Here is a 72,089-nt window from a genome sequence, read left to right on the forward strand (position 1 = left end):
TTTATCTCCATAAGCAGAATAAGTGTCTTTACCCAAGGATGTGTCTGAGAAATCCAATATTTGGAGGTTTTTTTGGGTCTATCTATTGCTTCTGCTGATTCTGGCTCATGCAAACTTATTATATGTATTGACATTTCAAATTATTTGATGGTCAATTTTATTGGAAAAAAACCATCTTTTAGACAAAGTTTGCCACTTTGTGTAATATCATCTTCTTCAGAAAGGATTTTATCTCCTTCTTCAATTACCTATGGACACTTGAAATACAGGATCAATGTTTGAGGAATCTCTATGCTGTCTCTGGGGTCTCTAGAGCAATCTTTACATCCTGCTTCCAGAATTCAGCTCTCTGAGGTGTTTGCTCATAACAGGAATAGGTTATTGCCAACTTTGGCAGTTGCTGAGCTCAGGCTCCATTTCCCATCTTTGAAAATCTGCCCCAAATCACAGCTTGCCTCCCAGATGTGTTATTGGGTGTTCCCACCCAGTCACCCTAGTCCTCTTCACTGAAGGCTGAGTTGCCTCCTCTCCGTGAGCAAATGCCCCCAGTGTCAACAACTCTAGTTCACCTTTCTGTGGCGTTCACCCTCACTAGTCCAAGATTGGTCATTTTTCACTAACTTCTTGCATGTTCAATGCTATTAGGAGGATATTTTCTGTATTTTGTCTAGCTCTTTTGCTTATTCTCAGCAAGTGTTAGTCAAGTCACCTAAGTAACCATCACCAAAACCATCTTTTTTTCACTTATATTATAAATGAATGACGGTAGATATCAAATCACAATGGCATTTAGATTCCACTGGACACATGTTCTAACAGATTTATCTAATAGTATCAATATTTACAATATGCCAAAGTTTTATCATTTGTACTAATTTAAACATACCTTAAATTTTAAGATACTAATATAAAATGGACAACGAAAAGCTTTTTTTCATATTATTTTAAGAAGCATGTGAGAAAAAATCGTGTAGACTAGTGTCTGTTTTCTAAGCATTTGATTTCACATAACTTCCCTTAGTATAGTGTAAACTTGTTTAGAACAAAACTGTGCTCATTTATCTCTATGCCTTCAGTACCTGGTACAGTACCATATATAGAATAGCCCTTCAATAAGTATTTCTTGAATTGTTACATTTAAATTTTTTCCCAAATTTTAAAATTGAGTTGTGTATGATGTCAATGAACAGCTGATCAGCAATAGAAAACAACATTGTTTTCATTAAATCTAGTAATTTTCCTTTCTAATCAATACAACAGTTGGTTTCAGTATTCAAATGGCATTAAGACCAAGGTTCCATCTGCTTTTTCTGAAATATTGGTTAATTTACTTTAATTTGCATGCCATTTTAAATAACCTTGAAAGAACTCAGCACAGATTGAACAAATTAAAGATATTTGTATAATGTGGCTTTTGCCATTTTATGACATTTGAAGGTTTAAAATTTCCTCTGAATAGTATTTACAAAGGCAAATGGATGTCTAAAATTTAAATATTACATTAAAATTCTCTCTACTGTATTTTATGGCATATTAAGGAATATTTTTAATTTCTGTCAAATCTTTCGTGAAAAATAAACTATACATCGTTCTGTCTGCATTATTCCTGTGTATATGAAGTCATGTCACAAATTCACTGTGCTCTGTGAATTCACATCCACAGATATGACATTAAAGAGTCAAGACTAGATATTTCAGTGGGATAGTGGGTTGTTTAAGAACTCTGCCATGACAGCGATTGGTGAGAAATGGTATATGCCGGAAAATGTCACTGTTTATTCTGGAGACAGTAAGATCAACCACGTGGGTTCAGAGTAAAGTCAAACTAAAATTTAGAATTAGTGAGAATTAGGATAGATGGGGTGAAGGGAAATTCTGAAAGCTGTTGAATATCAGGGGTCAGCACTGCATTCCATTAAGAACCCAAGAGAATATTTTATATTTTGTGAGCTACATAATCTTGTGTCACAGCTACTCGACTCTGCCACTGCAATATCAAAACAGGCATAGACAACACAGAAAGGCTGTGTGTGGTTGTGTTTCAGTAACACTATTTATATTATTTTTTAAAGTTTATTTATTTATTTATTTATTTAGAGACAGCATGAGTTGGGGAGGGGCAGAGAGACAAGGAGAGAGAATCCCAAGCAGGCTCCACACTGTCAGCACAGAGCCTGATACGGACCTCCAACCCACGAATCAAGTAACACTATTTATAAAACCAGGCTGGATTTGGCCTGTGAGATGGTGGCTCACCAACTCCTGCTGAAGAGGGTTCCAGGACCCCAGGAGCTAACTTGTTGTTTGAAGGAACAATGCTGGAAGACAGAGAACCAAAAGCCTTACCTTTCTCTGTGGCATCCTGGCTCCGTTTGCTGCCAGATCTTGGTCCTCCACAATCCCATGCAAGTTAGCCCCAGGCCTATGAGATTCTCATGGTGACTTGGAATCCTGCACAGTCTGCAGCATTGCCCACTTGGAGACTAAGCAAGAGTTTTCTCATTTCACAATCCTACACACATCCACTGTTCTCAAAGCACAGCACCATGCCAGGGCCAAGTCCAGAGGGACTTCCAAACTTAGTTACATATCCCTCCAGAACTAGCTCTTCCTTAACAATTCTTGGGTCCTATCATTCTAGATTCGGGTCATGAAACCAGAAATACTTTTCCTTCTGGCGAGTTCCTCTTGAGAGTCTTTATGTCTCCTCCTGCCAGAAGATCTCTTATTTAGGGACACCATAGGTCACCTTGAGAGTTGCCCTTTTGATTTTTTTTCACCCTTAATTGTTAAATTGGGGTCAGAGTCTGGGTCTTTTCTTCCACAAAGACCCTAGCTTTTTATAAAACTGATTCATCTGTCAACATATCAAAGAAAACAGAAAAGTAGTCCCCTGGCAACAAAAGTATGATACCCTTCTCTAAGGATAGTGAGTCCTATTCAATTTACATTTCCCTATGCCAACCCTTTTCAAAGCAGAGATCTGCTCCAAGGTGACTTCTTTCTTCTCCTATAGAATAAATATGCAGTTTCGCTTTACGAAAGGAAAATTTAGCCCTGTTTAAAAGAAGCTCTTATTCAGGTGTGAGATCATTTTCTTGGGATGCAAGAAGCTTTTCCTGGAAGAGCTAGACTTTCTAAATTGAATGGAAGCTAAGTTATCTAAAATGCAAATTAGACCAATACTGCATATCTCGATTCTTTTAAATTGTCAGTACCCCGTACTTTATTCTATCATCATCTCACATGTGCTGGTCCATCACATGATCTGAAGTTCACAAATCAATATTTGTCAATCCTAGTTAACCCCAGTGAGTCGTGTACATAGACAAGATGTGCATAGTTGCAAATAGAGAAGCTCCACAATCACTGTATATGAGGGGTTCATGGACACCTTTGTCATCACTTCTTCCTGAAAATTGTGGGTGGCAGCAAATTATGCAGTGGTAAACAACTTGTGTTGAGGTTTAATTTGTAGTATACTAGGATACATTTCAGGATGATGGCATGGTAGGATTATGGCTGGAAATCAATTAGACACTGACTAGTAACACCTCATACTTTATTTCCAGAGAAATGCTCTTACAATATCATTAGTATCAATCTTACAGAGTGTGTATTACACAGAAACTTTGGGTTATAAGTGACAGGAACTCAAAGAAAAGCAACAGGCACAAGTGGCTTGGAAAGGAGGTGATTATCAACTCACATAGCTGAATCTCAGAGAAGCTTGTGTTGCAGCTGTCTTTGTGGCCATTGAGTTCAAGAACTCAAAACTCTCAGGAATCTGTATCTTTTGTATCTTCTTCTCCCTTCATGTCAACTTTATTCTCTTCTACTACTAGGAGACTTTCTTCATTTGGCAGAAGGAACAGGACCATGGGAAGCTTGGGACTTACACTGTCACAGCCTTGCTACCAAAAAGGGGTGAAAGGGAACATTTCCCTCTGACTCTAGTTAGAAAGCCCCTGGGAGGGTACTCTGATAGGCTCCTGTTGGTTTTATGACCATCTCTGGGCAAATATCCACTGGCAGACCATAGGGTATCATACATGGTAGGACTCACTTCAGTCATGTGCTCACTCCATAACCAATATGTGGTGAATTCTGTGACAGTAAATGCCTCCATGCCTCAGGACAACATATTGGCTTGTATTTGGAGAAGAGGTCCTACCACAGAGGAAGGGATGGATGTAAACCAAAGAACCAGATGTTTCCAATGCCTGAGATCTACAAAAGACAAACAATTGATGAAATAATAGTTTACTCAATTACAAATCAATAACTTATATAATTCAATCTAAAGGGTGAACCAATGAATCTAAGGATTCTAGAGTTTATGAGAACCATCTCCACATTTGCAAAGATCTGTCACTTGTGACTCCATACCTGTGTGAAATCAACTTTGCATTAATTTTGTACACCAGAACAAAGTCCAGAATTAATATACCTATTTTCCAATTACTAATGAACAAATTTTTATCAAAGATGTAATTAACTAAAGGGGTAAAAATTATTTTAAGTATATAATTTTCATGTAGTTTATATATTACTTTGAAATTAAACTGTAATTCTATTTGTTTTAGTTTAAAGTTATGCAACATCTTAATTTTAAGAACTCCATTGCTTTCGCTCTTTTCATAAGTGTTCGAGAGCACACTGTAAGGGTAAAAGGGGTGTGAGTGGCAGCAAAAGTTAAGAACCACTGCTTTACATCATCTTACATTGGTTCCCATGTCTTTTAATAATTTTTTCTAAAATCTTTTGAACTGCTGTCCTAATTTTTCTTATAATTGTTTATAAAACATAAGTGTGGTGACTGTAGTTAATAATACTGGATGGAATATTTGAAATATTGCATATTTGAAAGTTGCTAAGGAGTAGATTTTAAGATTCTTCATCAAGAAAAAAATTAATTATGTATAGGGATGGATGTTAATTAGAATTATTGCAGTGATTGCTTTGGAACGCATATGAATATCGAATCATTACATTGTATACCTGAAACTAATCTAATGTTATATGTCAATTACACCTCAATAAAAAAAACCATAATGATTATATCATAACATTCAAATTAAGAGGGAACAGAGAAAACTTTTAGTTTCTTATGACAAATAAAATGAAATTCCCAGTCCACAGAGGAGTTGAACAGCCAAGGAAACCAAGATAGATGGAAAGATACATTCAAGAGGCACTTAAGTGCACCAGTGCTCAGAGAAAAAAAAAGACCACTAACATTTGGATTCTAGAAAATTTTTGGAGCTGCTAAAGCCTAGAGACAAGGCTAGAAAACTTCACAGGGAAAGTGAGTCTTCAGTAGAATTTAGGAGAATTTCAGATGCAGTATTTACAAGAGTGCATGGTTGGCTACACACTGGGAAGAAATCAGAGGATGCAGATCTGCTTGATTGGAGCACATTTCTCCGTAGCTCCAGAGGGAGGCTCAAAATTCTCATGTTGGACTAATTATTATAAAAAATGTATGCAATCAAAGGGTTATTACAGAAGGATTGAGAAAACAGGAGTCATTCTGGACTAATTAAAATAGATTCTTATTTGTGTGTCAGACACTTTTCACACTTCTTGTGAAAATTGCCAATGTGCTGAAAGTGTTGAGAGAGAAGAGAAAGGAGAGAGAGTGTGTGCTTATCCCAGCAGGATCATAAATCATAAAAGCCTAAATTGATGAAAGCACTTACTCAGAATCTTTATTGTTCCAGGGTTATACCAATCACTGTAGGGGAGAATAAAAATTATGGAATTCACTTATTCAAAAAGTATTCACTAAAGTCTTGAAATGTACAAAACACTATACCAAGGATTGTATGTTGGGTCTACACAGGGGACAGTGGTGGCTTAGACAGAAAGATTGGTGGAGGCCAGACCAAAGAAGCCCTTAAATGCCAGCCAAGAGACTGGAGAACATTGGAGCGTTTTTAAGCAAATAAGTGACATGATCAAAATTGCACTTTGGGAGAAATAAAATTAAAATCAAAATTAAAGAGTTGATCATAGGGGCTCCTGGGTGGCTTAGCCAGTTAAGCATCCAACTCTTGGTTTCGGTTCAGATCATGATCTCACGGATTGTGGGTTCAAGTCTGGTATTGGGCTCAATGCTGACAGTGCAAAGCCTGCTTGGGATTCACCCTCTCCCTCTCCCTTGGCACCCTCTCTGCTTGCTCTCTATCTCTATCTCTATCTCTCTCTCAAAATAAATAAATAAACATTTTATTAATTTAAAAAAATGAATAGTTGATGATAAAATGAAGATACAAAGCCAGGGAAATTGACCCAGAAGCTATTATAACATCATAGAAATAATTCTTCATTAAGAATTGAACAAAATAGTGAGATCAGAAATGTAATGGAGAGGATGGATAGAAGAAATATGACATATGTCATTCCCCCAATTCACCCCTACAGGTGGGAATACAATATTAGATTAAAATATATCAAATAAAATAATCAAGGTCATAATCCAGTGCTACATTGTGCAGTACAAAATAAGGTCCACTGTTGTTCAGACAGAGGTCTAGAAGAGCATGTGAGATGTATGTGTATTCCAGGAGATGGGAACAGCATGTGAGAGGGTTCAGAGGCAGAGTGAACATGGTCCAAGTATGGCTCAAACAAGTTCATCAGAAGAGAGGACACAGTCTGCAGAGGGGGAAATGAGGCTGTTCAACAAAGGTAGATCATTTATTTAGAGGGGTGTTGTATGGCAAAAAGAGCTTGGGGGACACAGCAAACTTTTGCAGGAAACCAGGCATTAATTGATGCCAATAGAAATAGGGAAGACACAAATATGAAAGAACAAATTTTCACTGGAAATTCAAAAGGATTTGGAGACTAAATGTAAGGGATGAAAGGCATGAATAAATCCAAGATGATGGCAAGATTTTTATATTGAGTTGTTGGCTCTATCTTATACTTTAATTAGTTGTTGCTTGTTACTTACCAGTAAGATAGTAGAAAACCTTTTACCCAGTGTGACACTGAAAGAAAAGGAATAGTCAATTTATGTTCATGTATTTCTCAACCTTTTCATACATAAAATAATGTATTAATACAGCACAGTATGATAAAGTAAAAGAAAATTAAGTGCAGCTATAGAAAACTTAGTGGGAAAAATTAATTATATTTTTACAGTGTGTAATCATGAAGACAAATCAAATTTTAGGGGAATACATTAAATATAAAAATTCCAAATAAAATCTATTCAATTTTTTTAATGAGAAACTTGAGCTTACTTCCAAAAATATGATTTTTGTAACAGGGAATGGATACATACATTTTCTGATCAAAATTTTTAATTTTGATCTCTCTAACTTTGTGATAGTTACCACTGAAGAAAATCTTTGCACAAGTAGCTGTTACAAATCTAAAATCATTTCTTTACAAGCATTGAAAATATAACAACCTTTGAAATTAGATTGGACAAATCCAACAACTCTGCTTTCATTGACCAAAGTAACGTCTAAACTACTTGTGGTCACTTTTTTAAAGCTTATTTATTTATTTTTGAGAGAGAGCGTGAACACAAGTGGGGAAGGGGCAGAGAAAGGGGGAGAGATAGAATCCTAAGCAGGCTCTGTGCTGTCAGCACTGAGTCTGAAGAGGGGCTTGATCTCACGAACCATGAGCTGAAATCAAGGGTAGGATGCTTAACTAACTGAGCCACCCAGGCACCCTTCTTGTGATCGCTTGGATATTTTAAATCCAATTAAAATGTTTATATCAAATATGTCAAAACAAAAATGGTGCTCTTATTTCCAAAATGTGTATGTGTGTGTTTACGGCATTTTCACCCCATGAAAGTTACGTTGGGGTGAGAAAGTCTGTGGCTCACATGCTCTGCCACTGACTGTCTGGATGGCATGTCCAGTTGGTTTCCAGTTCTTGGCCATGTTTAGTGCATTGGGGTGGAACATCGATTTCTGATGGCTTGCAGCTCTCTGGGCATGCTGTTATATGATGCTCCACCCTAACCAGAATGCTTACAAACAGAAGCAACGTGCACTGAAGGACTTGCACAGACCCTGCCATACCCCTAAAATATAAGTATTTTGGGGGGTAGTTGTAACCCATTCTCAACACATCAGTATGTCAATGCACACCCATAGCAAAGCTCCACAATGCAACTTTTTGTTTGGTTCCTGCTGTCACCACTATGGGATATCTTGGGATTACCACTACTCTCAGAGCAAATGTATATTCCTGTGGAATGGGACTCACTAGAACTGGGTAAGTCACCTTTAATCATGCCCTGGTAGGGAACCACAAGGGACCATGGTGGGCAAAAGTCATTGATAGTAGAAAATGTAAAACCCAATTACAAATTATCTCCTGCCAGAGAATACTGTTAGGTGTTATTTTTTAAGTTCTTAAGTTAATCCTTAAGTTAATAAGTGTCTTGTGATCCCTTTGTATTATTTAGGGGTTTTTGGTTGCAGCCACAGACGTGGACTCTGGCTAAATTTATGAAAGAAAGAGAGAGGGGATGAGGGAGAGAGACAGAGGCAAGAATTTATTTTAAAGGATATGGGAAATTTTCAAAGAAACAGAAGAAAGAAGAAAGTCATACTTCTCAAAGGAAAAGAACATGTCACTTCTGAGAATTGAAAGACCAAAAGAAATTGCTGTTCTCTCTGCAGCTGCCATGAATGAACATCAAGAGTTTTCCATCTTGCAATCACTCCCTTCAAAATTCCAATTCTTGGGGAATTTATTCCATTTGTTTTCACTTGGCGCCCCATCCCCACTCCCCTAGTTGACCTGGAGAGGACTGAACACCTAAATTACAGCTTTGACTGCAGGAGTTGACAGTTCTTCATGAAAATTCAAGATACTATCACAAGAAGGAACAATGGGTCTTGGACAAATAAGATGTTTGTTAGATGTTCATTTTACCATTCTGACTCTCTCTTTAGGTGAGGAAACCAAGTCCCTGAGGTAAGATGTTCTCTTCAATCAATGATGAGGCCAGAATTAGAACATCACTTTACCATCTGTCAGAACTTTCCTCATTTTGCTTCTTTTTCTTCTTCATACATTCAGTTCTTTTAACCTTGTCTCCTTTAGAAAAATGAAATAATATCTTACATTGTCTCCTGAAAATGCTATGAAGTGGGCTGGTGTCTGAGAAATACATTACTAAATAAAATATACTTTTTTTCAACCTTAAAGATAAATGTCAGACAAATATCCCAAGGATGAATACTTGCCAAAGAGCTGAAAAAGAGTTTGTATTTGGCTGTGAGCACCCAAAACCAACACATAGGAAAACTACTTCTTTCTTATCTCAGGAGTCTGACAGTTTTAATAATCATGTCAAATGCATTTTCAGGCATACTTTTTTCCAGGTTATTTGTGCCGTGAAGTACTCTGTCTTGTGAAATGTCAGAGTGCTGCATGTTCAATGGGTGCCGTTTTTCATCTGAATGCACTGAAATAGGATTTCCAATGAAAAATATTCAAGTTCTGTGAGGCATGTTAAATTGTTTTTAATGCCGCCATTATCATGAAGACTTACAACTAGCAACATTCAACACACAAGTTCTGCACTTGGCCCAAATATGGACGTACATGGTGAATGTGGAATAGAGCATTCTTTAGTTCAGGATTGTCCTCTAGTAGCTGGAGGTCCGATCACCTCTAGTAGCCTCAATGCTGGAAGTGGCTCCAAGGTCCACTCTTCCCAAAGCCTTCCTTGGCCACACACTTAAGAAGTTTCTCCATAGTAATTACAACCGCACCCTAATTGTTTCTTCAGTAGTGTACATCACAAGAGGTAATTATATGCTTCTTACCAGAGGCAGAGTGTGTGGCCCTTAAGATCACAGAGCTTGGGGCAATCTACTGGGTTCAAAAACTCAGCTAATTTCAGTCATTGCCCTTAAATATAACAGCTAACCTCTCTGAGTCTCAGGTCTTATAACCGAAAAATATGACACAATGGTATCCAGTTCTTAAAGATGTTGTAAGCTTTAAATGAGGTAAAAGGTGCAAAGCATTTTTAACAGTGACTTGTCTGTAGTGAGCATCATGTTAGTGCTTTCTATTGTTATGGCGAATTTATTATCCTGTGTCTTCTCCCTTTTCACGTGCATTAGACTCTGGTTTCTTTGAGGGCAGGAACCGTATTCTATTATTTTATCCAGTGGGTATCCAGGAAGAAAAGTGCCTCTTGCATAGTGGTGGGGAGGGGTCAATCAATATTTGTAGGTTGAATGGATGGACAGATGAATGGATGGACCAGTTTGATAACATCCCAAGTGCTCTCACATATATTGTCACATTTGAGCTCCCAAGTGCTGCTGTCAGGTGGCACCAACACATCTCTCATTTTATGTATTAGGAAACTGAAACTTGGAGTGACTTGCTTGAGAGCAGACTTCAACTATAAATCCTGGACTTGAGCTCAGGTCTCTGACTCCAAATCTCATTTTCTTCTGGTTCGACCTTTTACTACTTAATGTTTTCCATCTCTGAATCCTCTCTACAAGATTATTCTATAAAAGAATTTGTCTTGTTCACTGCATTGTTTTCAACATCAAAAGTTAAAGTACGTAAAAGACATTTAAAAAAAATACATCACACTCTTACTTCAATGTAAAATTATTATTGTGTTTAGTATTTGAGGGATTGTATGAGGTAGCTGGATTGTTTTGCGAAATGATTTTAGAGGGGAAAGAAAATATTTTAAAAGAAGTGGGATAGAAGAAAAGAGCATCTGGTCAAGGGAGGGATAAAGGATTTACAATAGGAATTGGCTTTGAATTCTGAAGCATTTCCTGATCCTATACCATGTGGTCAGATCAAGCTGGTCCGACCACCTAGAGGAGAAGGAAAGCACCTTCCTAATGTTTCAATAATTTATTGAATTATTGAGGTGTGGTCAGCATGCATCTCTGATATTTTCTCACACACTTTCAGTTCTTGGCTAATAAAAATAGGGGGCTATCGTTTTAGCCTTCTGTTTTACCTCCTCTTTATATAGAAGAGCTGAGTTTCCAGGATGATAAATTAAAAAATCTTCCAACTTATTTTTTACCGCCACCACAAATTGCAAATTCTGTTGAGGTACTAAGAAAGTTGAAAACAGAAAACACATGCAGGAGAATTTTGCTAGTAATGAGAAGTATAGTCACTGATTAATAGCAAGATGACTGGTAAACAGGATCAACTAACAATTATTGAACATTTAGTATGTGGATGAAACCATGTTAGATGGTTTCATATGCATTGTTTATTTCTTTTCACCATACCCCCACTCACCTCCATCATTTAATTTAATTGGTTCATGCATTCCTTCAACAAATATTTACTGAACAGTTATTTGCCAGGCACAATTCCAGTTACCAGACAGGACATATTAATCTTTTAGAGCTTACACTCTAGTGGGAGATAAAGTCAATAAAAATTGATGAATAAATACTTGCTAAACTATCAGATAGTAGTAAGTCCTATGAAGAAAAACAACATAATGAGTAAGGATAAAGAGTAATGGAGGCCTGAGGTGATTAGTGCTATATAGGTGGAGTGAGTAGTCCTAAGGAGTTTAAATTTGGGCAAAGGTATGAATTAAGTAAGAGGTTAAACCACACAGCGTTGACAGAAGAGCATTCCTGGATGAAGAAACAGGAAGTGCAAAGTCCCTGAGGGAGTACAAAGCTAGACTGGGACTATCAGACCATTAAGGCATAAAGCAACATCAGTAAGGTCCATGAATCAGGCAGGGCCCCTGGATAGGGCTTTAAGAAAAATGTGAGGAATGTAGATTTTTCTCCTGGGTGTGATGGAGAGTTCTTAGAGGGTTTGGGCAGAAGAATGACACAATTGGATTTACTTTTCAAAAGATCATTCCAGCTCCTGTAAAGGAAATGATTTGTAGGACATAGGGCTAGCAAGAGTAGAAGCTGGTAGAACAGTTAAGAGGCTGTTGTGCCAGTCCAGGAAAAAGATGGTTGTAGTTGTGGAGGGTGAGGGATGGGGAAATTCATCAGCTTCGGAAGATAACACAGCTCTCTTCTGATTACTTCTGCCTTCTGAGTGAAACGAGTTAAGTCGTGAGCTGAGAATGACAAGATTTGAATAAAGAGGAGAAGGTGTGAGTTGTTCCTCGGAGAGTAGAAAGTGAACAGACTATGGACAAATACTAGGATTGTGGGATATTAGGGCCTGTTTGAAGTTTGTGGTCATCAGTCTAATGTGAGACAAGACCACATGGCTGTGTGTTCTTCCCTACCCACCTTCAGTTGTTCCGGTGAGGGCAGGTAATTGGGTTTAGTTTGGGCTGGGATTCTGCAAGTGAAGTGTGGTGCATAGGGAGGTGGAAATGGAGTTTTGTACAGTGGGGCTCTGGAACCCAAGCCCGACAGAAGAAAATGAAAAAAAGAAAAAGAAAATCAGACTGTCTCCACACTGTCAAAGATCTACTGGAGTGTGCTATAGACTGAATATCTGTGTCCCCTCGAAATTCCTATGCTGAAACCCTACCCCCCCCAATGTGATGGTATTTGGAGGGGACATTTGAGAAGTAACTGTTCAGATGAGGTCATGAGAGAATAGGAATTGGACTGAGAATGTTGGCATTGGTGGTCAGATGCTTCAAATAGAGACTTATAAGATATTGGAAATGACCAGAGGCACATCATCATGGAAGTGAGCTATCTTTCTTATTACATAATACAGTGTTTTTTATTTGCTGTGTGTTTCCCCCCTCTGTATTACTTGACCCTTCTAAGTTGTCAGAATCATCACAAAATTGAGACCAGCCAGGCACACTGCCAACAAGGTGAAGGACTTATTTTAGATTGTTGATGTCTGAAGAGGTGCCTCTGTGATGCTGGCTTTGTTGGGGAGGTGTGACGCTGAGGTCAGAACATGTCCTGGCCTCTGGGCTCAGTGGGAATGCCCACACATCTGCCCCATCGTTGCAGGGAACCCTCACCATCCCCAGACAGGTGATGGTGTTCATCAGCAGGAAGAGTCGCTGTTGCAGGGAGCCAGGGAATCTCCTAAGCAGAGAATCCTCAAAAGGGGCCATGCCGTCCTTCCTTGATAGCAGCCAGCCTTCAATAAGTTTCCACCACGGCCTACTTTTCAGTATGGGATCCAAGTTTTAATTTCACGCAGGTGGAGGTCTGTGTTGATGCCGTGGGCCAGTGCGCAAGAGCTGGGCTTCTGCTCTCCAGCAATCCTTAAGTAAGCGTTCCTCGAGTGGCCCAGGGGGCTTTCCAGGCGGGTGTGGGTGTCTGAGCTCCTCATCCTCTCTACTGCAATATCCAGGGGTGCGTCCCCCCTTTTCCGATTCTTGACGTCAAGCTCTGACAGCGCGAAGCCTCGCAAGGGCGGTGGAGAGCAGAGGGAGGGTGGCAGGGAGGGGAAGCCATTGCAGCAACAGCTTGTGGGAGGGAGCTGGACGTCTCTAGGTGGAGAAAAACCAGGAGCGAGGGCCAGAGTAGGGGAGGAAGGAGACCTGCCGGTTTAGGGAGCCTCTTGCTGCAAAGAGGGGCGGGGAGAGGCGGGGGCGCTGCATGCAACGCGCTGGCTCCAGCGGTGCCCGCGGGGAATGTGACATCAGCGGCGCCGGGCGCTTGCGGCTGGAGAAGGCAGCTCGCCTCGGCTGCGCGGTGCACACCTCGCCCGGGGGAGGACGCGGACTCCGGCAGGCGGCCGGGATGTCGGCGAAGGAGAGGCCAAAGGGCAAAGTGATCAAGGACAGCGTGACCCTCTTGCCCTGCTTCTATTTCGTGGAGGTGAGTTGGTGCAGCGCCTTGGCGTAATGCAGATCTCGCTGGCAGCTCCGGAGCGAATTCGGGTCCTGGACGGTGCTGGAGGCGCGGACACTGTGCCGGGGTGCGCGCCGCTGCCCTAAAATGCCCGACCCTCCCCCTTCCCCTAGGTTTCTCCGGAGCTCCCCCGAGTGTCCCTGTGAGTGTCTGCCAGCCAGGGGTGATTATCACTAGCGGTGTCGCTGCTAGGTGGCCTGCAGGGAAGAGATACCTGTGTGAGTGAATGTGGGGCTAGTTCCCTGGCCCTCCTGTAGCGCCTGTGTGCATAGCGTCCGCGGCCCACAGGGGCCATGATGCCGATATTTTGGGATGTGTGTTTTGCGTCTGCAAGTACGTATCTAGAACTCTGTGAGCTTTTGCTAAGAATGCAAATGCACACAGCCATGCTCAGAATGTATGAGGTCTGGGGATGTTTCTAGAGCATTAGAATCACTGATTGCTTTATTAAAAAACAAACAAACAAACGTTCCCCTGTTATGATTTCTATGGTGCTCACATCTGCTTCTAAAATTGGGTCTGCATCCCTAGGCATCAACCTATCGGCCCTTTTCCATGGTTAACAAAAATTACACATATACGTGTATATATGTATTATGTATATACATATGTGTGTATATATATCTGTAGTATTTTTAAAATCATCTGATTTTGCATGATTTGTACATGTGCACTTTTTCTGTGCTGAGCAGTATTACAGATAAGCGATTGACATGGAGCTGTAGTGATAATGAACCTCTAACTTACCCAAATGCAGTATTTAAGAAAGGAACAATTTATGGGAGGGTTATAAAGATTGACAGGTACAGCGATTCCATGCACGATGGTCCATTGCATTAGGAAGACATTTTTTAAACAAGAGGTTTATTAAGTCATAGGTAAAAAAAGAGATGCATTGGGTAGGTTTAGGGAAATTAGATGGTTTTAGGCACAAATGTATGTTCTGTAATTGAAGCCTGATTGCATAGAGAATTATAAGACTGTTGCTGAATTTAAAAAAAATCCTTCATTGGCTGTCTTTTCAGCCAAATATGGAGGTTTAGCACTTCCAAGTACAGACAGTAGACTCTGTATTGATAAGACAGTAGGCTTATCTATATTGAGGGACAGCCACAGCCTTGAAACTTGGGGGAAGGGTCACTGTCAGATTGTTTCTTGTACAGAACAGTATATTTGCAAATTTGTCTTGGGTGTCCTAAATTTTAAAAATGGTTTCAGTTATCAGAAAGATGTATGTGACTTGCATAAGTCTCAGAAAAATGATGGGTGACTCCTTCATCCATGATCCATAGGGGGAAAAAAAAAAGATATCTTGTTTATTTAAAGTAATTAGTTGAGTCATTTATTTTTGCCCTTTCTCTTTCACAAGGGATTTTGAGGCCATGGTTTAGACAATTTTGTTGAAATATAACAGAGAGTTTTCTCAAGAAAAATGTGGGCAGCAGAGGATTCCACGATGAAAAGGGAAAATAAATAGAAAATGGGATAACTGACTTTAAGCTAAATCATGTCAGGCCACTTGTCGCATTGCTAATCCACTGTGGTTTAAAGCACTTTCATTCACGTCTGGACCCCTTATGTGTTCTAGGAGAAATCAGTTCATTTCTGGGTTCTACCTCCAGGATGGAGCACACCTGAGGTCAGCTACAAGCTGACTACATACGGATTGCGGCTGTATGGCTTCAAGGAAAATACTTCTTTGAAAGAGGATGCAAACCAGAGAATTAAGAATATGCCTTTAAAGAGTCTGTGTGTGCACTAATGCATTTGAAATGTGTCTATTGGGACAGCTGGCTGGCTCAGTTGGTAGAGATCACTCTTGATCTCAGGGTCCTGAGTTCAGGCCCCACATTAGGTGCGAAGCCTACTAAAAAACAAACAAAAAACCAAAACCTGAAAATGAAGTTTGTCTCTAGGAACAAACATCTCACAATTGTTACTTTTTTTCTGTGAATGGAAATAGCCCCCAAATCATTACATTCCCTTTGACCTATTCAGATACCCTCTACAAATTCCTTAGCAAGGCAAGCTATAAAACAATTACTTGAAGACTACGCATGGAGTTTGACTGAGCATTAATGACATTACATCTTGGGGGTAACAGATTTCAAAGGGAGAGCCACAAAATTGGATTGCAAATTATCTCCCTGAAACTTCAATGCATGATGAACCACTAAAGAGCCTCTAGAAAATGGGAGAAGACATTAGTACACCAATTATTTAAGGGGTTGACAGGATGCCCTACCAGGCTTCTTTGGAATGACTCATTTTGAAACCAGTGAGAATGAGCTTTATATCTCCTTTGGAGGATGAATAAATAGCACAAATTAATATGTCAGTAAAATGCTCTAGAATAATGACACTTTGTTTTACAACATAGTTTCCCAGGACCTTAGTAATTAAAATAGAAAAGGGAAACATGAGTGAATCTTCCATCACAGATCAGCCCAAAGCACTTATTTCAAGCCTTTCTCTGTTACTTCAGACAAAAATTTAAGCCACCTCTTTGCCAATTTCCAGAGCTGGTTTGGATTCCAGAGCATTCCTGAAATTGACCTGTCTGAATGGAGAGAGTAACTAACTGAGTGCTATTTACAGTTTGTACAAGGATGATGGCAACCATTTACGAAGCACTTAATAGATACTAAAAATAAAGAAAGCTAAATGCTTTACGTGCACCATCTCATTCAATTTTTAAAGGTTCTCATTAAGAAAGATGCCATTATTATGTCTGTTTCAGAGAAGAAGAAACTCAGGACATTCAACAACTTGCCAGGGTTTAAAAGCAAGGTCAAAGGTAGAGCTGAGTGTTGATTCAAAACACGTGCTCCTAACCACTGCACCACCTGTCTCTCTCAACATGTTGAAAGAATATTCACATAGGTAAAGTTACGGCCTATGGTCTCCCACTAGTAAACATCGGAACATGTAGTTTAAAGTAACGACATGTTGATAAAGATGACAGTTTTTCCTGATAACAGACCAGCTTTCCCAGCTCAGGCTGCCTCTAGGTGCAAAGGGTTGATGGACAGTGTATACTCCCCACACTGACTCACTAATTAGTGGCTAGTGTCCCCACAACAGGGGAAAGAGTGGAGACCCTGGCAGACTATGTGCAGAGTGTCAGAGCATGGAGATTATATCCCGTGGGTGCTGGCTTGAGGTGTTCAACCTCTAACATCACCACCAAACTCAATGTTAAGCAAACATTAAATTACTGGAGAGCATTAATTTTTTGTACACCTTTGGTTTATACTGCCAATTGTCTTCTGATAAAGGAGTTTATGGTTGACGGTAACTAAATACATGAATATTACATGATGACTTTAAAAACACATGATGATTTCCAGCAGGATACCTCACTTTATGAACAAGTTTGTTTATTCGGTTTGGCATTGTTCAACTTGAAAGGAACTCTCAAACAAGCACATCCAAAGCCTTATCAGGTTCAACAGAAAAGCAGGTTAAAAGAGAATGTTCCACTGAAGAAAAGGTTTCCTTTACCTTTGAAGTTCCAAAGCACTCTCCAACTGGTGGTTGTATCACTTACGATGACAATTGCAGCCACAGCATACCTAGAATTAGTAAAACGTCTTTCAGGCTTCATCACCCAGTAGTACATGTGATAAAGCTGAGTGTGTGCCTAATGCATTTTCTTTATGCAAGCCATCATAATGGCTGTACCTATGCTCAGACTCACCATTTTGTTCTCATTAGTCATCCTATTTAAAGAAATGGGTTCACATCCATTCAGCATGTAATGGCAACAAATGACAAATACTTCTAAGCCCACAAGGTATATTTCTTAATAAGTAAATGGGAAAGAGATCCTTTTCATTTAAATGTTCTGTTTTATGACATACATTTTTATTATTAATCTAATGTTTATTTTATGGAGATAGAAGAGCTATGTTTAACCAACATGCAAAGATATTTTTATAGGGCTACAGATACACATAGTTTCAAATTCTTGTTCTTTGTACACACACACACACACACACACACCTACACACATAGTCATGCACAAACATAGGTGGAGTGAAAATATCATCTCTCTCCATTAAGCATAAAGTAATAGTATCTGAAGCCTTACATATTCGAATATTTTAAACATTGCAAACTTGAAATTGTATGGATAGTTTTCACTAGTTTGAATGTTGTACTTAACAATGGGTATGTTTTAGGATTTTGTTAATGCAGGCTAATTACTATAGGGCTGGTAACCAGACAATGTGTTCAGGAGTAAAAGCCATTGTTTCTCAGTGGCTGTCCTACCTGGAGAAGTTCCAAAAGCCTTTGTTTGAGCACAGATACCCTGTATCAGTCAGAACACCATGGTCAGTCTGAACACCATGTGCAGATATTCTCGTGCCCTGACAAAACATTAATCTGATTTTTTTTCCTGCCCACTGGAGAGTGTCCACAGATTCTTAGTTGTAGCAAACCTTAATTCACAAGATTTCTGTTCTAGCTCATGATCTATCTGAAAATTATATAACTCATTTGATCCCCTTGCTGAGAAATATAGCTAGCTTATTTTCTTCTACGTAAACTTTGGCATCCGTAAGAAGTACAAAATCACATTTGTGCATTGCACATACCAAAATAGTAGCTGTAGGTTTCTCCCTTTTCTAGATGGCATGGAGAGAGAGTCTGCTCAAAAAAGTACTGCAAACATTGCCAACAGAGATGAGCTGACAAATCGTTCCTCCTCTTTTAGAGTCACAACGTGCAAAGTCTTTTGATGAGAAACAAGAAGGAAATGGAGAACATAATAGATTCCTAAGTTTTAGAGAGATTAAATGAGGACATTCCCACAAATACCAAGTATTTGGAAATAGGCAGAATCTGCTATTAGGAAAATCTGTGCTATTCCTAAGCACCAATGCCATCCTACTGTGTCTCCGTGGCCAAGTCACTCATAATGTTCTTTGCCCTACTTTTCTCTAACAAGAAAAAAAAAATATTTGGCTTCTACAAACCTCAAAGGAGATTGAAAATAATGATAATAATAATAGTAATAAAACAAAATAATCAACTTCAAACCTCCTTTATGTGACAGACCCTGTCCATATGATACCTTTAATACTGAGAACTACCCTAGGGGTTCCTGGGTGGCTCAGTCGGTTAAGTGTTCGACTTTGGCTCAGGTCATGATCTGATGGTTCCTGGGTTCAGGTCCTGCGTCAGACTGTGTGCTGACAGCTCAGAGCCTAGAGCCTGTTTTTGATTCTGTGTCTCGCTCTCTCTCTGTCCCTCCCCCACTTGTGCTCTCTCTCTCTCTCTCTCAAAAATAAATGAACATTTAAAAAAATACTGAGAAGTACCCTAGAGGGTAGTATTAATATTGTATTAAGGTAGTACCAAGAAAGTATTATTATCCCTATTTTTAATTTTTTCAAAGTTTATTTATTTTGATAGAGAAAGAGCGAGTTGGGGAGGGGCAGAGAGAGAGAGAGAGAGAGGAAGAGAGACAGTCCCAAAAAGGCTGTGTTGTCAGCATAGAGCACAGCATGGGTCTCGAACTCATGAACAGTGAGATCATGACCTGAGCCAAAATCAAGAGTCAGACACCTAACCGACTGAGCCACCCAGGCACCCCTGTTATCCCTATTTTTCAAATCAGCAAACTATAGCTCAGAGAGCTAAATATTTCTGGAGACACACAGCAGTGAAGTGAAGCAGCCAGGATTTGAGTGCTGGTCCATCTCACTCTCACATTGCCATCACACCGCCCTCTCTCACACCTGCTCTCATGATAAGGCTAAATGTGAAAATGCAATGGGATGGGGATACTGGGCTCTGTGATGCCTGGGCTAGCTTCATGGTGTCTGAAGGCAGGTACTTGGAAGATGTCTGGTTGGGGTTCCCTTTGAGTTGTAGAAGAAAGTTGTTCTCTTTATTCATCTGCTACACTTGGCTCCGTTAGTGCTATCTCCTTCTCATAGTAAGTTATTTCATCCAGACATGGAGGTGTAGATGACACAGTATCTGTCCACCTATAAAGGTGCTTCCTTTGGGAAGGCACAGAGGACATCCATGAGTCTCCTGTGGAGACCGTACAAGCAGCTGTGGATGGAGTGACAGGGAGGAGTTGGAACTGAAATAAAGCTTAGAAAAGGAGAGTATGCAGTTCTTTGGAAGAAGGGATCCCCAAAAGAGAACAGAAACAGAGAGAGGCCAGGCCAAGGGGGATTGGGAGAAAATATAGACGGTAGGAGTGAAGTGCACGTGAGGGTAATGAGATCCAATCTGTGAGCAAATCATGGAGACTCCTTTAGGCATTTGGGTTGTCTAAACTGGCTTGTTAATAAAAAGCATTTAAGGCACAGTTGTTACTATTTATGTTGGGAATGTATTACAAATATTATGCACAGCACAGGCTTTTTTTCAGGCAACCTCTCTTTAAAAAACAAAATTAAAGCAATGTTGTATTACAGAATTAAGTCTAATAATCATGCACTCCAAGAACATCTGGTTTGATTCCTCTATCACAGAGGAGAAAATTGCGGCTTGAAAAGGTTAACTGAGTTACCTAAAGACACGCTTTGGTTAATGTAAGGTCAGGAATAGAACGTGAGTCTCCTGACTCCTGTTCTAGTGCTCAGTCCTAATTATTACTATTTCTAGAATTCCTCATATTAGAAAATTTCCCCCTGGATTATAACACTTAAAATACAGGTCATTCTAATTCTGCATGTGAGCAAATTGTGCTAGCTGTTTGAAAGTTGTACCTAAATACTTAGGGCACACATTTCATGATACTGCATTGCAATAATCAATATGTTAAAGCCATTATGGATGATGGATCTTCTGCTTTTTCAAATTGTTAGCCTCTTTGAGAAGCACGTTTATAGCTAGAGGCATCTGGGTGGCTCAGTTGGTTAAACATCCAACTCTTGGTTTTAGCTCAGGTGAGGATCTCACAGTCCACGGGATCAAGCCCAGAATTGGGTTCAGTGCTGATGGTGTGGAGCCTGCTTGGGAGTCTCTCTCTTCCTCTTTCTCTCTTTCTGCCCCTCCTCCACTCATGCTGTCTGTCTCTCTCAAAACAAATAAATAAAACTTAAAAGAAAAGAATACGGACATTTAAGAAAAATAAAAGCATGGAAGTGATATTTTTCCTTCTTATTGCCTAACTCCCCACTGATAATTTCACAATTACTTGCTTTACATGAGGTCTCTGACAGACAGAAAAGGAAAGAGGATACATTGAAGAGTAAGAATATAATCTATATCATCAATAACAAAGTAACTTTGAATTTTCTATTATAGTGTAATGTAATTTTTCACATATATTGTCTCATTTGATCCTTTAAATCCAACTGAGGAGTAGATATTAACTCTGTTCTACAAATTAAGTAACTGAGACTCAAGAAGGTCCAAGAATGTGCCTGAAACCCAAGTAGTCCTATTCTCCTACGGTGGCCACAAGAAAAGAAAAGATAGTTTGTATTTAAAGTGTGAAATGTCTGGGGTGCCTGGGTGGCTCAGTCGGTTAAGTGTCTGACTTCAGATCAGGTCACAATATCACGGTTCATGAGTTTGAGTCCTGCCTCAGACTGTGTGCTGACAACTCAGAGCCTGGAGCCTGCTTGAGATTCTGTGTCTCCCTCTCTCTGTCCCTTACCTGCTCATGCTGTCTCTCTCTCGCTCTCTCTCTCTCGCTCTCTCTCTCAAAAATAAACAGTAAACATTGGAAAAAAATAAAGTATGAAATGTCTGATTATGAGCATCTTAGCTTTCTATGGTTTCTTCTAGAATTAACTAGCCGAGAAATGTACTTCCAGGTAACTATGCAATGGAATAATCTCCTCATGGTCATGGGTTTTGGAATGTGGAAGCCAAGGATAAAGATGCTAATTTTGACACAGTTAAGGTGGAGGTGTTTTTCCTGATCAGTAATTAGATACTGAATCAATTGCCCTATAGGTCCATTACTCTTTCGTTGTTTTTAAATCGCAAAGCATTTATGTTAATTAACATAAAGGGGAATAATTGCTTTCTTATTTGCTGTAACAAGATGGCTTCTGTACATTTTTCTAGAACTGACATTAGACCCCTTAGGTATAGAATAAAGCGAAGAAGAAATCTAGGTAATTAAAATCAGTGTATTTTAAGGAAAAGGTAAATGAGGTATCAGTTCATTTAATAGAGTATTGTTTGGGAGTGGGAATAACAGAACTATGTGTGAATATGTTGTCTATGATATAATGTCCTCACCAAAAGCCTGGGCTGTTCAATTGCCTTAGCAGTAAAACTGCCATTTTATAAAGTCTTAATCATGCTTCAGAAACCAGGTCCACATACACAGAATCCAAAGAGACCGATCTTAGAACAACTACTCTCCAAAAAGGGGAGCTACAATGAAATACCAGGGTGTAATCTGTTTGTGCCTTCATGGCATTTATTCATTTAATAAATATTTATTGATTGCTTGTTATGTGCCTTTTAGTTAAATTAGGGGAAATAATATGGAACCATTATTGGCATACTTCCTAGGCCATAGTAGAATTTCAATAATTTTCACTGAATAGATGGAATAAAACAGCATTAATATGAACATAAATTCATCTTTAACTTTCTCTTTCCTGCTAGGGGAGACATTTTTATTTGTAAGTGCTTTTATTTATAAGTAAGTGCTGATGATTGTCGCATCAAATATGTTGCCCTGTCTCATGGATTATTGAACAGGGAAGGATTAAATCAGTCTCCAAGGTCTATGAGTCCTCATCTCTTAATTATACTCATTTTGTGATCTAAGGCATACCTATGGATTTTTTAAGATTTGAGACTTCAAGGAGAGGTGATATTTAAACAAAGAATTCATTGTTTTAATTTTCAGAGAAAACACTTCTAGTTACATAAGGTACCCATGCTAGCAAAGATTGGGCCAGTAATTCACTTCCTCCAAGCCTCAGTTTCCACCTTTGTAAAATGGTGAAAATACTGTGGACATGTTAGTTTTTGTGACTGTTTGGTTATGTACAAATTATATAATATGGCTAACAATTTTTAATGGAAATGCAATGCCTAGTAAATGAGCTTTCTCTTTCCCATTTGCCAACACCTATCAACTCATCATCTTATCTAAAGTAAACTTTCTATGTAGCTTCAGACATTACTAGATTCCTTGGAAGGAGTTTATTTTTCTGATTTTTCATACCACATATTTTGGTATATTTTATAATGTGCATACAGTAATAATTTGTTTCAATGCATAAATACATAAAACATCTGCTTATTGGATTGCATACTCATTTTTATTGATAGAGGCACACACACATGCACGTAACACATACACACACAAAATGGAAAGCATTTGCTTTGATTACCCTTACTTAACCTTGTCAGTGGAAGAAAATTCACATTTACTGAACAACTTCTATATACTAGTTTAACACTCTATTGCAAGTCCTTTCTCTAAGGATGTTGGTCAGTCCACACTCTCTGAGACCCTGCCATTCTTGACTTTTCGGAATTCTATGGTACCATATATGAACTCAGCAGCAGCAGCTATCGGGTGCAAATTATACATCTTCCCATGTTTCAATTAGGCCATCTATGAAATTTAAAAAAATCATGTCCTACAAGAAAAGATGAATCAAAGGATAATCCAATCTTTGGAAATAAGTGACCTCATTTAGACTATTAGGGTGAAATTCATTGGAATTTTTATTGAGACAGTTGGGTATGCCTTAAAGTATTAATAAGTGTTTTTGCCTCCTGTACAATGATCCAGAGACACTTGCATTGTAGCAACTGAGATTTGCATGCTTCAAATATAAAGAGCTTCCAACTGTAAAGATTTGGGGTTCTCAGGAAAACATAGAAAGATAAGTAGTTACCTATTGGGTAATGTATACTAGAGAGACAAACACTTGAAGCTTTTCCACCCTAGGTTCTCATTAGGTATCAAGCCTCCAGTTGAAGTTCATACATGTAGGAAAAAAATTTATTCACTGATGCTAGATTCAATGATGTTTAAGTCTCATGGACAATATTGGTTCTAGTGACACTTTAGATAGTTAAACCAGGAGATAATTAAGATAATTTTTTTTCATTTTTTTTTAACTCCACCATCTAGAGCAATAGAAACAGCAAGGAGCAGATAATAGGCTCTTAATAAATTTGTGCTGTATTAATGTTACATTGGTCAAGAAGTCTGTCAACTTAATTAATGGAGATAGAGAAATAGAGACTGTACGGAGCCTCAGCTTTGATCTTAGCCCTGGCCTCAGGCTTCTCTGGCTGATTTGGAAGGCTAATGGTCCTTTAGGTCTAGTTCGAAACAGGGAAGAAATTGCTAAGACTTCATTGCTCAAATATGTGTTCCAACATGTCTAAGAAGGACCCAGGGCAGCACCTCCCAGAAAATGCCCGCTCCGTGGGGCTATAAGACTACAGAATGCTCATTCCAAAACCCCCAGCCCACCTGACTCAACAGGCTGTGTCCCTTCCCCCACCACCACCCTTTCACTTTAAGATTGCAGAGGTCAACACAGCAGAGGAGAGGAAAGATGGGTAATAGGAGATGACCCCAAGAAGCACAAATACCTTAGTGAGCTGTGCTGCAGTCTCACATTCTTTTCTGTGTTGTTTCTTCATTTTCCGGGCCACATGAAAAATCATAGTAAGGACAGCAATTTCTAATCTAAGCAGAGGCTGTTAAGCATAACAGAGGGGCAGAGACTGAGTTTGGGCAGTGAGGCAACAGCACGATAGGGCTGCTTAAAATTTGTTTTTTTTTTTCAATGTTTATTTATTTTTGGGACAGAGAGAGACAGAGCATGAACGGGGGAGGGGCAGAGTGAGAGGGAGACACAGAATCGGAAACAGGCTCCAGGCTCCGAGCCATCAGCCCGGAGCCTGACGCGGGGCTCGAACTCACGGACCACGAGATCGTGACCTGGCTGAAGTCAGACGCTTAACCGACTGCGCCACCCAGGCGCCCCTAGGGCTGCTTAGCTACACATCCCAGATGGCTGGGTTGCCATAATCAGAGGCTGCTCAAATCTTGGCATATGAGTAGGGTTAAACAAATCTCTAATGGATGGCTACTTCTCAAAATGGGTGGGGAGGTTGCTTAAAAATGTCATTAGCCACAACACTGCTTCAAGATCCCTCCAGCTCAGAGACATTTCCATCCTCCTGGGCCACCTTCAAAAGATCTGTGCATGGTTATCAGGTGAAACTCTATAAGTCTGCAAAAGGGCACACAAACATGTACACACACACACACACACACAAATGATCTCATTTGCTTTTTGACTTTTGGTGCAAACCACTTACCTTCCTAGGTTTTCGTGTTGGTCAAGCAATTCAGCAGTAATTAGATTAATTCATTTCCAAGTTTAGTAATAAAATGTGCCTCTTTGTCAGATGTACTTGTATCCCATGTTACAGTGTATTTGACTTTCGATGCATCTAAAAAGAAGCACATGATACAATTACATTTAATTTAATCACAGCCTTAGAATGTTGGAAGATAAAACTTATCAGTGTTCTGTCTCACATTAACAAAACACCTTCAGTATTTCTTTTATATTCATTGGTGTCTTTCACAGGTACATTAAAGTAAATAAAATCTTTAGCAGCTTTGGAAAATCTTTAATCTTGAAGGTTGACTCATAATGTGCAACTAAGTATGCATCTAAGTATGTAAGAGACAAGCTTGAAGGAGAGAGAGTCTCATGAGACATTGTTAAGTTCGAATCTAAAAAAATAGATTGGAAATCCCTTTGCTGGATAATTGATACATCAAATAAAACATATCAAGCACATAGTATACACTCAATAAATGTTTGTTAAATAGATCAAATAATTATTACATAATAGAAAATATAAACTTTTATAGTGCTTAAAAAATGGTTTAATGATAAATTGATACCTCAATTTAGTAAGCAACTAAAATTTTTTTTCAAAATACTGATATCTCTAATTCAATAATGTCTATGTATATAACATAAAATTGTATGTCAGTAAAATTATATGTCAATTTAGATCTCAAAATCAAAATTTTGGTTTTATTATTCCATATCTCAAATGTGTCATTTTTAGTTACATTTCATTTCCCTGACATTATTGCATGACAATATTTATATATTTTTCTTTTACCCTGTGTTGTTTCATATTAGGAAGTATTTATTGGACCCTAAATGTACTATGTACTTCCTTTGTAAGACTGTTCAGGTGAAAATAGGTATGCTTTTCTACATGAATAAAATAAGTAATAGTAAAAATGTCATTTAATGTAAGTATATTAAGATTTTAATTTTTCAAGGAGACATCAAAAAATACATGCACAATTCCCAGCAGAAATTGTAAGGTGGCATCCATAGTATATAAAGATAAGATGTACTTTATATTAATGTATTTTTTTTGATTTCTAAACATCTTTGTGAAGGCAAAGGTCAGAGGTGGTAGTTTTAGCAAAAGGCAGTGGGTATAATTAGGTTGCAAACATGAACTAAGGTGCTATGTTTCTTGAGTTTATAATCTAGCTAAACAGCTGTATAATCTTGCACAAGTCTTGTAATCTGTGCCTCAGTTCTCTCATCTGTATGGTGGGGTCAGTAATAGTGCCTAACAGGTTTTGTGAAGATTGCATGAGTTCAGAAATTTAAACTACTTTAAATGGTACCTGGAAAATATTAGTAGCATTAAATTGCTACTTGTATCCATATTTCTAAAAGTCAGGTATATGTTCTAAGGGAAAAGAAATTACAACTGTAGAAAGATTTAAAAGCAATTACTTTTAACAATTGAAATACAGGTCTCCAGCCTCAGGTCTTAGTCTAATTTGGTTTAAAAGACAAAATGCTTTCCAAGACAATGCACATACTTCACTGTCTAATTATGTAAGGGGAACAAATCTTCAAAACCTAAGGTTAAAATCGGTGATTACAAAGCTTACTGCCCCAAGCCTAATGCTGAATCAATATTCAGGTAATGAAACAGACATGTATTATTATTTTAAACTTTACTAATTGATCACTGAATGATTGTAATTAGTGCTTTTAGAGCTATAAAGATGTAATTTATATTTGGATATAAAGACATAAGACAGAGTTTTCCCATTAAACCTAACATATATATTGGGTCTGGTTGCTCTTCCCTATTAACTGCGGTTGCTAGTTGAAGGACTTAGTTTAATTTTCTTGTGCTCTTTAATGTTTAAAAAAATCATTAGAATGCTAGAAATTTGCAGTAGGAGCATGTTCTGTGGTAGAGGTAGGCAAGGATCTTTTAACATGGGGATTTTCTTTTATTGTATTAGCCACATGACAAGATCTATGTAAACACTAACATCTCTTTCAAACCACCCATACATGTATGTATTTATTCTACATTGAAGCTACTGAATATGTCCTTTGTTATGCTAGGCCCTGGGGATAAAGAAGTGAATAAGAACATTTCTCTGTGCTCAAGGGTCTTATCATTGAATAAAAGAGAAAAGTGAAGGAACAACTGCTATCCCATAAGATAATCACTGTGACAGAAGCAGTTAGCAAAAGAGATCCAACGGAAACATTAAAGACAGGAAAGCATCTGGAGCTTTAAAGGTGCCCAATTCCTAGAATTTTATACTAGAAGTTACTTACAAGGGAAAACAAAAGTGAAGATAAAAGCAGGCAACATCCAAGATACAATTAAAGGTTCTTAAGATACTGCCAAAAAAAAAAATAAATAAAATTATATCAGAGAAACTTCACAGGGAAGAACATTTAAGACCCTGGAATATCATATGATTAAGAGCGTGATTTGAAAAGTGCTTCCCACCTTTCACTCTTGGTGCCATTTAAACCCCTTGCACACATGGCCATCTCTGGCCTCTGTCCTTAAGTGGCATTTCCACTGAAGCCTGGGGCTATTCTTTCCTGAAAAGCACTAGACTAATGCCAGATGGTGACATGTGCCAGGATAGCAGCAGGGTGTAGTGGGGCGTGTGCATCTAGGAATTTAACAGATTAGGTTCCCCACTCTGGCTTTGTACTTAGAAGCCAGGCGTGCTGTTTAACTTATCCAGGGCGGGGTCTTTTCCTAAAACTTATCTTAAAATTCTCAAAGAGGTTATGAGTATTAAATTAGATAATTTATGGGGAATTGCCTAAATAAAAACCCAAGAAATGTTCTTGTCTTCTTAGATATGTGTTGCTACTCCATAAATTCTATTTTTACTAACTGAAAGCGAACTGAGTTCTAGAAAGGATGAGTAGTAGATTTGAGCATAAGAGGCAATTTTCGTGTTTGAGTGGTAAAGAAACTGGTAGAGAAACTGTTTAAGAGGTAAGGGTTAAGAACTGGGTGACTTTTTTTTCAAAAGGCACCTATTTCCTGCAACACCCTCCTCCCGTTTGCCAATGGCAGCCATGGTAGCAATGTTGAGCGGGAAAGCAATTTGTGATGCATTAGCAAAGAAGTTGTATATATAGCATGTTTCCTGGACTTAGGCACCTGGGAAGGAATGTGGGTACTCCCATTACCAGCTTTGTGACCCCTGGACAGTTTATGTAACCTACTCTGTCTCAGTTTTCTCATCTGTAAATTAGGAATACCAATAGATACTTTACAAGGTGTGGACTGAATGGAAACTATCTATAAAAGAACTATAAGAGAACTTAGCACAATATCTGGCACCTACATCCTCAACATATATGCTATGTGATTGTTAATAAATTGGCCATGCTTCGTGTTTATTTAATACTAATGTCCTGATTTCTTTTGATTAAATTCAGCGAACATTTACTGGACACCTAAAACACTGAAAGCACCGTGTGAATACAGAGATCTCACTTTTAAGTACCTAATCTTAAAATTAGGGCTGGTAATATACAAGCATTGTAATTCAAGGCAGACACACAGGTCCTAAAATGGACTAGATATGGAGTACATAAGTCAGAGTCTTCAGTTCTGAATGAAGAGCATGGAGACATTATGAGGAAGGTCATCTCGACCTTTATGAGGAAAATTTTTACGGGACACAAACGTGAAATGTAAGATAAAGCAGAGACCGGAACATGTCCTTTGAGATAAAAGTGTAATGGAAACAAAGGTTTTTCGTGGGCTGGGAGAGTGAAGAGTAGGTATGGAGCAAAATTAAACAAGAAAGCAGATTAGGCTATAAGATAAAAGGTCATAAGTGCCATTCTAAAAAAAAATTTGCACTTTATTCTATTATTAGTGGGACACTCTTAAAGGCATGATCAGACATGAACTCTAGAAAATCAGCCTAGAAGCATTGTGCAGGATGAAATGAATCGTGCAGGATGAAATGAATCATGCAGAGAACAGAGGCAGAAGACATAATACTTTATAGAGGGTAGTGACCATGTAAAAGAAATGGTTGGAATGTTTCTGAAATCATGCCAGGATGTAGAGAGTTCTAGAACTAGATGGCAATGTAAACAGACCCTCACTTCACTGAGAACAGAAGAGATCCAGAGAGGTTAAGTGACTTGCCCCAAACCCCAGAAGCTAGTGGAATAAATGCGGAGAGGCTGGCTTCTCCTGTGGTGAGACTGGCCTTGGTTTCCCTCTGTCACGCTGCCCTGTTTGAATTTGTACCTATGCATGCCATTTAAGCCACAGCCATTTTATCTGTGAAAACTAGCTTAGATACCTAGACCTTGAATGACACTGTAGACTCATTCTTGACCTATTCCTTCCTTTAACAACACTATGTGTTAGTGTGTTTTTTCATAATTCGTGTTTTGGAGATTCATTGTAGTTCATCTGAATATGCTACAATTAAGATAGTTTTATAAACTATGAAGTCCTATACTATATTATAGTATATATTATTAGTTATTATTATTGTCAGTATTTGAAGGAGACATTTATCTGTATTACCTACAAGGCAAAAATTACTAAGGAATATCATTATACATATATATATATACATATATATACATATATATATGTATACATATACTGTAGGAAGTGAAAAATTCCACTATCACCATGTTGACCTATGACAACCTCCTTTGTGGCACAAGCTTTAGTAAACTTCCTTTGATCTGCTAGTATTTCTTCAGTTTTAACTTGATTTCAATATATTTATTAATGTTTTAATTTTCACATTTTATATGATTTTGAGATACTTTACCAGAATTGGTTCCCAGCCTCCCACTTAAAATTTGTTATTCACACAAGAAAATGTTTCTTTTCTTGTGGATTATGTCCTGCATATGAGTGGTAGGAATATACACAATACATTCTTTCATATTAAAACCAAAGTAATTTAGCGCTGAAATTTCTTGTGCAAGTGTTCAAAAGTGAGTGTGATGTTTAAAGCATCCTGTATCAATGACATGCACCTTTCTACCTGCAGCCTTGGTCTAGATTGGCATCTTATTCTTTTCTGACAGCTACATTTTGATAACTAAGAGGGATCTCAACTGTCATATTCCCCAAACAGAACTTTATCTTTCTCCTACTTAAGCTTCTTCCACTTTCCCTCTTCTAGTAAATGATGCTACTGACCCAATTGCTCAAACCTTGAATCCTTGAAATCGGCCTTTATTGTTTTTTCTTCAGTGACCAGACCATCAACAAGTCTTGTGTGTCTCCAGAATCATATCCAGATCTGGCAACTTCTGTGTATCTCCACCACTACACCTGAGTAAATGTGCCATCGTTTCTTGCCTGGGTTATTGCAAGTGCCACACGTCCACTAGCATATGGAAGCTTCATGAGTGCAGGGAGTTTTCTGTTTTGTTGACTGCTATTTTCCTTACATTCAGAGCAGTGTCTAGCATGTACTAAGTATTCAGTAAGTATTTGCTGAGTTTTGGTGAGCCTTCTAAATTTCACCCTGCTTCTACTTTTGACCCACCTCAATCCATCCTCAACCCAATAGCCAGAGTGATGTTCGTAAAATAATATTTTAAGGCATATTACACCTTTGCTTAAATTCTCTAAAGCATTTCCAAATGTACTTTGGATAAAGTAAGTATTAACTCTACCCACAGCCTTCAATTCTCTGCAGAGTGTGGCCCCAAATGCACCTCTCTGACTTCTTATATCACTTTTCCCTGTTGACTCTGCTTTTACCTGGTTTTTATACGATTAGTTCTTTCTTGCCCCGTCAAGCCTCTGCTTAAATGGCACCTACATAGGTAGATCTTCTCTGATCTAAAATAGCAATCCAGGCACTGAGTGACCACAGCCTTCTCTTTTATCTTCTCTAGAGTATATGTTCTTTCTCATATTGTAATTTTTAAATTCTTATCTTCCTTCCTCAGCTAGAATGAAATCTCCATCAGAACAAGGACTTTGGGGGTGCCTGGGTGGCTCTGTCGTTAAGTGTCAGATTTTGGCTCAGGTCATGATCTCGCAATTCGTGAGTTCAAACCCTGCGTCCAGCTCTGTGCTGACAGCTCAGAGCCTGGAGCCTGCTACAGATTCTGTGTCTCCCTTTCTCTCTGCCCCTCCCTCACTCGCACTCTGTCTCTCTCTCTCTCTCAAAAATAAATAAACATTAAAAAAAAAAAAAAGAAAAAAAAACAACAAGGACTTTGTTTCATTCCATCCATATTCCAGGACACAGGACAAGGCCTAAGCGCTAGGAGGCTCTCAGTAGCTATTTGTTGAATAAATAAATAAATAAATAATAAATAAACATATTTAAAATATAAATAAAATAAATAAACATACAATAACATATTGTATGTTAATTGGCCCTTTGTGACTATAATTCCACTAGTTTAAGAGGATCTCTTGAGACTCTGCACTCACAATGGCCATGAAAAAAGGAAAAGAATGGAACTGATCTGTATTACTCTAGGCCAAGAGCAAAGTAAATTTTCCCAAATAAGAACTAAAGTTGTTGGTTCCTATGATCAACATGCTAAAAGCAAGTAAGTTATCTGAACTAGATAAAATGTCATGATAGATTCCATAAAGTGTTTTGCTAAAATTGATAGACTGTCAATTTGTATTTTTTAAATTGACCCTAAAAAATCAATATTATCTAGCAACTGTAATCTTTTGAAACACAGTTCTTTTGTTTGCCTTGTCTTCTAAAACTGTTATAATTTACTCTTAAAAATTGCTTCTATTATTTTTACTGCAAGTTCCTTAGCAGATGGCAATTATAAGAATGATCTCTTATTTTTTAAAAACCATTTTGCTAATCGTCAGGTAATTTCCCTTCTCTGTATTGCTGCATAAAAATAGCAAGTTCATGCTTTTTTTTTTTCTTCGCTACACAATAACTAGTGAATAAAATTCCTAATGCCTGCTTATACAGATCTTTTAAAATATCTTTTTAAATCTCATTTTAAATGCAATCAGAAGATGTCTATGCTTTTATATATCAACTCTGCATCTATGCCCAAATTAGTACATACCATCTGCTAAAGTTCTTCCATTCAAAAAGAAGTTTTGTTGATGAGTATTTCAAGAGATAAAGGATACCTCTGCAGACAAGTATTTAAAAGTGAGCATTATGAAAAAAGAAGTAATGATTTTCATTTAATTCATTACATTGTCTGGCAGTAAAATACCATATGGGACAACAATGCATAAAATTACTATTTCCTCAAATACAAATATTTTGTTCAAATCACTCTTTCTTAAAAACAAATTTGAAGTAGAATACAGAGAATAAATAAAATACAAAGAATACAAAATTGAAGTAGAATACAAAGAGAAAGAAACACCAAAAAGAAGAAAAATATGACTATCAATATTTTGAAAACAGATGAGGGTCTTGAAACATGTTTCTATAGAACTGTAAACAATATTAATACATGGGGAGAAAAATGGTGTCACTGGAAAAATTGGTAGTTTCAAGAAGGCTAATGTCTGAAATGACTAAGGTACATAACATTACTGAAGGAAATTATTTTCACTCAAAAAATGAATTTATTATATTCATATATATACATATATATTTGGAACTCACTCTGATATATATTATTAGTGGAAATACAGAGGTGAGTAAGATTAGACCCCCACTTTAAGATTTTCATTTGGGGGGCACGTGGGTGGCTCGGTCAGTTAAACGTCTGACTTCAGCTCAGGTCATGATCTTACAGTTCGTGGGCCCCCATGTCGGGCTCTGTGCTGACAGCTCAGAGCCTGGATCCTGCATCAGATTCTGTGTCTCCCTCTCTCTCTGCCCCTCCCCCACGCATGTTCTGTCTCTCTCTGTCTCTCAAAAATAAATAAATGTTAAAAAAATTTAAAAACAAAAAGCTTTTCATTGGGGAAGCAGAGCAAAGGCTCCAATTAACCTATAGCAGATAACTAATAAAGAAGAACACATACAAATTTCCTAAAAAGAAGTACTGGGGAATTAAGAATGAGGAAATTACTCTCAAAAATATTACCATGTAAGGCATTATGGAAAAGGTGACATTTGATAAGTATAACAACAACAACAATAATAATACTAACATTTATAAAATGTTCTTCATTCCATATATTATTGAAAATTACTTTCAATACTTCATTTAATTGTTACAACTTCCTGTGATGATGGCTACTATCAGTGTACCTATTTCATAGAAAAAAATACTGAGATTTAAGAAAAACATTTCCAAGGTCCTATTGGTAGTAATGAGTGGAAGAATGGATATTAGAACCTCCTAGGTGCCTTGAAAACCATATGACCCCATTGGGTTTGACCACAGTAGTCGAATTCAGAGTGTCCACACTATTTACACACACACAGGTACACACACAGACACACACACACTATAGGAATAGTACTTTCATTTCATGGTTATGTCTTCACTGGTACAGTTAAGCAGACTCTAAAGTAATCATCCACAAAATTCAATGGCAAATAATATCCATAGTAGAGAAGATTTACTTAATTTTCAGATTGGACATGTTAAGTTTTGTTCACCTTTCTGCAGAAGACATCAAATTCACTTTACTGGGGCATTAGTATATTAAACTGAGAAGATCAAATGTTATTTAGGTAAGTGTCAAAGGTTTCAGACCTGATTCCCATTTACAAAATATCTGTATGAGACCTAAAATTTCATTATCCTAAAACTTTATTACCATTTTTGGGAAAAAAAGCATAGAATAGTGGTTAAGAAATAAGACTGGAGCTATGATTCCTGGGCTCAGAATCAACCTCTGCCACTTACCAAAGGAAAAACAAAGATAATAATAGCACCCATGTTATATCATAATAAAAAGTCTTAAGTTAAATGAGTTAAAATTAATTAATAAAATTACTTAAGATTTCTAAAACAAAAAAGTGACTGGCACATAGTAAGCACTATATGAAATACTGTTAAGTTAAAACTAAAATATATTTAAGTGGATTTAAGTGGAAAATCTCAATCACACATATGCACATGAAGCACTGCTTTATTGGTCAAGACTGAAGCTACCATTCATGCATTATGGGAGAGGGGAGTGGTGAGGAGAAATGATCACATATTTGGAGTGATCAAATGATCATGTGTTCTAATGCAAGAAATAGAAGTGATTTGATGTACTTTTTGTTCTCTCTACTGAAAAGCATCAATCTGAAAAACAGGAGGACAATGCCAGATAAATCTCTATACATAATTAGTTGTTCCAATAAACCTAATTCTCACCTCATTACAAAAAGACCCTTGGGAAAAGAAGGCATAATGCTATTTTCTACACTTATATTTTTAACTGGACAACCAGAAATAATGGATGATCAATAATGTCTTTATCAAAAATTTGCCCTGTTTAGTCAAATAATTATTGTGTCTTCTACAAGTAACAAAGCCTTAAGCTAAACAGTTCTTTTTAAAAAATGTTTATTTATTTTTGAGATAAAGAGAGGCGGGGTGGGGGGGTGCGGTGTGGGAGACAAAGGATCCAAAGCAGGGCTCAAATTCACGAACTGGGAGATGATGACCTGAGCTGAAGTGGATGCTTACCCGACTAAGCCACCCGTGTGCTCTAAACAGTTCTTAATAATAATGTGACATAAAATGAATTTTCAGATTCTGAAAGGCCTAGCATCAATATACATGCAGTATTTTCTCTTAATCTTTGATCCTTGCTGGCCAAGCCCATGTCCTGTTCACCATATTGTAGTTAGCATCGACATAGTACTTGGCATATTGTAGGTTGAGTGAATTAATAGTTGAATCCCTAACACAAAGTCTAGAAAGTAAATTGTGTGTAATTTAGGTTTACCATACAAACTAAAGGGTATCCAGTGAAATTAGAATTTCAGGTAAACAACAATTTTTAGTATAAGTGTCTTCCAAATATTGCATGAGACATACTTATACTAAAAATCGCTCAATGATTATCTGAAATTATAATCTCACTGGGTGACCTGTAATTTCATTTGCTAAATCTGGTAACTCTAGTCTAGTTATTATAATAAATTAAGATTTATTAATTTATTCAATTAGTCATTCATCAACAAGTATTTATTGCTGTATTAAATTATTAAATGATGTACTACAGGCCCACCCTGTGCCAGGAACAATTCTGTGCCCTGACTCAGCAATAAATAAATAATACTGGCAGACTCTCACTTCATGGAGCGTGTATTTCAGCACAAATGGAGGGAGGGATGATGAAAAATACATAAGTGAAGTATTAAATTGACAAGGTAATTTCAGTTAATGATTGGTGCCATGTAGAAAATCAAGCAAGATGATAAGGGTCAAGAGAGAAGGATGGATCAAGGGCTACCTTAGTAAGAAAGTACAGGAAGTCATCATTAAATGATGAGAAGAGGCCAGTTGTACAAAGAGCCAGAGGAAGAGCAAATGTAAAGGACCCTAAGTAGAAATGAATTGGACTGTTTCAGGAAAAGTGTGAAAACCAATTAGAATGTGGTGGGCAGGGGCTTGGGGAGTTGTATAAACATTGTACAAGAAGAGGTAAGAAACTGAAGCAAGAGCCAGTTCATGCAGAAACTTATATTCCATGATGTGACATTCAGATGGTATTTGAGTAGAATGGAAAGCACCAGAGTGGTTGAAATAGGGAGTGATATGATCAAAAGTATTTTCAAAAGACCTGTTGGTTTGCTGGGGGGAAAATGGATAGATGGGGTGTGGAGGGGAAGAGTGAGAGTACAAGACCAGGAGGCAGTCCAAGAGCAAAAGTGAGGGACAACACAGGCTCATAGGCTGGTGACAGAGGTAGGTGAATTGGAGATATGTTTTGAAGGAGGAAGCAAGAACACTCATGAAGGGCTTTGACTCTGAGACCGGAAAAGAGTGGTGAGAGAAGATAGCCATTTGTTTTCACTTAAAGATGCACTGATCCTATGTATGACCCATGCACAATAATAAACTACTCTTCTATGTCCTTCTTTCTCAGTTGCCTATATTGGCATCATCGGTGGTTAGCCTGTATTTCCTTGAACTCACAGATGTCTTCAAACCTGTGCACTCTGGATTTAGCTGCTATGATCGGAGTCTTAGCATGCCATATATTGAACCAACCCAAGAAGCAATTCCATTCCTCATGTTGCTTAGCTTGGCTTTTGCCGGACCTGCAATTACGGTAAGAATTGCCCCCAAATTATGTTTGTCGGTCCCCAAAACTAAGAATGGCCACATTTGTGTAATAAATGTGTTAAAAATAAACAAAAGGTGAACTCTAAATCTTGGAACAGAGAGATCATGTCTTTGAGATATTTTGAAAATATCAGGGGACTTAATAGTTGAAAATTACTGGCATTCAAAGTTATAGAAGATTATATGATTGCAAAATTGATGGGTCTCTAATGTTTAATTTTATAAATGATTCTAAAAATGTTAATAACTGTATAATTCCTCTTGAATGGCTAATATGATGTTTCTGATATACTTCCTAATTAATGTGTTCTTTTGGTATCTGAAGTCTGGAAAACTGGAGGGGAAAACCAAATAATTATACAGCCAAGAGACTTTCTTCTCAAAATACATGTAGATATCGCTTACAGTTCCATGTTTACTGGGTTAGCACTTTCTATTGATTAGGAGCACTGAGCACTAGCAATTGTAAAGTAAAAAGGTCACAACTCACACTTCTGGCATACTGGCTCATGCACACATGCACACACACACATGCATACACAGAGACAAATAAAATACTTTAGATTCAAAACAGGCATTTGCATTTTTAAACATGTAATATAAAATAATGCCCTAACCTACTGGAATTGAATTAAAAACATAGTTATTTTTAGTTTGCTAACTTACACATTATGAATAAACACACTTTTTCTTTTTTAAAAAACCTTTTTTTTTAAAGTTTATTTATTTTTGAGAGAGAGAAAGACAGAAAGAACGTGAGCAGGAGAGGGCAGAGAGAGAGGGAGACACAGAATCCAAAGCAGGATCCAGGCTCTGAGCTATCAACACAGAGTCCGACACAGGGCCTGAACCCATGAGCTGTGAGATCATGACCTGAGCTGAAGTCGGAGGCTTAACCGACTGAGCCACCCAGGTGACCCAACACACTTTTTCTTAATTCATTAATATATAAGACTAGACAGAGAAAGACAAATATATGATTTCACCCACATGAGGAATTTAAGGTACAAAACAAATGAACATAAGGGAAGGGAAGCAAAATAACATAAAAACAGGGAGGGAGACAAAACAGAAGAGACTCTTAAATATAGAGAACAGAGGGTTGCTGGAGGGGTTTTGGGAGTGGGGGATAGGTTAAATGGGTAAGGAGCATTAAGGAGGACACTTGTTGAGGTGAGCACTGGGTATTATACATAGGGGATGAATCGCTGGAATCTATTCCTGAAATTATTGTTGCACTATATGCTAACTAACTTGGATGTAAATTAAAAAATTAATTAATTTATAAATAAATAAATAAATAAATAAATAAATAAATAAATAAGACTAGGCAAGCTTTTCCAGAAGGCTTCTTCTGGAAGAAGATTCTGCCCCTAGAATCCTACATAAAGAGCAAAAAACAGGTTTCAAGATTAATAATATTTATTTCTACCAGTAGGAACTTTTAATTTGCCTTTATCATGCCCATGAATATCAGAGGAAGTGGTTTTTGAATGACAAGCTGTATTTGAATGGAGTTTTTATAGGATTCCCTAATGAACTGACCTATTCTGGTTCAGCACATCAGCAATTTTAGAAAAAGAATCTATGCATAAACCTTCCAAAGTCTATACTTTTATGTAGCCATGAATTTGCTTTCAAAATTTTTCCCTATATTAAAAATCATAGCATATGTTTACACTCTAAATAAATTATACAAAATATTCTCAGAAGGTAAGGTAGAATCCGAAATTAATACTCCATAGAACTTTGTCATACTCAAAATACTTTGTAAGTTAATGAATTATTTGAACTCTAGTAACGCCAGGGTAATTGGAACTATTCATGATGTGCTTAGAAATAGCTGAGACTCAAACTAATAAAACATATTTAAAGTGCAGTATTACTCAGAATAATAGCATTTTCCTGTCATTTCTCTAACGACTTATTAAAAAATTCATATCATCAGTCATTTGATAAGAGCAAAATGGATATATGCTTTACACTATTACACCAGGAAGCATTTCTCCTAGTTAGGGTATAATCCCCAAGTTTATTATAATAGAATATTTGAAATTAAATTCTGTACAAATGTTCAGGACTCTGCTGAAAAGATTGTGTTGATATTCAGTCATTGAAATAATTTGTTTTTTATATATCCAGAAGCCTTCCTTCCCCAGGGTATTTTATTAAGTTGCTAAGAGAGCAAGTCTAACTGTGGCACTTGGCGCTGGCACCGTTTAGCCCACATTGATCCCTTTGTTGACACTGTTACATGTCCTAAGGACAATGACCTTGGCCTCATCACGGTGTCCCTGCATCTGTGACTCCTTCACTTCCCATAATAAATTCTCTATATGCAATTTAGAGATGCTTTCTGGGGATTCTAAGCCAAAGCTTGCTTTCTTGAGCCCTGAGAAATGACAGGGCAAATCTGTCATGGCTGCCTCCCACCAAAGTTGACCTGGGGAACCCAGTGCCAGTTCCTCCCACAAAGAACCCACTGGATCTGGGGGTCTTCACAGGGCCTCTCTAGTGGCTGCATGCCTCTTAATGGAACAAGAGGCAAACTAGGGCAATATTTATACCCTGGGGTCCCTAAATACCCCCATATCACTTGGAGTTCCATGATATTCCAGGGTGTCAGTGATTCTTACACATGGTTTCATAGCTTTGCGTAAACACTCAAAGGTAAAACAAATCTTGACTTTGCTGACATCAAATATTGTTTTCACACCTTTCTTTTCAAATATCATGCTTCTTCTAGATTTCTTTCCAAGTTCATTTTCCTTTCTCTATTTTTAGGGCCTTCTCCCAAAACATTCATTTTCTCAACATTGGTCTTATGTCTATAGTCATCTTGTTCTAGACTCATAATTCTGCCTCTAATCTTCCTACATAGTTACAATTGTAACCTCCTTCCCCTCTTTTCCTGAAGGTGAAAAATAACAAGTAGACTCTAACCGCCAACTCCCAAGGATGCCGTTCTCCTTTTACCTCTATGGTAGCATAAACCTGTTGCAAATGCGGTGGTGAGCACAGGAGGGGAGGCAAGAGCAATCTTTCATTTGAAAATAGCTTTTAAAGCCCACTTCTGTGAAGAAAAGCACTTCTTGTTTTTACCCATTCACCTGGAGAGAAGATCAAGAAAAACAAAGACCTCATGTCCTTGATATTCTTCAAAAGAATCTTTCTATGAACAAAAGAAGATCGACTGATTTTTTATACAGGGGCGCCTTGGGTGGCTCAGTCAGTTAAGCGTCTGACTTTTGATTTCAGCTCAGGTCATGATCTTGGGGGTCATGGGATCAAGACACAAGTAGGGCTGCCCTGATAGCACAGATCCTGCTTGGGATTCTCTTTCTCCCTCTCTCTCTGCCCTCTCCTGCTCTTGCACACGCACATTCTCTCTCTCTTTAAAAAAACAAAAAACAAACAAAAACAAAAACAAAAAACAAAAAACAAACCCAAAACTCATGTCCACAATATTCTTTTTTTTTAATTTTTTAATCTTTATTTATTTTTGACAGAGAGAGAGAGAGAGAGTGCAAGTGGGGGAGTAACAGAAAGAGAGGGAGACACAGAATCCAAAGCAATCTCCAGGCTCTGAGCTGTCAGCACAGAGCACGACGCGGGGCTCAATTGCAAGTTCATGACCTGAGCTGAAGTCAGACCTTCAACCGACTGAGCCACTCCAGGCACCCCCACAATATTCTTTAAAAGAATCTTTATATAAATAAAAGAAGATCGACAGATGTTCTTATATAGGCATTCAACTATAAATCTTTTAGTGTTTGCTTTTCAGATTTTTTAAAATGCTTTGAGAGGTTTTAAAAATAACTTGGCTTTGTGATGTTGAATGAGAAACTGTAAAAGTTCCTTTCATGTCTGTGAAATACATTTTATGTCTCTGAAATTGCCCTTAAATTGGAAAATTTCATCCTTAATATTCACTTTTCGTTTACTTTAAAGTGATAATGAAACCAGCATTTTGTTCAGTCCTTTGGAGACTGTGTCCCAGGGAAAACAACAGAGAGTACCATAAATCTTCATGAAATCTATATGAAAAGAAAAGGATGTATATTTTCACTTCCCTGGAAGTAAAATTTTATTACATATTCTTAAAGGATAAGTATATCTAACTTTATAGAAGAATTCTATTGGAATTGGATTATGTTCCTAGAGGGTAACCTTAGCTTTGGGAGACTATACAATCAAAAGGTAGAATATTAAATGTATTAGGGTTTCCAAAAGACATTCACTGCAAATTTAAACACTGAAGATACTATGATAAATATTATATTTTTGTCATTGTGCTTTGTTTTTTTCACAAGGAAGACTTCTTTGATTGGAGTGCTTCCTCTGGTGGCTATTCTTAGGGCACTGCCCATATGATTAATAAAAAGCAATATATTTCTCACTATGCCTTTTCTGAAGTAGAGTCACTTCAGAATCTTTTCCAAAAACCTGCCTTGATATTGGACAAGCCAAAAAAATTGTCATTTCTTTTTTGGCTTGTGTACAGGCTAAACAGAATATTGCAAAAAGACGCTTGTCACAAATTGTTTTCTATTTATTCCGACTTCAGCCAGGTCACGATCTCGCGGTCCGTGAGTTCGAGCCCCGCGTCGGGCTCTGGGCTGATGGCTCGGAGCCTGGAGCCTGTTTCTGATTCTGTGTCTCCCTCTCTCTCTGCCCCTCCCCCGTTCATGCTCTGTCTCTCTCTGTCCCAAAAATAAATAAACGTTAAAAAAAAAAAATTGTTTTCTATTTACAAATGACAAAAGCAACAAATAATTTTACTGTCAAAGGCTAAACTCTGAAACCATATTTTAGCACAACAGCATGCCATTCAGAATGAGGAAACAAGTAGGTGCATTTAGAAATAAATCAAGAAGCATCTCCCCTCCCCCTGAGGAAAATTCCATCTTTAAACAGAATTGAACCACTTTGAAAATTCATGCAATGACATACAGCTCAAGGTTAAATGAATAGAAGTATGAGGAGAAAATTGATGTGTTTCTTAGAGAGGACCAGTGGGTGATGTCAAAATAATGACAAGAAACCTCTATCCATAATCAAGCCAAAGAGTATTAAAGTACTCTCTTGACATACGAGTTTTGAGCATATTACACAACTAAAATAAAACCCCTGAAATCTCAAGGTCATTTGAGATAATGACTATTGTGTTGTATGATAAGATACATTTCCCTAATAGCACTATACAAATAAATGTGTATATAATTTAGCTTTCATGGGTAAAATGTGAATCATTACATATAATTGAAAATAGGGGAAAATTATTCACAAAATTATTGTTGAGAAAGTGAAGATGAAATCAGTATTTTTTAACCATACAATAATGCACTTCAGGAATGAGTGGTTAATGTTCTTGAAATGATAAATTTGAGATACCCATTATCTTATGCTTTGTGTGTGGAATATCATGTCACATCTATCTGTGTAGAATATAGAATTTATTGTGTTTCTGTGTCTAACTTACGGTGATAATGTAGGATGACATTTTTCAAGAAGTGTAATTAACTCACTGTTCAATTATTTGAGAAAAAAAAACCCTCCTTTTGATGATTTCTGTAAGATTGATTTTAAAGATGTTTATCATGTATGCCACATGATCTTCACACATGTGTGATTATTGGTAGAGTTCCATTAAGAAAATTATTTTTATACAAATTAAGATTCTTTGTAATTGTACACATACCATAATACCTAAAGAATTAAATATAGCAGATTGAACATTCAAAGCAGAAGGTCGTAGGCTTACTGTCATTAGTTTTAAAAAAACTGTAGTTTTAAAAACTTCATAAAATAAATGTTACACTAGTAATGAAAACTGAGAAGTTTCCCTTGGGAAATCTGTTTGAGCCTCTAATCATGACCATGACTTTTAAAGTGACACCATCACTTGTATCTAAGAGACTTCTGGTGTCTCATGTAACTCAACTTTCCTCAGCTCCACACATATCTACAAATCAATGTCGCATTTCATAATAATCTCTTAGGCACAATAATCTTAAATATTTGAAAATTTTTTTCATAAATAAAACTCATAATTTCAAGTCTTACTTCTCTCTCTTTTTTTTAAATTTATTTAATGCTTTTATTTATTTTTGAGAGAGACAGAGACAGAATGCAAGTGGGTTAGGGGCAGAGAGAGACACACACACAGAATCCAAAGCAGGCTCCAGGCTCCAAGCTCTCAGCGCAGGGCCCGATGCAGGGCTTGAACTTACGAGCTGTGAGATCATGACCTGAGCTGAAGTCGGATGCTCAACTGACTGAGCCACCCAGGCGCCCCTCAAATCTTACTTCTCTTGTATAGAATAACCAATGACCTGAATGCCCAGGGTAATTAGCCAACAAGAATCCCACAATGAGGGTAACAAATGCAAATCCCACAATGCCAGGCATTGTGCTAGACAATGAGAATTAAAGGTAAATGAGAAATGTCTCATCCCTCAGAGACTTGTAGTCAGGTAAAAGACAAAAAAATGAACTGTTCAAGTGCATTTTAACCAAGCTTTGCTAAGAGGGAAGGATGAGGTGCTGAGGAAGCCGCAAAGAAGGGGACCTAATTCAGTTTAGGATGCTGTGGGGTATTTCAAGGAAAGCTTCTTAAAGGAAATGATGCCTAAATGCATTGGGTACCTTCCCTGATGTCCTATGTCTTGGAATCCTACAGCAAGTATACTTTTCTTTATCTTAACCTAATCCTTCTGATACTGCAGCATGGCTCACTGTCCATTGTAAACACATTTTGCAATCTTATACCTAGGGAATAACACCTTGCTCACCTAAATTCTCTTGTAATCTGCATTCTCCAATAAAGTAGCTACCAGCCACATCTGGCTATTTTATGTTAAATCTAAATCGATTTAAATTTTAAATACTGAATTAAATACAGGGTAATGAAACTAAAAATTTGGTTCCTCAGTTGTGGTAGCTAAATTTCAAGGCCCAGTAGCCACATGTGGGTAGTGGCTACCCTACTGGACAGGATGGAAAATATTTCCATCATCACAGACATTTTTATTACGCTGCTCGGCTTTAGATAGCACCTTTCTAACCCTGTGCATACTTTCCAGGGATTGAACCTTCTGCTCAATCCCAAATTGGTTTATTGAAATAATATGCCAGTAAAATTTCCTAATCCTAACTTTGGTACTTATTTTGTTCCTCATCATCCCCACCAGTCATCTTGTTTTTGTGCTTTTAGCAATGAAATGCCAAGACTCAAAGGGTTAGGGCAGGATCAGTCATCATGCAATTAATCAATTAGGTATCATCCCTGGGTGTCATTGAGCAAAAAGGCCAAAGACTGAGTGCTCCAACTGCATGAAAATGCCAGGATGCTACCACAGCCTTGACTGGTACATAGGCACCCAGAAGATCCAACCAGAGCTCTTTACAGTGCCCTGATTGCTTCTTCTCACTGCTCCCTCAACTACTCAGGAGAACTTGCTCACATCTCTAAAGCTTTTAAGAAAACTACATCTTTACCTTGTTGAACTGATGATGTGTTAAGAGATAAGGTAGAATTCCTTTGTACCCACTGAGTCCATTCCGAACACTGCCCTGTCTTTACAGATTATGGTAGGGGAAGGAATTCTCTACTGTTGCCTGTCCAAAAGAAGAAATGGGGTTGGACTGGAGCCCAACATTAATGCCGGAGGCTGCAACTTCAACTCCTTCCTTAGAAGAGCCGTCAGATTTGTTGGTGAGTGTGGGGAACCACAAAGAAAGGAATTTTTTTCAAATAGAAATGTTATATTTAATTACAGATATTAAGTCTTTAAAGCTATAATTTAGATGTATAATTTCGGGTCCATGATGAGTTTTACATTATATGAAAAAACTGTTAAAACACTAAGATTTGGGCTTTGTATCTGTAATGGGTTATTTACAGTTATAGTGCTTGTTCTGAGAGCTAACATGCCATACATTTCAGTATATTTTTGTCTTAGCTGTGGCTGAAGCATAAATTTACCTTAAAATGGTTTTTCTGGATCTGTGTTCGTTTTTTAAGGTGGAGAATAAATGTCAGCAGGCCATTATGAATAGATAACTCTTCAGAAATTAGTTTAGCCACATCAGTGATTCCATTTCAATTCTCCTGGAGTGTTTTCATCCAGAAGTTACTGCACATGGAAATGTCACCATAGGGAGAGCTGAATCATGGCTATTTATCCTTGGTTATATCCTCTAACTTTGCCTCTTATTTTTTATAAGGCCTATAGAAAATCAACATCTGAATCTAACTAGTATCTAAACCTTCATCTCTTCTGATTAGCATGAGACTATCCTAATGTTTGAGTCACAGGCCTTTTTGTTCTCCAATAGGTCAGTAAAAAATTTACCTGTAACCTCTCAGCTCAAAGGAATAGGTCATTTCATTTAATAGCTAGAAGATAATGAAGTACAAACTTCTTCCCCACTAGAAGAAAAGTCCAGTCTAAGTCATGCCCTAGACTTGCTCCACTAAGCAAGGCACTTGGAGATGGTAAGACAAAAAAAGGCCCTTTAGCAGGGTCACAAACTGAGGCAAGGACAGAAATCTTAAGGACACATAGCTGATCTGAGAAAAATAAATTTTTGTAATGTAACAAAATTCTGTGGACAAGGGGGCATATGACCTCTGTGAAAAGCCTCATGCCTTTGAGGATGGTCCATCCTTCCCTAGAGAACAGTGCCCAGAGTCAGCAACCTCATCCTCCATGGGTCAGGAGATTCTTATTCTCCTAAGGCAGACATGGATGGGCTTCCCCACTGAAGTGAACTCCTCTCTAAGACCTTGCATACTTCTGGGAATTAGAATGCAGAAATTAAGGTGTGTCATGAACCCTAGTCGAGAGGGTGGAGAAGGAATTGGGAGAGTAGTTGCTAGATGGGGATAAGCAGAAAAGGAAAGTGGAAAACAAGGTAACGTGCAGGCCAGTGACCGTGGTCTGGAGGAGTCTACTGATGAATTGCCCAGCTGCCTCTTGCAATGATTTCTATGAGAAAATCACGAATAAGAATCCAGGATGTCAATTCAGAGTGAATCCAGGGTGTCAAGACCATGTAGAGGAAGCAGGTGAGTGAGCAGAGCTAGACTCCCAGGCAAGGGATCTGCATCAGAATTTGTGAGTTTCTGGTGTGAGACTGGCCACAGGACACAAAAGAAAGATAGGATTTGGGTGGGGAGATACAAGAACATCATTTCTGAATTCCAAACACGCAGGAAGGCTCCCACAGCCCCGGACCCAAGATATGACTGTTTCTGCGACAGGACCCACCTGCCCTCTTCTCTGTTTTAATTAGCATTCCTGATATGACTACAGCTTGTAGGGAGTTGGAACCAGTTCTATAGGGTTTAGGAACTACTGGAGAGAGCGAGCCCTGAAAGCTCAAACATGTGAAGCAATTTTAAACCATTTTGAATTCTGCTTCATCCCCTGTATTTAATCCTTCTCAAATCACACAGTTGGCCACCTTAATATGTCCTGGGGGTCTTACAAGACACCAATGGCAATGATATTGAGAATAGGTCCTGCTTAACCCAAATGACAAAAATACCTCAGATGACTAACTTGGAGATCCTAATTGCCCTTATTTTAGCAGCAAGTATCTGGTTTAAAGGTTTAGGAATTTTCTATACTGTTTTCTCCAAATTAACTCAGAGAAAATAATCACAACAGATTTGAAGGTTGCCACACTAATGTGTGATAAACATGGTTGATGATGGCACAATATCAGCATTAGGCGCTAACTTGGTAACAATTTCTTTCCCTCTGCTTGTAGGCGTTCATGTGTTTGGACTGTGCTCTACAGCTCTCATCACAGATATCATACAGCTCTCCACAGGCTATCAGGCGCCATACTTTCTAACCGTGTGCAAGCCAAACTACACCTCCCTGAATGTGTCTTGCAAAGAAAATTCCTACATTGTGGAAGATATTTGCTCAGGATCTGACCTTACAGTGATCAACAGTGGCAGGTTAGAAATTGAGACTTAAAAACTGTCCATGTCAGTGTTTTCATTGTTCATTAATAGTGTGGGGTATCATTTTAGGCCCACATTTTTCAGTCATAATGACTTTGGTTTTATTTATTTTTTTCAATTCAGTGATTTCTTTAGTGGTTATACCATAGAAAACCCATTGGTGGCTCTTTCCAAATCCTCCGTCTGTCTCCAAATTTCAGCCTCACATTGCTGCCACTAATATTCATATCACCAAATTCTACTCACATTTTGTGATCTACCCTTTACTCATTATGGTTTTAGGTTATCACAGTTGGTTTATTTGAGGATATTATAGTTAGTCATGATTTACAGTTAATACATGTCCTGTATTGACTTATGTGGTAGGCTAAATATCTATATTTACATCTCCCTTATATGTTTTAGTTTTTAAAAACTATGTGAATTTTATGTTTGGTAGAGTTTTATACATACATCTTCTTTGAATAAACCCAAAAGATCACTATAGCTCCTAACCTTGCATTTTAGAAAATAAAAGACAGGAAACCTCAAGAAAATACCAATGCATTAAGGTTTTTTTTTTTTTTCAGTGAATAAAGTAAAAATTAAGCTTTTAAGAGATAATGTTTTGGAAGTTCAAAAGAAATAAATTGCAGAAGGACAAAGGGCAATGAACGATTTTGCTCTAAGAATTTCATGTCATTTAGTGAGTTCCTAAGATCAATTTAAGAGTCAAAAATAAGCTAGTAAGTACTCTTGAAGAACACAGCCTGATATTATGTAATTACATACATTCAAGTTCTCATGGCCCATTCAATAATTTTGAAGCTGCTTTTAAGACCTGTGTCTTCTTCTATTCTTTCTCAATCCTTTTTTACATATCTTGTCTGTATTAAATGGTAATCCTTTTTATTGGGTACCAAATAATTAGGAGGATTTTAATATAACTGAATTTTATCTTTAATTTTTTTATCCATTAAAATAAATCTCTATTTTTTTCTTCACCTGTCCTTTTCAGTGTCTCTCATATCCTGTGTTCCTCCTCTCTCACCTTGCTTCTTAAATTTAACTAGATTCTCAGCAATTCTTGAGATGATAATTATTTTAAATTGGAAAATGCAGGGAAACGTTTTGTTAAGATTGGACTTCTTGTGGGGCGCCTGGGTGGCGCAGTCGGTTAAGCATCCGACTTCAGCCAGGTCACGATCTCGCGGTACGGGAGTTCGAGCCCCGCGTCAGGCTCTGGGCTGATGGCTCGGAGCCTGGAGCCTGTTTCCGATTCTGTGTCTCCCTCTCTCTCTGCCCCTCCCCCGTTCATGCTCTGTCTCTCTCTGTCCCAAAAATAAATAAACGTTGAAAAAAAAAATTAAAAAAAAAAAAAAGATTGGACTTCTTGTGTTTTCTAGAGTATAAAAAATACACTTAGATTCACTGCTGTGAGAAAATAATTTTGCCTTTTAAAGTTTTATGTAAATTAAACCATATATTTAGGAGCATAGAAAAAGTTTAAAAGCTTTAAAGTCCTAGGTTTTATGGACCTTTACTTTAAACTGACATAATTCTAATACCAAAGAACAAATATAATGTTTTCCAATCCATTTCAACTCTCGACCATCATTCCAGTGGTGTAACAAAGTGATCATCTCCAAAGCTGGCACTTGATATTGAAAAGTGTATTACTACTATTCTTTCATTCTAATGGTGATTAGCAGTGTTTATCACTCAGATCTTTCTCCAGAAAACTAAACAGAAATTAAAGTTATCACTTATTGCCTTGAGGCTTTTAAGTTGAATGTTTTAACCACCCAGTGTTCTCAAGATGATTGTTAGCAGTGGATCTGAGATAGAAGACATAATTTGACTGTCTTCCTTTGGCAGAAAATCATTCCCTTCTCAACATGCGACCCTCGCTGCCTTTGCTGCTGTGTACGTTTCAGTAAGTCACTGGCTCTTTTTCATCAATCTGTGTCCTAGAGGAAATTAGAGAAATGAGTGCGGTGTCCAAGTGACTAATTAGATTATATAGCCATGTAATAAAAGAACAGTAAACTTTAGTACAGCAGTCCTGCAACACAATTGCATCGAGAGCAGAAACTGGGTGATACTGGAAACAATATTACAGTAAAAGAACTTTTCTACACAGTCATAATATTTATTCATCCCAGTATTCCTTCAATGTAATATTGTACCTCATGGCAGGGTACCGTGAGCTACATGAATGTTATAAATCTGAAACTGAAAGAACTGTGTTAAGCACAACACACACACACACACACACACACACACACACACGCTTTACTTTCAGCATTTATGTAACAGTTCAAAGTCAGTGTAAATTTGATAAATGATATGCAATGAATCATCATCATATCTGATTAATACAATAATCCATCAGGTCTTATGTGAGAAAAGTAGACTGAAATTATGTGACAAGTAACGTGGAAACTAAACAGTTATCTGGCTAATTTTACGGCTTCAATTTATTTTTCAAAGTTTCATGTCAGTCTGTTTTTTACTAGATGAATTTGCTATGTATTTCCTTTTTTTCAGGTATAGAACATAACCATTACAGGGCAAATGGAACAGTAAAATTGATGTTGAGTGTACCAGTTAGGCTTTGAGTTTAAGTTTTTATTTGATTACAATTTAATAGTAAAATGACCTTTCTAACATACTTAACACATCTCTTTCATTTTTAAGATGTACTTCAATTCCACATTAACGGATTCCTCTAAGCTTCTGAAACCTCTCTTGGTCTTCACGTTTATCATCTGTGGGATCATCTGTGGGCTAACACGGATAACTCAGTATAAGAACCACCCAGTTGATGTCTATTGTGGCTTTTTAATAGGAGGAGGAATTGCTCTGTACTTGGTAAATAATTTATTATTCTTACTTCATTAACCACAGTTTAAATGGAAAACTTGCACTGAACATTTTGTACTGTAATAATTTACTTGCAATATAGTTTATATTCGTGAGAAAATGTTTGGGTGCCTCTCCATTCTAAGCCAAAACACACATCCTACTTTCAGCAAAATAATTTTTTTAACTTCTCCCATGGACTAGAAACTCCACTTTTAGGATTATTGCATTTTATCCTCATCCACACACACCCCGAAAAGAATCAAGGATTACTTTTGCTAGTATAATTTTATAGATGAGGAAAGTAAATATTAGTGAAAGTAAGGTTCATGACAGTGAAGGTTTAGTAGAAGTTTATATAATTTGCCCAACAACACAAATGTAGCATCTGGATATATAGGCACCAACTAATACTGAATTTTTTAGCAGTATTCTATTTTCAAGCCTAATCTTCTTTCAAAGGAAATATTCTCAGCATAAGGAAACTGAGATTACCCATTTCATGCATTAATTCTTTCACTCATTCATTTTACATTTATTCAGTATATGATCTGTGCTAGGTACTATACTGAGCATCAGAACAATGAGAATATATAGTCTTAAGAAGTCTTCAGTGTAAAGACTAATAAAAATACAGATGGTTACAATATGTTAAATGATATAATGGGGTGTGAACAAAATGCTTTGGAATAGCAGACTGAAGAAGGAAGTTAGGGAAGCCTTCAGAGACATGATGTGGTTTTTAAGAAATAAGAAATGTTTTTCTTAGGGTAAGAAAAGGAGGAAGGACTTTCAAGCAGAAGAAACTACACAGGCAAAAAGATGGACGCATGAAAAAGCAAGTATAAATGGAAGGTGAGGGAACAGGAAGTATGAGAGATAATGGCCAGTTTCCAGCTTGGAAGACTGGGCAGATGGTGACTTCTGGTCTAGCAGACCAGGTAAACAATGGAGGGAGCAGGTTGGTCAAAGCAGCTCAATTTAAGGATCCACAGGCAGTTGAAGAGTTGGGTCTGGAGCTCAAAAGAGCAATTGATAGTGGAGAAATAGACTTGGAAGTCATGGATATTATTGGAGGAAGCACCATTATAGTTATAGGGGTATATAAAATTGTTAGGTAATAAGAATAAAAGCCAAGAGACACCAACATGCAAGCAGCACAGAGAGGAAGAGGCAATAACCAAGGAAACTGAGAGAGGCTGGTTGAGAAATGAAAATCATCTATAGCAGCAGTTCAATCACGTGATCTTGGTGCACTGTGGAAGGTGTTACAAGAAAATGATTACAAAAAAATAGTAAAAGTGCTGAGGCAAGCAGTGATTAATTTTCATTTTTATAAACTAGCATGGTCAGGATTGTTACTTCAAATCTCATGCTTACTCACATGCTTTCTTCTGTGGCAGAGAATATGATCCAGGTAAAGATAGTATTCCAGGAATTGGGCATAAGCTTGGGTTTCTCATGCGAATGTTGATTGGTGATGTGTGTTACAGAATAAGAAGACTGAGAACTGCATCCCCGTAGTTCAAGAATTGCCTTCACACATGTGTGATTTCATGGTGTCCTGGAATTAGCATGGGCTCCATAGTCTGAAGAATTTGGGCTTGAATCTCAAATATCCTTGACATTTGGCCAAGTTACATAGTCTCTAAGAAGCTTGTTTCTTCACCTATGAAATGAGAATAATAGCTACTTACTTCATGGTATAACAAGGATGAAGCAACTATATTTATTAAGCACAATGCTAGGCACTGAATGTTGAACAATACGGGCAGAGGTTATTTGCAGTCTAGTGGATGATTTTCCTAAACTTACAACAATTATTACAATTATTAATACAACATTAGGTAGGCCTGCTCATCCTGGGAAATCTGGCAGCGAGAGCATAGATAGATATTATTTAGAAGAACATTTCAACCGGGAATTAAAGTGGTTGGATAGGCAGAAGCTTGACTTTATTTAATTTCTGTTTGCATGCTATGCCCTGAGGTTGCATATTCATCAATTCTAAGCCAATGCTGTTTTAAATTGTTAAGCATTCTATAAAATGTTGATTCCATGGGATTCTTTTGGCTTGATTTGAAATGGTAGACAGTGGCTACCATTCATGGAAATTAATACCCAAATAGGTATCTGTTCCTTGCTCATATCTCCAAACTAAGCATCTTAGAAATTGAAAATCCATCAGGGATTTGGTCTTCTACGTGTAAAAAGTAAAAATTCTGAATCTGAATTTTTACTTTATCCAAATTTGTATCCCCCAAATCTAAAATAACAAAAAATTGGTAGGTTAAGTATGAAAGCAAGATTAAATAAAATTTAGCTCAAATTTAGTGTCCTAGCACTAAATTGACCAAATATACACTTCCAAACTTGAGACCAAGTTAAAAAAAAGAATGTGGGTGCCCCAAACTAGTGACAATTTCTGCCCTGTCTTCTGAGAATTCTGCACAATACTGAACACACAGGGCTGTGCTCGATCTGAGTCATAACAACATTTGTATCTGACCTCACTGCAAAACCTGATGACATGTTTTATGAATGATTTGGTGTTTCATATTTTTCACACCTCTCCTGCTTTCCATCATAAGGTGTGATTAAAAAGGAAGGTAAAATAAATCAGTTAAGCTATTCAAGGTGTCGCTCAACAAGAGGTTCCTAAATCCAGAAAAATGAAATGCTTTGAAAAGCAGAAGAATGTCTTATTTCTCTCATTGTCTGTCTTTTTGTTTTCTCTCAAAACATACAGAGGATAGATAAGATTCACAAAAACATCCAGTGGGATGGAGAAAGGAGAGGAAATCCAACTAATAAAAAATAACGGGCTCCTTATTTCTGAACAGTTAGTTCAGCGATTTATGATATAACTTACAAACTACTTCCTGAGTAATTGTACTTTTGGTTTTTTGTTATTTGTATTAGTCAGCAGTATATAGACAGCATATACCTTATTTATATGCGTCAGTGGGTCCTCTAAGACAAACTCTTAGTAACCATGTCTTCTAGTGCATGATGTTCTTGTTTCTTTCCAATACCAGGGCCTGTATGCTGTGGGAAATTTTCTGCCTAGTGAAGAGAGTATGTTTCAGCACAGAGAAGCCCTCAGGTCTCTGACAGACCTCAACCAAGACCCCAGCAGAGTATTATCTGCTAAAAATGGCAGCAGCAGTGATGGAATTGCTCACACAGAAGGCATCCTCAACCGAAATCACAGAGATGCCAGCTCACTGACAAACCTCAAAAGGGCAAACGCTGATGTAGAAATCATCACTCCACGGAGTCCCATGGGGAAGGAGAACATGGTTACCTTTAGCAATACCCTACCTAGAGCCAACACCCCATCCGTAGAAGACCCTGTCAGACGAAATGCCACCATTCATGCCTCTATGGATTCTGCTCGATCAAAGCAGCTTCTCACCCAGTGGAAGAATAAGAATGAAAGCCGCAAGTTGTCCCTGCAAGTTATAGAGACTGAGCCTGGACAGTCACCACCCAGATCCATAGAAATGAGGTCAAGCTCAGAGCCCTCCAGAGTAGGGGTGAATGGAGACCACCATCCTCCCAGCAATCAGTACCTCAAGATCCAACCTGGCACTGTCCCCGGATGTAACAATAGCATGCCTGGAGGACCAAGAGTGTCCATCCAGTCCCGCCCTGGGTCTTCGCAGTTAGTGCACATCCCTGAGGAGACGCAGGAAAACATAAGCACCTCTCCCAAAAGCAGCTCTGCTCGGGCCAAGTGGTTGAAAGCTGCAGAGAAGACCGTGGCCTGTAATAGAAGCAACAGCCAGCCCCGAATAATGCAAGTAATAGCAATGTCCAAGCAGCAGGGTGTCCTGCAAAGCAGCCCCAAGAACACCGAAGGCAGCACTGTCTCCTGCACTGGCTCCATCCGCTACAAAACCTTGACAGACCACGAACCCAGTGGGATCGTAAGAGTTGAGGCTCACCCGGAGAACAACAGGCCCATCATACAGATCCCATCTACCGAAGGCGAAGGTAGCGGCTCCTGGAAATGGAAAGCCCCTGAAAAGGGCAGCCTTCGCCAAACCTACGAGCTCAATGATCTCAACAGGGACTCAGAAAGCTGTGAGTCCCTGAAAGACAGTTTTGGCTCTGGAGATCGCAAGAGAAGCAACATAGATAACAATGAGCATCACCACCATGGAATCACCACTATCCGTGTCACCCCAGTAGAGGGCAGCGAAATTGGTTCAGAGACGCTGTCTGTTTCTTCTTCCCGCGACTCTACCCTGCGGAGAAAGGGCAACATCATCTTAATCCCTGAAAGAAGTAACAGCCCGGAAAACACTAGAAATATCTTCTACAAGGGAACCTCCCCAACACGGGCTTATAAGGATTGAGTGATGGGATTCAATCCCTTGAGCGAACCCCCCAGAAGACCATGTCTTGATTCTCCCTCTGTGCTCTGTTTTCAGTGGATTGGGAAGCCTTCTCATCAAACTGGGTCATCTTACCATCAGCCCGGAGCTCAATGACTCTTGAGAACTACTACATGCAAAGCTTGTAGATTTCACATCAAGGGGAGGGAAAAGCACAATGCAAGAACCTAATTAATATGATAAGGTGAAGAATCTTAAGACCTGTCTTCAAACTCAAAAGGTTTGCAGAAGGCAGTATCAGAAGAAAGTGGTTTCCTTCAGTGTATACTATTTTACTTCCTGAATGTGCCAACTTTAGGGATTTTTCTTTATAATTAGCTGTGGGAATCCAGAACACGGTTCCCTACAGCAGAGGCCATGCAGTATTATATATTCATTTTGCAGAATCTGCGCCTACAGCCCAGTAAGGGTGGTGCTGATTATTATAGTACACATACCATGTAAACTCTCAAATTCTATTTAGCTGTGAAATAGTGGCGTGCAATTCCTTGTCAAAGAAATGCTACTGTATTAAGAAGATGCTGGCTGCTTTGTGTTAGAATAGGACACCCCGCAGCTTCTCTGTAGTGGCTCTGTCACAGTCAAAAAATGAAAAAGTTTTGTGCATTTCCTCAAAATTATGCTTTCTTCAACAACAAAAAATGTGTAGGAATATTTTCAGTGAAAGGGAATAACTAGTACTTTTCTACATAGTTTTTTTTTCTTGCTGCTTACTTTTTATTTAAGTGTAGGTACTACTAATGATTCTGTTTTTTAGTGAGTAAATTTGCATAACTTAAAAAATACATTGTTTTAGAGTTTTTCAAAATTGTTGTGATCATATTTTGCATTTTATGGCTCCTCCTTTATTTATTAATTATTTTTTTGATGTCATAGATATGTTTTTCTATTTTTAAAGCAAGAATAACAGTTGACATTCCTTGAGCAAAATATACTGCTGTGAATTTATAAATAAGAAATCTGAACCAACACTTGACATTGTGGGTTACATTGCCAGCAATGTTGGTTGAGTCTACCCTTGGACATCTCCAACCAGCTGGCTTAGGTTGCTATCTTAATCAGTAATCCAAAAACTCTGTTTTGTTCCAGATTAGTAATTTTTTGTATTCTAATAACCAGTAAATCAGAGCAACAGTAGTTAGGTTTTACCTTCTTCCCTAAGATATTTTTGTCAATTGGACATCAACAGGAAGAATCTGGAAAAAAAAATGCAAATTGATAAGTGAAAGTATCTCACAATATAAATTAAGAATGTATTTCTTCAAAATATCTAAATAGACACAGTTTTTGTGCTTAATATGCAAACAACAATTTTGCTACCTATCCTGAATAAAGCCTTCAGCCTAAATCAAAGGAAACAAATATTATCAATAAGAAGAAGATAAAACCAAAACATTTGGAGGTGTTTTCCAACTTAAAAATTTAACTGTGGAGAAATATTTGGTTCTTGGAATTTAGTATCAAACCTTTTTTACACCATTTCTTAAGAATTCTAATATACACTTGATGATTGCCAAGGGGATAAAAGGTAACAACAAAGCTGGTTGATCTGATCTGTTTTCAGTGAGAACAGAAGGAAGGGGTTGTTAAGAGATAAAGACTATCACATCATTATCAACTTCTACAGGAAAAGGGCAAAGCTTTCTAGAGTTAACCAACCTCCTAAGAGCATTAGGGATTTAGCTGAAACCAGCAGAATTGAAAACTCTGGCAATAAAATATGATTCAACTACATCCCTTCTGGCAATTTCCTTCTCAGAGAGGGGAGTGGGAGTAAAATGTTGCCTTCCCCACTTCTCACCACCGCCACCATCACGGCACTCCTACTGGCTTTTGCCATTTCATAGAGAGGAAGGTGGACTGGTTTTAGTACTCTGAAGAAAAAATAATAAAGCTGCAGCATTTCAGGTGCAGTATGATATTTCCTAATCTTTCCTATTTCTTAACAAAAGATTTTAAAGTACTTCTCTAGTCATTGAAGGTTTTTTTTTCTTTACATAAATATTGATATATTCTTTTTCTACTCAAAGTGCCAAAGGCTACAGTTTTTAATGACTGAACAAATTGTACCACATTGTTAAGGAAATATAATGATAGTCGCTAGAACTCAGACCTCTGCATGTATATTTGATAATACATCTTTTGTAAAAAAAAAAATTACAAAAATATTTGTTTACATTCCACTGGTACCTTAATTTAAAATAAATGAGACTAACAGGTGGTATCTCTTCTTAGTGTTCTATTTATCTGATTTGCTAATGAGAGCACTTCTTCCTTTGTTAGGCTGTGCTTTACTGATAAAACCAAGTATTGAATAAAGAGAGTAATTATCTTTTTAAAGTAAATAAAATTATGAAAATATATATAATATATATAAAGTATTGTGTTTAATAAAATGTTATGCAATGTTTTCCAAACTGATAAAGTTTGTAAAGTGCTATAATGTATTTTGTTAAGTACAGATTAAAGCTATTGTGTGAGTATATTGTGCTAACATCATAGAAATAAAGATTAGATTTCTTCATCAAAATTGGAACATTTTGATTTTTTACTTCAGAGTATGAATGGATAATAACTTGGCTTATAGGAAAACATCTGAAGAAATAAGAATGAATCAGAACTGATTATATTCATACCTGTTTAGAAGAAAGAGAGTTGACTAACAAAAGTTGGTCAAACTATGCCATAATTTTCCCTCATCATTTAGAATTTTTATTTTATGCTTATTAAAGGAGCTCTTTTAGATTTACTTAGGCATAGATATTTTACATATCAATGTTATAAAGCATGAAAACAAAAATACGTCAGGGCCAATTGCTCTGAATCAATTTTTGACTAAGAGTAGTTGATGTGCCTCTTTTCTTCCATATTATTACCTCCCGTGCCAGATTTTCTCTAAAAGAATGCTCTACTATTAATTCCTGGATTGTTTTTCCAAGCTATTAGCATCTGTTTTATGAGTTTTACTGCTGATACTTTATATGTTTCACTAGAAGGTATTAACAAAAGTTTTTAGGCCACAATAGGACTCATGCTTTAGTCAAATGATCTTGAAGTGGCCCACTTACTGAAGTGAAGTTACAGTTGTTCAGTAATGCCTACAAGTTCATGCATAAACAAGCAACTACATCATGATTTCCACCTGGCAAACAACCATGGTAAGACACTATTCATTATAGAAAACACATTGATTTTAGAGATGATCATATGAATTACAATGTGCATCTTATAATAGTTGAAATGCAATGTTAATATTCTCTAGGTCTTGATTTTTTACCTCTAATATGGGGATGTTCAGCTCTATTATCCCTTCTAAAAGATATCCTAAAGTCTTTTCTAAATTTCTATGGATTATTATTAAGTATTTTATCTAGAGAGCAAAAACTAATGACAAGAGAATAGGAAATAACTTGCTGGTTTAACATGACTAACTAATGAGAATTGTCATCTTTAATCATAAAGCTAAAATAAGCAATACAATGGGGTTGCTAAGAGTCTACATCAACATTTCATAATATGTTAACAATATATAATATGTCAAAATAGGTGATTTGTACCCCTGATCCTTGTACCTTTCTCATCAGGTATCAGGTGAGTGCATTCTGGATTATATACATAAGAAGCTATCAATAGGGGGTATATCATTTCTGTCTTTTACAGATACTTACTTGATATCTATGGGTCATTCCATGTTACAGTTCAAAGGAAATATAAAAAATACATGCATGGTTCAGATAGTAATTTAATTATAAGGAAATCAAAAGGAATTAAAATGGTTTACTCTAAAAGGAAAATATAACCTGGAAAATGGATAATAGTCTATTTCTGACTGTACATTTCATTTCCTCTGTTTATTAAATGTGTCTCCTGACTTTAATCTGTAGAAAGCTTCTAAAATGTTCTCAGATCAAATGCTCCAGTTGGATGAAAATACAGCTTTCAGTAACAGTATGATATTTCAGATAAGATCCAGTTACAGGAAATCCCCAGTGACCATGCTTTCTAATTGCAAAAGAATATCTAAATAAGTCCCTTGATCTAGAAATGACTTTTATTTCACTGTCCATACAGTTGTTAGTCAATGAAAGCTCTTAATTGTGTGTGATTGTGTGCTGTAGTCCATGATAATGAGGGAGAACTGAGTAAAATTCCATTTAACGAATTTGTTGAATGCCCATTTTATCTCCTTTACTCCCCCTACCTTAAGATTCTCAGCCATTGACTTTGAGAAAACCCTATCTAAACTTTAATGTTAGCTTTATAAAATAGTACAATTGACAAATGGGAAATGAATTTGAAAAAGACAAAGTATGAGAATTGTATTCCCATAAAATCTCCTTTTTCCCTTAATCACTTCAGGACATTTTGCACCCAGGTACTGCCTTTTAGGAAGAAAGCTAGATATTTATTTTCTGTACTAGGAACTCTCTCTCCCCCCTTCCCTCCATGTTGTGGTTTATACCTTCTAGCTTGAGATGCCCCTCTGAGAAAAGATGCTCCATCTTTGAGTAGTAGGAAAATCTAATTCACTCCACTCTCAGCTCAATCTTTCCCAATCTGCATCTAAAGTTAATAATGGCAGATATTTCCACAGATACTTCTGGAAGTATAAAAAGTCTTTTAAAAAATTAACTCAAAATGGGTCAAAGACTTAAGTGTAAATGTAAAACTGTAAAACTTTTAGCAAAAAATATAGGAGAAAATCTTCAGGACCTAGGACTAGGACCAGGCTACCAGTCCTTGGTTAGGTATGTGGCTTGCAAATATCTCTTTCACCCTATAGTTTATCTTTTCATCCTCTTAATAGGATCTTTCAAGGACCAAATGTTTCACATTTTAATGAGGTCCAATGTATCCTCTCCCTTTATGGGCCATGTTTTTAGAGTCAAATCTAGGATATATAATAAATCCTCAGAACTCAACAAATAATAATAAACACAGTAAAAATTAAACAACAGTAAAATAACAACAGTAAATATTAAAGACCAAAAGAGCAAAACCATAAGATAAAAAAAAATGAACAAAGGTACGAAGAGAGGGGCTCCTGAGTGGCTGTCGGTTAAGCGTCAAACTCTTGATTTAGGCTCAGGTCATGATCTCACAGTTCGTGAATTCGAGCCCCATGTGAGGCTTTGTGCTTACAGCATGCAGCCTTCTTAGGATTCTCTCTCTCCCTCTCTCTTTGCCCCTCCACCACTCTCTCATTCTCTCTCAAAGATAAATAAACTTTAACAAAAAAGATATGAAGAGACATTTTACCACAGTGGATATAGAGATAACAAATAAGTAATGAATAGGTGATCAACATCATTAGTCATTTAGGAAATAGAAATTAAAACTGCAATGAGATATTACTATACACATATAAGAATGACTAAAATAAAAAATGGTAAGAATACCAAATGCTGGCGAGAATGTGGAAGAATTGGATCACTTATCCATTGGTAGTGCAAATGTAAAATGGTATAACCACTCTGGAAACAATTTGTCAATTTCTTTAAAAAAAAAAACAAAACTTTTTTTGTATACATTTTTACGACCCAGGAACTACACTCTTGGGCATTTTCCCACAGAAATGAAAACTTATGTCCACATGCACACACAAAATGGTACCTACATATTCATCTTCATTTTATTACTAATAGCCCAAAACTGGAAACAACTCTGATGTTTTACCATGGGTAAATGGTTAAACAAATCATGTACTACTACTCAGCAATAAAACTAAACGAACTATTGACAGCACACTACTTGAATAAATCTCCAGGGAATTATGCTGAGTGAAAAAGCCACTACCAAAAGCTTGCACACTGTACCATTCCACCTCACAAGACAATACAGAGTTGAGTAGCCCATATATGGAGACATGGTTTTGCCATCTGTAACACACAACTTCCATAGTGTCTCCATTTGCCATAATTCCCAGCAGGGGTGGGGTGGGATGGAGGAATTAAAAGATAAGCAGCTTTAAGAAGAAGACATAGAAGTTTCATATGTCATGTGTAATCTAACCAAATGGTGCAAATTAGATCTCCTTGGCGGGAGGAGAGGCGGGGGATATAGTCTCTAGCCGAGAGGCCCCGGCCCAGCTAAAACTTTGTGTCTTCTCTAATTAGACGAAAAAGGATGAGAATGGCTCCTGGGGGCTAAGGATCAGTTCTGTCATACCAGCTTCAAGACCCTTCACAATAGGACCTATAGAGCCTTATATATCACTGCTTCTCCATACAAACCTATCTGCTGCATGAGGCCTGGCTTCCTCATTTGTGTGTGTGGGGGGGGATGGGAGTGGAGGGGTGGGCACCTGGGTGTGAGTGTGTGTGTGTGTGTGTGTGGTTTATTTTTAACTCTCTGGAAAGTGTTTGTGCCCCGTTTTAAAATTCCCTTCATCAGGGCTAGTATCCAAAATCTATAAAGAGCTCACCAAACTCCACACCCGAAAAACAAATAACCCAGTGAAGAAATGGGCAGAAAACATGAATAGACACTTCTCTAAAGAAGACATCCGGATGGCCAACAGACACATGAAAAGATGTTCAGCGTCGCTCCTTATCAGGGAAATACAAATCAAAACCACACTCAGATATCACCTCACACCAGTCAGAGTGGCCAAAATGAACAAATCAGGAGACTATAGATGCTGGAGAGGATGTGGAGAAACAGGAACCCTCTTGCACTGTTGGTGGGAATGCAAATTGGTGCAGCCACTCTGGAAAGCAGTGTGGAGGTTCCTCAGAAAATTAATAATAGACCTACCCTATGACCCAGCAGTAGCACTGCTAGGAATTTATCCAAGGGATACAGGAGTACTGATGCATAGGGGCACTTGTACCCCAATGTTTATAGCAGCACTCTCAACAATAGCCAAATTGTGGAAAAAGCCTAAATGTCCATCAACTGATGAATGGATAAAGAAATTGTGGTTTATATACACAATGGAGTACTACGTGGCAGTGAGAAAGAATGAAACATGGCCCTTTGTAGCAACGTGGATGGAACTGGAGAGTGTGATGCTAAGTGAAATAAGCCATACAGAGAAAGACAGATACCATATGGTTTCACTTTTATGTGGATCCTGAGAAACTTAACAGAAACCCATGGGGGAGGGGAAGGAAAAAAAAAAGAAAAAAAAAAGAGGTTAGAGTGGGAGAGAGCCAAAGCATAAGAGACTCTTAAAAACTGAGAACAAACTGAGGGTTGATGGGGGGTGGGAGGGAGGGTAGGGTAGGTGATGGGCATTGAGGAGCGCCCCTTTTGGGATGAGCACTGGGTGTTGTATGGAAACTAATTTGACAATAAATTTCATGTAATAGATAGATAGATAGATAGATAGATAGATAGATAGACAGATAGATAAAATCCCCTTTGTCCTTCAAGGCTAAATGTCAATATTCCTTTATTTTCAATTTTTCCTTTATTCTAATTTAGGGCTGGAAGGGACTTGACATATCACTCATCCTTCTAGGTATAATAACTGTGGTTACTATGTTTCACACATGAGAAATGTAGAATGCACGAGAAAGACTTTACTCAAAATCACACAAGTTGTAGATGTAAGGATGCTGAGGGCAGAGAAGAATACCTCCTGCTCATTTTTTATTCCCTAATCTTTAGCACATCACCTACCATATAGGTTGGACACTCAGTAAACACTTGAAATGAATGAATGAATGAATGAATGAAATATTTATACTTATAAATGCTTGTTATGCATGACCAATGTATTCATTAATCATACAGTTTGTATTATTAATCAATTTGATGAGGCATTGAATATTTACTACACATTAAATTGTAAGCTTTTATAAGCAGCTCTTAGCACAACAGGTGCTTGATAAATATAAGGTTCATTGAATGAGTACAGTATGTTCCATTTACTATAAGTGAAAAATTATGAAAATAAGTAAATAACAGAATTCATCATGTGAAGGAAAGTATGAGAGGATTTGGAAGAGAAAGAAATGGTTGTCCATTTGATTGTGCCCCAAAATCTTACAGTTCTCAGAAATTGCCTCCAAGACTCTGAAGCCAAATATATGTTATTTATATTTTTCTCCTTTTTCTTATTTGAAGCATCTTTTTCAAATGTTGACATTGTATAAGCCAGATCTCTTGGAACAAACTGTCTCCTCACAATAGATATGATTTTGCAACAGTTGTTTGTTCAAATGTTTCCCACCTCCACAGAAATCTCAGTGCAGGAAAGTGCCAATAAGGAATAATTACTTCTTCCATCATTTAGAAAGAAAGAAAGCAAGAAAGCAAGAAAGCAAGAAAGAAAGGAAGAAAACAAAGAAAGAAAAGAAAGAAAGAAAAAGAAAGAAAGCCCACTTTATAGTCAGCATTCTAAATTATTTTTCAAATTCAAAATCAGACATTAGAGTCCAGGGACTTTAGTAATTTCTTTATTTCATGCATATCCACTGGTCTCTTATTCCCACCTAATCCGCCACTTAGGGTATCACAATTATTTCCAGAATTATGGAGTAATGCGTCTTTGGGATCAGGCTGACAAGTGTTCAGATTCTAGCTCCAACTACTGTGTGCCCCAGTTTTCTTGCCTGTATAATAAGCATAATAGTTTAAGGTTGTTATGGAGATGAATAAATAAATATAGGCAAATCATTTGAAACACTGTATGGCAGTATATATGTATTGGTTCCTATTCTTGGGAAATGTTGTATGACTTCCTTATCTCTATTCTTCACTCCTCTCTAGAAATCTAGAACTAAATACACAACTGCCTGTTTGATTGATATCTATCCTTAAATATCTATAATTATCTCAAATTTAACATTTTCAAAATACATTTCCAGGTTTCTATTCCCGGATGTATTTTTCCATCTTAGTAAACCATTGACCCCACTACAGTTGCATCTCTACCTCAATGGCATTATCCATGACCTCTAAGAATGTCTAGTGACCTTAATTACTCCAAATAAAGTCATCTCTAATATTATTGGTACACCAAAATAATTCCTTTATTTATTTAGTTGGAAAATATTTGTCAATTACATTCAACATGTCTATCTTCCAGAAACAGATTTTAGAAATGCAGAGCACTTGAGTGCAATCCCGGCTGGATCACTCACCAATTCTGTGACCTTGAGCAACATCCCTACCCTTCCTGAAAAGCTGGGCAGGTTGCTAACTCAGATCCTATCTTGAGTTTTCCACCCACCAGCTGCTTCTCAGCATGTTGTACTGATATCTGCTTCTTCTAGTCTCACAGTGGCCCACCACTGACTTCTCTGCTTGTCACCATCAAGAACTATTAGGCATGGTAGCTTAATAGGATGCTGTTCCTTTCACATGGATTTAATGAGGAGGAAGATGAAGAAAAGTCAAAAGTTCTTGTTACTGTCCCTTTCTTTTGTTCTCCATACTACCACATATATGCATCTATATAGATGTATTCAAGTAACCACAGGAGATGATAAACATAGGAGGTGAAAACATTAAAACTTTGTGCTAAAAATTAATTTCCTGCAGTTAAACAAAAAAGCTATCAAGCATGAAAAGACATGGAATAAACTTAAATGCATATTACTAAGTGAAAGAAGTCAGTCTGAAAGGTTTCACTGTATAATTCCAATTATATGACATTCTGGAAAAGGCAAAACTATGGAGAGAGTACAAAGATCAGTGGGCAACCATTTTATAATATATTTCCGTAGATTTTCAGTACTTCTTTTTACCGTTGATCATTCATCTTCCAGATCAAGAGAGAAAAATACTAACAAAAATGTAGTAGAGATCTCTCTGCTAAGATCTTAAAGTGTGTCCTTCCAATTAACTTCCCAATCCAAATGCAGTTATTGAAGTAAGACATATTATTAAAGGGTGCTTTTATTCTCTTGTCTCTCTAATTAATCCTTCCTCCCCTGTCATTTTTTTTTTGCTTTGCTTATATTAGTCAGTGTATATTACCAAATGTCTTGAATCTTCCAGTCTTAAATTTAAATTTTTACCTGTGTCCAAAATATATACTGTTAGTGATGAAATTTTTTTTGAAAGTAGTCAAACTTTTCTCTTTTTTTAAATGTGTGTTTACTTGAGAGAGAGACAGACAGAGAGAGAGAGAAAGAGAGAGAGAATGAGAGGGGGAGGGGCAGAGAGAAAGGGAGAGAGAATCCCAAGCAGGTTCAGTGCTGTCAGCTCAGAGCCAGACGTGGGGCTTTATCTCCCAAACCCTGTGATCTTGAGACCATGACCTGAGCCAAAATCAAGAGTCAGATGCTTAACTGACTGAGCCACCAAGACGCCCCAAAAGTAGTCAAGCTCCTCTTGATCAATTTTTTAAAAAATACATGTGCTTGAGTTAAAGGGCTTTAAATAATTTCATATAAAACAGTGATAATTTCATAAGAAATGAAATGTGGTCCATACTTTAACAATTACACCTTTCAGTAAATACCTCAGGTGATGATTATTCTCACTAACATTTTGGAAAACATTTGGAAACCATTGCAATAGACCATACTCACCAAGTGGACAGGAACTGTGTTTTACTCACCATTGTATTTCTAGTGCTTACTACAGGGCCTTGGCATTGAAAAAAACTATCTATCTACATGATTTTATTAAATCCTCCCAACTTACTAGATATTACTATTTCAATTTGAAAAATGACAGGCAAAAACTCCAAGAAGTTCAAGGACTTTGTCAAGCTCACTAACTAGCTCTTGACAGACCTGATTTTAATATCCAGGGTTCCTGGATTGCAGCTGTATCTTTGATGGTGAGCCACACAAAAAAAATTGGAATTTTCCCCCCTTCATGGAGAATTATCAGGCTCAAAAATGTGCACTCATTCAGCTTGGAGGAGGCATCCAGATTTGGAGGGAGGTGGAACAATGCGTTAAATTCACCAAAATTCCATCATGGGAATTTAGCCTGGAAAACTCTTTATCAGCAGCAAAAAAAATACTGATTTTTTTCAATAATACATTTGATCAGAAGCCTTGTTCTAATATGAGTTCACTTTATCTTTTAAGATAAAGGTAAATCAAATTACTAATTCTGTTTTTTTTAATTATTTTTTAAGAAACACTATAGTTTATTTAGAAACTTTAGATATATCTTGGAGAAAAAAATAAGAGCCTCTCCCAAAATCCATGACCAGCTAGGTCATGACTACTATCTCTAAACTGAGCTTTTAATATATTCTAAAATTTTTATTAATCAATAGACACCAGGAGCGGGGCAGGAGCCTACATACTCATTTTGTCCCCAAACTAAAAGGTTCCCAGTAAGCAACCATCCTCCTTCAGCTCTGTTAACCCTGCTCTGTCCACTTCACACATGGCTTGCAAGACCTTGGAACATCATCATTAAGTGGCCTCATTACCAAGTCGGAGAAATTCTTTCAGTTCCTGTGTTCTAGGTTGTTAGGCATATATAATGGGTGACATGTGGGTTTATGTACACTGACTATAAGAGAGAACATACACCTGTATGTTAGTCAAAGCTTCCAAGTAGTGGCTATATGAATATTTCATGTTTCCTCCTGGCCAATGCTTCTGTAACCTGTTTTTAAGTGATACAAAGAGAGAGAGAAGAGTACAGGAGAGGTAAGTTTCCATAGGAACAAGTGTCACAACAGAAAAACCTGTTAGAGCTAGAGCTTTGCCTCCAGCTCAACTGAACTCACACCACCAGTGTGTTATGAGCAGCACAATTCTCTAATTTAATTGCATTCTCCAAAGCCATCTCTAAAATCCTTCCATAAGCAATAAGTATTTACAACTTTCCTTTTCATTAGGCATTTTGCTTTATTTTTTACAAACTGGACTTTTGAATGTCTTTAGCCATGAAGTGAAATAAACTCACCAAAGTCTGAATCCTGTCCTATGTCCATATTGACAAGTTCTTAGGGAATAAACCCAGAACGCAGCCTTACCAGTGAGAGAACAACCACTAAAAATACTCCCCCATATCATAATACACAACATTGCATTATTATATTTAACATAAAATATGTAAAATAAGTGTTATAAACATGGACTCTCTGGCCTCTGAAATAGAAATGTTTTAAATCAGAAAATTAGCTATATTTTTTGTTTGGATTGGTATTATTTGAATATAAGAGGAAAAAAGCCAGCTAAAGCATGAATATCCTAGGAGAAAATTAAGGCAATACAAAATAATTACTTTTTCTTAAATACTAGTTGTAGTAAATATAACTGTTAAAACACACTGGCTACTTGACAGAAGGCATTAAGAATCAAAAATAATAATAATAAAGTAATAAGTAACTTATAAAACTTTTCTAAATTTACAAGATGAATTAATATGAAATAATTCAACTTAGAAGAAAAATTGGTAATTTACAAATCACTTCTCATGATCAATATAAGAAAGCAGTATTATTCTGCACTGTATTTTAAGGAATCAAAGGAAAAATTCCATTTTATAAAGTCCATAATTATCATGTAAACTCTAAGACTTCTGTTTATAGCTTTTGAAAAGGGGTTTAAGTATTAAAATAGCAACAACAGATAAGTTCTAGAAATCTATTATCTTTGAATTCTTATTTCTTCTCTCTCCACATACACTTTGTCATAGAACTCTGTGTTCTGTCACTTCTTGTCCTTTAGCCATGACCTCACTCTAGCACTTCTTTGGCCCCCAAAGCTCTAGGTACCCACCCTGCAAGCTTCCAGTGCTCCAATGCAGAATCACTCTTCCTTTTTGTATTTACCTGTCCACATTCCCATTCCTAATGGGCAAGTTTCTCAGAGGTTTGCCAGAAAGGTCTGATTAAATTATTTTGCAATATGATGTAAGTGACTGATGGAAATGTCACTGTGTTGTACTTCCCAGAGTGATATGCATTCAAAAGGGAAATTGGTAATCCCCTAAAATTAATTTGTTGATTCAAATCCTTTGGAAATGAGAAGAAACATTTTTTAATTTAAGTAAACAAATGAATACTCAAAGGAAGAATGAATCTATAATGTTAGAACATCAGCAGTAACACAGCTGTAGACACCAATAGTCTCTTAATTTGCATAGTTTTTAAAACATTTTTTAAGGTTATTTATTTATTTTGAGAGAGACAGAAACAGTGTGACTGGTGGAGGGGGAGAGAGAAAGGGGAGGAGAGAGAGAATCTCAAGCAGACTCCACATTGTCAGTGCAGAGCCTGATGTGGAGCTGAAACTCACAAAACATGAAATCATGACCTGAGCTGAAGCCAAGAGTCCGATGCTTAACCAACTGAGCCACCCAGGCACCCCTTAATTTGCATAGTTTTGACAACTAACTCCTTCACATACAACTATTAGCTCTGCAATAAAATTTTGGAAACTTAGAAACTACCTGATTTATTCTTCACCACCCTGTCCCACAATTCTGAATTTGCAGCACCAGTTACCTTTAAAATGGAAATAAGGATGAGGTTAAAAACAAGAGGCTGTTTGAGTCACAAGAGCCTTCAGATTTTCTTCCTCATTTTCCGTTCCCTACCTCTTCAGAAAACTGAAGATATGTCCTTGAAATGATGAGACAGAGATTTATTTGAGAGGGTAAGAGGTCTGTCCCTTGGAAACATACACCAGAATGGGGCAGAAATCCATATTAAAACTTTCAAGTTCAGTGCGAGTGTATCAGTCACATACTGAATTTTGAAAACCCAATCTTTTTGCTCATTGGGATCTCAGAATGATGACAGGCTACTAATCTCAGGTCAATGGTAGAAAACTTCATTTCAGAGAATTTGACTGGCTCAAGGAGAAAAGAACTAAAGATACTGCTATTAGCCCAACTGGATTAACCAGCCCAGAGATCAATGAATCAGGAAGATATAATAGTCCTAAACGTAAATGCACCTATTAACAGAACTTCAAAATATGTAAAGCCAAAATTAACAGGACTGAAAGGAGAAATTAAATCCACAATCATAGGTGGTGATTTTAACATTATTTTCTTTGCAGTTGATAGAACAGGCAGAAAAAAGTATTAAAAACATGGACATTTTGATAAACACTATCAAAACTTGACCTGATATTTATACTTTACACACAACTGAAGAGTACACATTTTTTTTAAGTGCACTGGGAAACACTCCCTATGCAGATGATATGCTGTGCCATAAAACAAGTCTCAGTAAGTTTAAAAGGATTTGAAATCGTATGCTTTGATACCTTAAGTGCATTTAATTAAAAAATCAATAAGATATCCAGAAAATCTCCAAATAGTTGGACTTTAATCAGCTTATTTCTGAATAACTGATGGAATAAGGAAGAAATCACAAGGGAAATTAGAAAATATTGCTTATTAAATGATAACTAAAACACAACATACCAAAATTATCAGGATATAGCCAAAGTAGTGCTGATGCAGTACTTAGAAGGAAATTTATAGTTTTAAATGTTCATATATATATATATGGCAAAGCCAATGATCTAAAACAAGGGACTGGGCTAGACACCAGAAATTCAATGGTAACTAAAACACTGTCCATCTCCTGATGGTGAATACGGCCTAGTGCAATGGTTGCCCTATATTAGCATGAAAAATCACCACCAGGAGTATTTACTAAAATGTACAATCATTAGAATGTAGACCCAATTACAGTTTCCCTTATGAAGCAATCACTGTTTCAATATGTCCTTCACAATGAGGATTTCCATGTCACTAACAAACATATGAAGAAATCCAATTTCATTACATATTAGGAGAGTGTTAATTGGAAACAATGAGAATTGGAAACAATGAGAATTCACTACACACCCAACAGAATTACTAGATGAAAAGGACAGAAAATGCCAAATGCTGCAAGGATGTGGCACAACCAGAACTCTCACACACTGTTCCTGAGAATTTAAATCGGTAAAACTACTTCAGACAACCGTTTGGCAGTAATGGCTAAAGCTGAATGTGTATAAACTCCATGACTCATCCAAATTTCTTTCCTTAGTATATACCCAACAAAAATGCTTACATATGTTGACCAAAAGCCATGTACAGTCATGTTCAGAGCAGAGCTATTTGTAAATAAAAACTAATAAACACTACCTAAATGTCTGTCAAGGTAGAACAGATTTTTAAAATGGGGACATAGCCACATAATTAGATACTACATAACAAAAAATAGGAAAAACTACAAACATATGCCAAATTTGGATGAATATCTTTAAGGAAACATGGAATAAAAGGAGCAGCATCGATAAAATAGTATATACAGAATGATTCTATTCATATAAATTTCAAAAACAGACAGAACTATTGCATGGGGGTTGAAGTCAGAATCATGTTTAGCTGTGGGGGATGGGGAGTGGGGGTGACTGGTAAGAGACATGAAGCTAACTTTTGGAATGCTGGCAATGTTCTACTCTTTGATTCGTGTGTGCTGCTGACATTTGAAGGTTCACATGGTAAAAACTCACTGGGTTGTAGACATAGAATTTGTTCACAGAAAGTTCCTGTTTGTTTTAATTAAAAGTTCAAATAAAAATAGAAGAAATATTTCCCATGGTTTTTAGTTTGATTCATGAAAGTCATCACCAAAGTATCTTCACTATCAGGATTTCTTATGCCTACAATTGCCAGCCACAGTTCTTTTTCTCCTTACATTTAGTTAAAATGACTTGGACTCTTCATTCACACTTACTATGTACTCTTTGTGTGTTAAAATGAATGGGATATCATTAACATTTTCAGAGTCAAATAATAAGTTTAATGTTTCATTAAGAGGATAATTTTTGAGGTTAATAATTGACCACGTAATCCCCGTGTATTCCTATGTAATCCTTTTTGAATCAGGCTAGTGAGGCTTACAACTCCCTGAGAGTGGTGGTAGCTACTTGAGTTATGTCCTTTTGGGAATGGAAAGCATTGCTTTCCGAAGCTGAACAAATCTATATTGAATCATAATCCTCCTACTCTGGACCATTGGAGATATCTGGTATAATTTAAAATCTACTTCTTGCACTCTAATCATTTTCTTTTTCTTTTAATAGACATACAGGAAAACAAGTAAACTTTTTGCAAGTTTTGCAAGTAAACTTTTGAGAAGCCTTTAAACAAATATTCATAGAAATATGAATTATCTTGTGTTCCTTAGTAAGTTATAAATGGTTTTTGTTGTTTAGGAAAATATCCACTTACTCACATTGGTTTATGTTAAGCTAAATTGCAATTTGCCTTGGAATTAGTGCATAACTGATATGAATTTAGTGAATGAAGGATCTTAAATTTCTGACATTCGTTTTATACAACTTCATTGTAAAGCACTGGATATCTACAGATTTTCGAGAAAAGTCCATTCATTAAAACATTTATCAATGGAATATTTGCTTTCTTTTGTTTTATCTTTGATAAATTAAAACATATTTTTTAAAAAAAGATTAAAAAGAAAACTAAATTCCATTCCCACCAGCATTAGCTGTAATTCTTACTGTAATCTTATCAGTGAGCCACAATCATGAATTCAGGAATGACTGCATTAGTGCGCCAAATGTGTCAGCTGAAAATAACTACACAATTAATTGTCAAGGGATTTTATCACTTTGATGGTCATATAATATGATTCCTGGACTCTTCCAAAGGTGTACAAAGTTTGTGCAGTGGTAGTCGTGGAAGACATGGGTCTAGGTCAAGATATCTACCAAATCAAAATGATTTGGACATTGCATTTGAAATAGGTTTAATATTGTTTGCCTTATTATACAGGCTTCTCAAAGTACATGAGTTTTATATTTATCTAGTTTTCTTAAAATAACTGATTTCTTCACAGCATCTTTTAAAATGAGAGCATGCCTAGCTTCATTACAGCTACACAAATTTAAATAAAGTATAATTGTAGATTGTTTTTCCCTCTGTTACCATCTTTTGAAAAATATCCTATTCTTCATTTTTCCCTAATAATTATGAGATATTTTGTGTTTTATTGCTTTCTATTCATAATACTCACATCTTTACTTACACTTTCATGGTTTCTGAATTGATTGCTGTTTCGGTTTCTATGGTAACTCTGCCAGTTGCCTACCTATAAATAGTCATTTTATAATAGGCTCATGAAAGTTCAATTTTTGAATACCCTTCTGCAATAAGGAGAATTTCTAGAATAATAACATATAAATCAAGATTTAGGAAAACAGACATCTTATACTTGTCAGGGTGTAAAAATAGATGACTAAAATTGAAAGTTCAGTTAAATACATGCTGGCAAGCACATGGCAAAAGGAGAGAATACTCGAATATTTAAATGGAAAAATGTACAGTTGGGACATACTTTTCATTTCAGGCTCCAGTGAAAATTCATGATACCTTTTAAATAACATTTATTAACCACATACAAACTCCCCAGACTGCTTTCCTTTTCTTATACTATTCAACATGATTTTGTAGAAATTATTATTATACCTATGGATATTATTCCTTGGTTTTATTTATATATATAATAGATTTTTATATTTATATATATTTAAGATATATACAGGGTCCATGTGTAAAATAGATCCATGTATATTTGAAATTTAATATATATGATGTATATATACATCTCATATATCTTCCAATCTATTTTTTTATCTTTTAATGTTTTTTATGTTATGGTTTCATTTGCCAAACAGGTATTTTAATTTATGTAGTCAAATATGTCAGTTTTCAAACAAGAATTTATAAAACGGGGTGCCTGGCTGGCTCAGTCAAGACAGCATGCAACTCTTGATCTCAGGGCCACGAGTTTGAACCCCACATTAGGCCTAGAGTTTACCTCCCCTCCAAAAAATTTAAAAAAGGTCAGTGGGGTTTCTGTGGATTCTGAGTCTGTGTCTCACTTAGGAAGCCTGTCCTATTACAAGATTATAAAAACATTCCCTTGTATTTCTTTTTTATTCTTAAATAATCTTAAAAGTATATTATGCTATTAATCTATTTGGAAGTTATTTTTGTGTTTATTGTGGGGTGAGTTTCTATTTTTTATAGACTGTCAATTGAATTATAGGTAGTTATCATTTCCTTGATAATTTTAATGCCCTATTTATCAAATATTAAATTTCAAATATACATGGATATATTTTACACATGGACCCTGTATTATGGTCCTTCATTTATTTGTTTTATTCCTACACTGATATCTGCTTGTTTTAACATATAGTAGTATATTTCAGGTGTGTGCTAGTATTCTGTTTATTTACCCCTCTGTTTGAACTTTAGAATCAGCCTGAAGTTCCATAAAATCCCCATTACTGTTTCCACTTAGTTTATTATTTAATTCAGGAACAAGGTACATCTATATAACATTTAGTCTTCCCGTTCAGAAACACAGGAAATGTCTACATTTACTCTGCTCGGTTTTATGTTTAACAGTAAAATCACATTTTATTCCCTGCTCAGAAAAATTGCAGAATTTTATAGTTTTTGTGCTATTGTATGTGGAATATTTTTTCAGTTTTTTTCTGTTTCCTTCTTGTAATTAATGCTGCTAATGCTAGCATATTTATCTAGCATTTAACCCCCTACCTGCACTATTGTATTAGTTCTATTGGCTTTTTGGTTCTTTAATATATATTTAAAGACTTACTAATATATGCTTTCATTTTCTACCCACATATCTTATAAATCT

General features: G+C 37.0%; 1 protein-coding gene across 1 annotated transcript; it reads left to right on the plus strand.

Moving 5' to 3' along the window:
• Positions 1 to 13,393: 13,393 nt before the first annotated feature.
• On the plus strand, positions 13,394 to 56,045 carry PLPPR4 (phospholipid phosphatase related 4). Its single transcript, XM_030327588.1, has 7 exons — positions 13,394 to 13,763; positions 36,087 to 36,272; positions 43,874 to 44,003; positions 46,067 to 46,262; positions 48,126 to 48,183; positions 48,948 to 49,121; positions 52,151 to 56,045. Exons 1-7 carry the CDS (start codon positions 13,542 to 13,544, stop codon positions 53,474 to 53,476), a joined length of 2,292 nt encoding a protein of 763 aa, XP_030183448.1. The 5' UTR covers positions 13,394 to 13,541; the 3' UTR covers positions 53,477 to 56,045.
• Positions 56,046 to 72,089: the final 16,044 nt, after the last annotated feature.

This window comes from Lynx canadensis, chromosome C1 (genome assembly GCF_007474595.2).
Source record: "Lynx canadensis isolate LIC74 chromosome C1, mLynCan4.pri.v2, whole genome shotgun sequence".
NCBI lineage: Eukaryota > Metazoa > Chordata > Mammalia > Carnivora > Felidae > Lynx > Lynx canadensis.

Excerpts from the sequence above, each read along its gene's own strand:
- PLPPR4 (XM_030327588.1), top strand. The coding sequence starts at position 13,542 with ATGCAACGCGCTGGCTCCAGCGGTGCCCGCGGGGAATGTGACATCAGC. Across the intron at positions 13,764-36,086 it reads CCTGCTTCTATTTCGTGGAG|TTGCCTATATTGGCATCATC; the intron begins GTGAGTTGGTGC and ends CTTCTTTCTCAG. Across the intron at positions 36,273-43,873 it reads TTGCCGGACCTGCAATTACG|ATTATGGTAGGGGAAGGAAT; the intron begins GTAAGAATTGCC and ends CTGTCTTTACAG.